Here is a 72089-nt window from a genome sequence, read left to right as displayed (position 1 = left end):
AAGTCGGAAGTCGCAAAAGACTTCCATCAGTCTTACCTCGAGTTGTTACCTTTAAGGGTGGATAATTTAGATATTTGCATAGTAATGTATAAATTATCACATATACAATAAACTTGCTGAAATAACAATCAAGTGGTGTATAGTGGGAAATTGTGGGTTAAAAATGTTAAGCATGGGCAGGTTGGGTTCTTAAAGTGTTGACCTTACTATGCTCATCGAAATTATCAGAGGTAGGAATATAATAGAGTCTTTCTTGGCAGCTGACCCATCTGGAACTACGGACAATTTTGAGGCTGCTAATACCTTGGCCATAAAACTGATGGGAAATAAGTGATGTGGTAATGTATGTAGAAGATGGTAATATATGGAGAAGCTTCTCGATGGAAGAGAAGAAGAGGTAATAAAGAAATGTCGGAAAAAAAAAAATCGAGGCATGCTGATGAATTTTCTGTGCACGGTATTGTGTTATGGAGAAAATACTAACAAATTAGATAATTTAAGCGTACGTCCATGCTTGATTCATTTTGTCAACTATTTGCGGAATGGTCGCATTATCATTCCTCCCATATGACTTGGCGCTGAAAGCATTGGGTGTTATCCCATGGTGCTGCTTTTATTTCCCCTGCGTGGCATTCCTTTTCGACTAAGCTAAGAGATTTTTGTTTTATTTCAATAGATTGGTAAGGTAAAAATGCCTTCCAAAGCTAGCAAGTGGAGAAGGTCACGTAGGTGACTGTTTATTCTAAGTGCTACCTTTTGGACTATTGATCGCTGACTGAATTGGCTACCAACGAAATAAAGGGATAAGGGTTATCCATTACCCCATGAACAAAACTAGAAGGCGAAAAATAGTGATGGAAGAAGGCGGGATATATCCAACCTTATCCACGGCTTGGAAACATATGGGGTTCGAATGTCTTGATCCCAAAAGCCGCCTATTTGACTTACGAATATAGAAACATTATCCCCGGACATGCTGGTAAAAGCAATCAGCAAAGAAATTAAACGTATTTATATGGATTATCTGAAATAGATAAGATTTATCTACAACCATTATCTAACTGCCATAAGCAATACCGACGTGAAGGCGGTGGCTTTTATTTTGAGATTTAGGAGAAAAGTATGGTAAGCCACAGGATTTCGGGTTGTGTCAACGAATGGAAAAAGATTGTTGTTTCTTTTTAAATACTGCTTTTTATGGGTTGTTTTACCACCGTTTCGGAGGAATAAAAGAAAATCCGTAGCACAATTGTTTCCATTTTGATCAAGTGCAAATGCCTATCCACCAATTGGAGGCATTGGATTATCCTCATGGGCGGGATAGAGTTATCATGGCGCTCGACTATATCCATGCGATTAACACATATAAAAACTGAAAGGAGGAATACGGTCTTCAAACGAGTGCTCTAGCCATCGATGTGGTGAAGCTACTCATAAGTAAGTGAGCAAGCTTGGTCTCTGTAGACCTCATTATGCTCTACAGACAACATGGGTAAGTATTTTTTTCCTTCAGTTGATTTGGTTATGTTTGAATGAGTTGACAATATGTTAAAAAAAAATGTTCTGAAATCGTTTTGAACATTGAGAGTATTGGTTGTGGCAGATTTGACGTTTGCAAACTCTCCGCACCAGGATAAATTTTTTGGGAACTGCATATACAAAGGTGAATGTGCACTACGTGCTTTGACAGAGTGAGTTTAGCTCATAACAAAGGGATTCTATGGAGATGGCAATTTTCCTGCTCTCAAGTATCTTTAATAATACATTGGGTTTTATGAAAAACAATTACGAGGCTATGAAAGGTCTTCCTAACCTGCTTCACTTATGTACTGATTTAATTATAATTATATTTATTTTCTTTGAAATTTCAAAAGAATATAAATTCAGAATAAAAAGGGAGTAGTTTATTATCATTTTTTTTTGCTAAAGTAAGAGTCGTACCTTCATTATCATTAAAACATAAAATAATTTACATAGATTACAAACATCCAAGTGGATCCATGAACCGGGTAAAACAACCCCCCAACAACCAAGGGCATTGAGTTAAGGGTGTAAACTCTGATCCCAACCAATCACAACAACTAAGTCCTCATCTGCCAGACCGTACCGGGGCCAGCCAGTTGCCTCACCACAATCCGGAAGGGGGAATAACCCTCAAACTAAAGCAATACCTAAATCCCAATGGAAAATAGCTTTGACGCCTTTAAAATCCACCATCAAAACACCATGCCCGAATCAACGGTAGAGGAAGATCTTGCAGTGCCAAGGAGCCCGACTGAAAACCGTGCAGACCCACTGACAAGCACGAAGGTTCTTGACCGTAGATCTCCCAAGCATGATCCAACGGCAGAGGAAAAAATCGCGATGCCAAAAAGCCCGCCACTTAACCACATGGCCCCACTGACATGCATGATGAATCCTAACCGTCAATCCTTCAAGCTTGATCTGATGACCTAGGATTATATAACACCGACCTAAAGCCCCACAGGTTAGCTTGCAATGAGGGCGATATACGAACCCATCCCTCAGCCACGTGTAACGACTTGAGTAGAATCGCTCCAAAATCTCAAAAACCACTTTTTGTTTGAAAGGCACCCGAAATCTAGAAAACCACTTCCAAGGAGCGCGCCTATTGTCCATGCAGGCCCACTGACAAACACGAAAGTTCCTAACTGTAGATCTCCCGAGCATGATCCAATGCGAGGAAGAAATCGTGATGCCAAAAAGCCCGCCGCTTAACCACATGGTCCCACTGACGAGCACGATGATTCCTAATCGTCGATCCTTCAGGCTTGATCCGATGGCTCAGGATTATATCGCACGGGCCTAAAGCCCCACGGGTTAGCGTGTGATGAGGGCAGTATTTGTACCCACCCCTCGGCCATGTGTAACAACTTGAGTGGAATTGTTCCAAAATTTCAAAAACCACTTCCTGCTTGAAAGGTGCTCGATGGCTAGAAAACCACTTCGCGGGTGGAATAACGTTCCCGTGTAAAGACATTAGGGTATTCCAATTGCCACGAAACCCTAGAATCCAGCTTCTCACTCCATCCCCTCTGCACCAGATGATAAGCCCATGCGAAATACAGTCCCATCCCTCTAGCCATTTGCGCAGGCTGGAAAACCTACCGATCCACCGAAGAAGGGTAAAAAAGAGGAAAAAGTAGCCACTCATGTCAAAACCGAATTATCTGGGCACAACCTCCATGGCTTTATTATTATATACCCTCATGTCTTCATCTGCTTGGTCGCCACACTATTCCTTGAGTCTGTTCTAAGACGGCCCTTGCCAACCCATTGCAACTTTGCAAGTATAACAATTCACACCTTGGTTGGCCAATAAATCTGCCAGTTTGTTGGCCTTCCTTCTACATGGTTGAAACTTACCATGTTTAGGCTCATGAGGTGGATCTGGATCCTTTGAAAGACCTGGATCAACCTCCAATCTTTTGAGACCTTTTCCGGCCCCGTGCCCCAACTGATCCTCTCGACTGAGTTAATGATTAGCTCAGAGTCAGCTTCGATAATCACGTTTTGCCGATTTTCCTTCACTAGGATTTCTAAGCATTGATCCATCGCAATTAGTTCTGTCATGTTATTAGTGGCTCTGCCCAAATGGCAATGGAAGATGGAGAGGATATTTCCCAGATCATCCCTTAACACTCCTCCAAAGCCAGCAATACTTGGGTTGCCTTTGGAGGCCCCATCAATGTTATATTTCAGAAAACCGTGAGGGGGGGATGCCAATAATCCTGCTCAGTTACCATTATCCTGACCATTCTGTCCAGGTCCTGAGGAATAAGCCCCTGCATGCCCAACTGTCTGAGAATTCTCATTTCAGCTTCTGAAGGAGGAGTCTTAGGGAGATTTCTCACTGTCGTACTAACCATCTCCCTAAGTTGTCTTAAGGTCTGCTCAAAAAGAAATTGGAAGGATCTCTTTACATTCTTAAAGATCCTGTTGTTCCTTTCTTTCCATACATTCCAAATGATGAAGCTAGGTGTGAGAGCCCAAGCTGAGCAAAGAATTTCAGAATCAGAAAAAGTTCGCCTCCAATTGTTTAGGGTATTGATAATACTCCCTCCATCCCTGTCGGTCTTTTGGAAGATGGTGGCAAAAGAGTCCCACAATCTAGAGGTGAAGATACAATTGTTGAGGAGGTGTTCCATGGTTTCCTCTTGGGCCTCACAGAGCTGGCACCTGGAAGGCCCCATAACCCCCATTTTCCGAATATTTTCCCAAGTCAGAATTTTCTTATGGTAAACCAGCCACATGAAGAGTTTAATCTTCATCCATCCTTGATGCCTCCAAAGATCCTGCCAAATTCTGTCCGGAGCAAGAGAATCCAGCTCGAGGAGTATACGCTTTGCCTCCTTCAGATTAAAGGTGCCCTCATTGTTGTTGCCCCATCTTACCTGATCATGCCCCCCTGTAACTAGAATCTTCCTTTGTTCCAAAATTTTCATAAGAGCTTCTCCTTTAGCCTTCAAGGGGCTATCTTCCCTGTGGACAATATGCTTCCAGTTTCTCCATTTTCCTGCATTATTGGTTTGATCCCAAAAATATTTTACCTTAGACAACCCGATGATGTCTGTCTCGATCTTGAGGTCCTTAAAGTCCTCTGTTAATAGTATCGGTTCTTGTTGCCATTTGTCTTCCCAAAATAGTGCCAGATCTCCCTCTTTGATTTCCCAGAAGCTGTTCTTTTGTACTAATTCTCTATTCCCCTAGGCCTTATTCCAGATTTGAGAGCCCTTTATTCTTCCAGACATCCTTATATGATCATTAATTTTCCAAGGGAAAGCAAATTTTTCTTTCCAGATACTAGCCCACTGAGTCTTTGGTTCTTTAATCCAACGCCACCAAAGTTTAGTCCCTAGAGCCCTGCTTAGAACCTTTAGATCGTCCAAACCAAGACCACCATGATTTTTAGTTTGAAAATCTTTTCCCAGGCTACCAAGGCCCATTTCTTTCTGTTCTCCCCCTTGCCCCAGAGGAAGTCTCTTTGAATGGTTCTGAATTGTTGTAAGACTCCCTTTGGTGCAAGGATAGTTGAAAGCATGAAAATTGGGATAGATTGAAGAACAGCCTTTGTAAGCACCAATCTGCCCATCAGGTTTAAAGATTTGGTGGTCCAACTCCTAATTTTATCTTGCATCTTGTTAATCACCGGCTCCCATATGCTCTTATGCAGGGGTTTAGTAGTAAGAGGAACACCCAAATATTTTGAAGGAAGGAAATCCCTTTGAAAACCCAGAATTATGGAGATATTCATTTGAATAGAAATATTGGTATTAAAGAAAAAAATCTTGGATTTGGAAAGATTAACCTCCATACCTGAAGCCATGGCAAAGTCACTTAGAAGTTGTTTGTATGCTAGAGCCTCTTTGACTGTCGGGATTCCTTGCAGCATGGTATCATCCACAAATTGTTGATGAGTCCAGGCCTGTCCATTCTCAAAAAGTTGGAGACCCATGATTTTGCCATCTTCCTTAGCTTGCTTGATGGACCGACCCAATCCTTCCATCATGAGAATGAAGAGAAAGGGAGAGAGTGGGTCACCCTGCCTAAGGCCTCTTGAAGGAATAAAAGTCTCGGAGGGAGAACCATTTACCAAAATAGAAAAACTGGAAGAAGTTACCAGGGCCATAACCCATCTGACCCAGTTATGATCGAACCCAAAAGCAATAAGAACCCTCCTAATATAGGACCAATTCAGCTTGTCATATGCTTTGGCTAGGTCTAGTTGCATAATCATTCCAGCCTTCCTGTTGCTAGTCAGAGAGTGCACCACCTCTTGTGCTTGAATGATATTATTAAGAATTTGCCTGCCTTCCACATAACTAGATTGTTCCCTAGACACAAGAGTGGGCAAAAGAGGTTTGAGTCTGTTGGCGACAACCTTGGATATTATCTTATAAACCACATTGCACAATGCAATGGGTCTAAACTTATCTAGTGTTAGGGCATTGTCCTGTTTGGGGGTCAGAGAGATGAAGGAGGTGTTGTGTGCTTTTAAAATAGTTCTATTCCTCCTAGAATCTTCTACCACATTCAGAATAGTGGCTGATTGATCCTCCCTGTGTGGAGATCAGGACAAGCAGTTAGATTTATTTGGTTTGAATAGGATATGAGGGATTTGAAAGCTTGACCTAGCATTTGTTTATAAAAGAGTGGAGTTGAAGAGATTCTCTAGGAAAGAGTGAGAGATTTGTGGATTTGAACCAGAATTGGTTCATGAATCCACTTTTGTATAAATTGTGATCTTTTTGTATAATTTAGAGGTTGGATAGGTAAGAGAGGTTCGCTAAGTTAGAGTCGAATAAGAGAAAGCAAGGATTCAAGATAGAATAAGGTCCTTTTATTGCTGTAGTCAAGCCGGAGGGCGAGACTCTGTAATTATTATATTGAATAAATGGTTCAGTGTGTGTTAATGGGCCATTTGTATTGAAATCCTTTACTTTTCTCTGTACATTTACCTGTGGAACAAATTAAGCATTCTTCTCTATTTTTACGCCCTGAAGTTATAAATCGTAGTGTTCAAAGTATAATTGGGGTCCTTAGTGTAAAGAATAGTGTTTGAGCCGCTTTTAAAACCAGTCGTTGATCCAAGAGTAAACATAGGAACCATTGAAGAAACAACGGAAAAAAACCCAAAGTAAAGAGGCGGATGAAAGGATAAAGTGAAGGCACAATGGCTGTTGGATCTCTAAGATCAATGGATCAGATCAAATCAGGGAAAATAGAGCCACTTTATCGCATTGACGTAATTCATTTGTATGCGACATGACTTCAGGCCTTAAGAATATGTGATGAGCGATCACCGATCGATAACTTCGCAATGTATCATATGGATGGACCAGGCCTAATCCTTTGCCAATGTCGATTGTGATAATGTGATGAAGCGTGGACCATTGGATCATATACCTGATCAACAACGGAGATCAAATCGTTGATCGCATATCGGGTAAGTTAAGTGACAACGGTAATGGAATGTCGACATGTGAAGTTGCGATGACCAATTAAGCGATAGCCTATTGTGATAGATCGGAGATCAGGAGTGTAAAGGAGCAGCACAGCAGACCCAAAAGTTTATTGATGCGGGTGTAATTCCATTTGAGATCCGGCCTTAAGCTTCTGGTCAGATTTCTCATGTGTTTTAGTGTATTTTCGTGTATCGCAAAAACATAGTTGTCCCGGGGTTTTAAAAGGAATAAGGCATATGAAAAAGGCCGACCCAACGATTTATGAATGCGGTTGAATTCTTTTTGATTTCTGACCTTATACTTTCAGCTGTAGGTTTCTTGGGTTTTCTTGTGTATTCCTTTGTATTCCAAATAAGTTGCATGGCCGAGGTTTTTAATGTAAAAGAACACATAAAACGCTTCTGATAGATGATTGTGGGCATAACCATAGGTCCACATGGGAGATATGAAGGGATGTCAGTAAGCTGGCATCATTTTGGTATCAGAGCTAGCTCAATGCTTTGTAAGGATTGGTTTGGAGACTGAATTTTAATTCCAGCATATGTATAATTGCACTGAAGTGAATTTGATACATATGGGGATCAGACTACAAAGGACATTGATATCAGAATGGGGAAGCAGTGAATCTCTGATGAAGGTTTGGTAAGAATGTTTATCTTGATGGTTTTGCGGAGATTTGTTTTGAATGTCTAAAGAGCAACAAGGGATTGAAATTTCAAAGGAGAAGATGTTTTCCTTTCAGGAAAATGAAATTCCCATGTAAGTTGATTGAATGATTGGTTTGATTAAAAGGAAAATTGAAGTAGAAGGTTTGGAATTTAAAGCTAAATAGAAGAGTGGTTTGCTATGGCATTGAAGTCATTTAAATGATTTGAAGAATTTTGTGAAAACTGAGAATGATTGAGGATTGCTTAAAGAATTGCTGAAGACAATGATATTGATATATGAAGGAACAATTTGACTGAAGGTTGGATTCAATAGATTTGAAAAGAGAGTCATTACAAGGAATGGATTTTGGAATTTATAGAAGCAAAACAGCATTTGCTTATAAACAGGTTATTAGAAGGAATTGATAGGGTTTATCATGAATTGGTAAAAATAATTGAAATTCAGATCTAATCTTAATTGATCTTGAAAGATGAAGAGTCCATTATGAAAAGTAAAATGGGAAATAATTGTTGGTTGTATGGAGCCTTTTGAATGGAAAGTCTAAATGAAATAGTGAACAGATGAATCTTTTGGCAAAGATTTAACTAATGGAATGGGAATTAGTTTTAAGATATCTTTGAAGGAAATATTGCAGGTTTAAAAGGTACTTTGATGTATCTTTAGATAAGATTGTGCAGGTCAGTGGAAGCAGTGGAATTGCTGAAAGGTAGAATGAGTTGTACCAACATCATAACATATGAGCTATGTTAAAGAAGATAGAGCAAGAAGAACTCTTAGATGAGTAAAGGTGACAGTACCCAACAGTAAATGAAACTACTGAATGAAGAAGGAAGTGAGCAATTGAAGATGCAGAGCCTAGAATAAGGAGTGTTCAAGAGGAGATGAGAACAACTTTCAATTGTGGTTGGTAGACGTTGTTGAGGCAACTCCATAATTGTGATTGTGGATAGGAGATAAAAATTCTAGCAAGAGGAGCGCTGGGTAGAATTGTTAGTCAGTGAAAGGTTCAAGGAAAGAACCAATAGGTTCCAAAAGGCTGAACTCAGGAAAGTTTAGTGAGGCATGAAGGAGACTTGTTACAGGTGAAATGAAAAAGGCTAGTTGCAGCTCACAAGTGAGCAAGGAAAGTTCACCAGAGGAAGAAATGGAATTGACTATTGATAGTCATGACTAGGGTACAGAGGAAAGTCAGAAGTAGAGGAAAAAGAGTGTTGAAGCAGTTGGACTCAAATGAATGAGTAAAGAAGAAAGGAACATAGATTTAGCTGAGATGAACACATAACTCAGTCATTTGAAGAAGTTGGTATTGAAAGGAATTAGAGAAAAATGGAAACAAGGATTTTATGTGGGAAAAAGAGTTAAATGGCTTGTCAGAGAATTTTTTGCTGAGGAATTAGTACTCCGAACAGTTGAGAATGAAGAAGTAGAATACATCTGTGAACCAGAGAAAGGATCTCTCCTTGGGGAAGGAGATAGTGAAGATAGTGATGACAGTGATTACAAACTGATCTATGCAGATTAGAATGGGAGGAATGTGCTGGTAGCATCCTCACAGACAAAAGGATCTCAATTTTTGGGATTAACTATTTCTGTGAATATAAAATTGCAAGTATGCAGCCTAATGAATTTGAATATGTGTATGAAAAGGTGAAAGACACGGAGGCAAGAAAACCACAAAAGGAGATGCATAAAGACTTTCAAGACTTCAATTGATGGAAGAAATTAGAAGGTATGGCTGAATGGTTGTGTCTTTTCTTAGTAAAAGCATATTGGATCATATTTGAAGGAATTTTAGCATTGATAGAAGACCAATGGGAAATGAAAACAGGAAAGAAAATAGATGCATTGCATATTTGTGAAGTGAAGAGAAGAAAAGCTAGCATAGAGAACTTAGCTGGAGAAGTTAAGTCAAGGAAATCTTTGAAATATCAAAGTATTATCATAGAAGAGGAGGAGACATTGTTATCTTATTTGGATAAACTGAGTGTTGGAAGAAATTGTGTAGAACAGAAAGGCATTCTACAAACCTATGATGAAGTTGCCAAGCATAGTCAAGAAGTTGCAGTCCCAGAAGTTTTCTTTGATGAGGAAGAAACCAGAGATGTTGAGGAAGAATTTCTCAATAACTTAGAGAACTATCAGAATAGTTCAGAGAAGCATGAGGAGCTGATCACCGAGGCTTCAAATGAAGAGACTTGTATTTTTGAAACTGATATGTTATGTATGTTTTTAGGTTCGATAGGTAATGAAAAGAAATTGGACAATGTGCTTATGCATGTTGATGAAGAAGTGAGATTACTGGAAGAAATGGCTGAAACAGAAATATATTTTATGCATGTATTTAATAATCTTGAGAATGATGGTATTGACAGGGAAATTGTCATTATTAAAGAAGCTAAAGATAAGCAAATGAAAGTTTGTGATGATAACCAGAATGAAATATCTTCAGTAGAGAATCAAAATGAAAGTATTATGGAAATTGTGAAGGAATATATGATGATGTTGACAAATGTAGAAGTTCAGGAATTCTGTGATTTTAAAGTGGATTATTTTTATGAATTTGTAAACAATGAAGACGCTTTAGAAAACCAAAATTTTGTTTCTGATGTAGGAAAAGATGAAACAACATCATTTTGTTGCAATGGTATAAATATAGAAGAGGGAAGGATACTTCACAATGATATGCTCCAAGAAATCCTAGCTATTGAACTGTTGAATGATAGTCTTGTGTTAGAACAAGAAACACTGTATAGTGCAGAGGAAAGTATGGAAATGAAAATTGATGACAATTTCATAACTTATGCAGAAGGATAGTATAAAGATTTGATGGCAGAATTACCTATGGAAATTGAAAACCATAGTTATTTTGAATCTGACAATTGTGATGGAAATTCTGTTTTATACAGGAAGGAGGAGTCATATGTAATTGACATGCTTATTGAATATGAAGGAATTTGTATTTTTCTGGAAAGATTATTAGATGAACCTGATAACATAGAGGAAAAGATTATCTTTAATGATAATGAAAGGGAAGCTATAGAGTACAAACAACAGTTTGTAAATGGTAGAGGTGAAGAAGATTTGGACAATTTTTTTATAATTTATATGGTAAAGGAGAATGTACAGTAGGCAGATGTCAGTGGAGTTTAGTTGAGAACAAATTGTAAAGAGGAAGTTGAGAAATTGTGGAAGATGAAGACAGTTAAAAAGAGGGACAGCAAGGAAGAGAAATTAACAAAAGGAATTTGTATCAGTAAGGAAAGAGGACAACAACAACATAAGATTTGGAAATCTGGAAGAACAGAAGTGACAGTGGCAGAAGAATTAAATCAACATCATGATGAAAGTGATGACTAGTTACAAAGTAAAGTTTGGGATACTGGATGATCAACAGAAGAAACACATGACTAGGAGGTCATGAAAACTTTCAACTTTGGGAGTCTGATGCAGGAGCATTTAGACCTAGTCAAAAATGTGATGGAATGATCACATGTTGTGACTAACAAGGGGTTGGAAGACAAGATATTAGTTAATTTTATTTATTTAAATGTGTGAGAGTGTTTATTTATTGTCAAATATGAGAAAACGGCATAGTGGCTGATTGATCCTCTTTGTGTGGAGATCAGGCCAAGTAGTTATATTTATTTGGTTTGAATAGGATATGAGGGATTTGAAAGCTTGATCTAGAATTTGTTTAGAAAAGAGTGGAGTTGAAGAGATTCTCTAGGAGAGAGTAAGAGATTTCTGGATCTGAAACATAATTGGTTCATAAATCCACTTTTGTATAAATTGTGATCTTTTTGTATAATTCAGAGGTTGGATAGGTTAGAGAGGTTCGCTAAGTTAGAGTCGAATAAGAGAAAGCAAGGATTCAAGATAGAACATGGTCCTTTTATTGCTGTAGTTAAGCCGGAGGGCGAGACTCTGCAAATATTACTATATTGAATAAATGTTTCAGTGCGTGTGTTAATGGGCCGTTTGTAATGAAATCCTTTGCTTTTCTCTGTACATTTACCTGCGGAACAAACTAAGCATTCTTCTATATTTTTATGCCTTGAAGTTATAAATCGTAGTGTTCAAAGTATAATTGGGGTCCTTAGTGTAAGGAACAGTGTTTGAGCTGCTTTTAAAACCAGTCGTCGATCCAAGAGTAAACAGAGGAACCATTGAAGAAACAACGGAAAAAACCAAAGTAAAGAGGTGGATGAAAGGATAAAGTGAAGGCACAGTGGCCGTTAGATCTCTAAGATCAACAAACTAGATCAAATCAGGGAAAACAAAGCCACTTTATCGCATCGGCATAATTCATTTGTATGCGACAGGACTTCAGGCCTTAAGAATATGTGATGAGCGATCGTTGATCGATCGCATCGCAATGTATCATATGGATGGACTGGGCCTAATCCCTTGCCAATGCCGATTGCAATAATGTGATGAAGTGTGGACCGTTGGATCATATACCTGATCAACAACGGGGATCAAATTGCTGATCGCATATCGGGTAAGTTAAGTGACAATGGTAATGGAATGTCGACTACGAAGTTGTTGTTGGGTCTTGAAATTGTCATTCATTTCCATTACACTTTCACTATCATGTCCATTATATCACCTCCATTTCACCTTCATTTCACTACCATGTCATTACATTCATCTCACTTTCATTATTATTGGGTCACATCTATGTTTTTCCAAACTTTATTAATTCTTAGCATTTTTAAGTGAATTTGTGGTTAAAAATTAGAAAATAATGTGCATATGCTTATACCTAACAAGTGGGATGAGATTGTTGACATGTGTAGATCAAAAGGAAGCTTCTAGAAGACCTTTATGTGGAATCCTAAGGCCAAATTCGAATTTGAGTGGAGAGGATCATGGGATCATGAGGATATGTGTCACATTTCCTATTTGTATTGAAACTCTAAGAAGACATGTGTCTTATCATTTCCTATTATGATTAGAACTCTAGAGGAATAGGGAGAGATTCATAGACTCTCATTAATGAGATGACTTCTCATCTTTTTGTATAAATAGGAGATCTCTCTCCTTCATTTGGTAGCTTTGGAAGATTTGGAAAGCTTTTGTAAACTTTTGTTAGCTCTACTTATTGTACTTTGTCATTTTGAAGAATTGGAATAAAGCTTTGATGTTCCCAACATGGAAGGAGATGTGAATTAGATGTCATGGAGCATATTAGAATGTAAGATAGAGTAAATTTTATTTTGTAGTTTTGCTTTGGTTTCATTCAAGTATGTCATTTTGTTTCTATGATTGTTTTCAAGTTTAATAGTTTAGATTTCCCATTCATGCAAGTGTGTTCAACCAATTGATTGTAGATTTATCTAACTGTGTAATCTATGCTTAGCAAAATAGTCCAAGAAAGTATTTTCCAATTGGTGCTTGGAGCATTAGAGCACACAATAGATTAGTTTTCCTTTACATGTTTTGTATTTAATTTTGTTGCAATTTCATTTTCAGTTTTAGAACAATGAAGTATTGAATCCCTCCAAATGCTATCATAAGGAGGTAGTTCTCCCAAAATTGTATAGCAAAGTGATAAAACACTTCATTTAGCTGTTATAGTAGATTAGTTGGAATTTCACTTTTAGTCTTAGTCTTTCATTTAAATTTCATTTTCAGTTTTAGAACAATGAAGTATGGAGTCCCTCAAAATGCTATCATAAAGAGGTATTTCTCCCAAAATTGTATAGCAAAGTGATAAAACACTTCATTTAACTGTTATCATTTTTGCTTTCATTTCATAAACATTTTTCCGGCTTAGATTAATCTAACTATTCAAAATTTTGATTTGTTTTTATCTAATGTTCATTTCCTTTTCTCCCTTCTTTAGAAATTAGATTTTAACATTAAAAGTCATTAGATTTAGTTGTCCATTAACATTTAGAGATTTTCATCTAGAAGCATAACTTTTCTTCCTTAGATTAATTTCCTTAAGCGTAAGAAAAAAAACCCCCCAAAACAACATAAACTATAAAACAATGAAGTAAGAAAAAGGTTAACTAAGCACATATAGTGCACCACACTTCATCAGTTTACGATACCCGGATTGATAATTTATGTGGATCAATTTAGGACACTAAATTGACTAGACATTTTGACATCGTTGCCGGGGAAGTGTAATTAGGAGACCTTGTTTCTTACATCTAAAAAAAAATTTAATAATTTCTCGAGTATGCTCTCCTCCTGCACTTTGTGTGATCTGGAGGATCAAAAAAAGAATTTTTATGTTTATATATATATATATATTCATCATTTCATTTGATTCAATGAAAAAAAAACAATAAAAAAAAAATCCAACTGCTTTGATAGGTTCAGCTGTCTAGATTGTTTGGTTATGGTTTGAAGTGATCCTCAAAACACTGTGTCCTGTTTAATAAGATTTTGCAAATTAGCTAAGAAATGCAGCCCTGTTCCACAACTAACTGTGTGTTGCATAGCTATTTCCAAGGTTTAGCAGGTTACAGGCGTCAAATGAAGAAACTGACCACATGGGCATCTCTGGAATCGTCCTGACATGGATTCTATCCTAGCCACCCAGCCCAGATCGATAAAAAAACTAGCTTAAGACCTCAGTCAAAGTCCTGTCTTCAGTACATTTACCTTGAAGCCTTAGCTGCCTGAAATTGAGAACTATTAATCATTTTTATAAAAATTTCACAATTTCAGAAGAAAAAAAGGGGAAACAACCAATGGCTATCTCCAATCCCAGTTTCCACTGTGGCCTCAATAGAAAACCTACATTCCTGTTTGAGCCTTGGCCTTGAAACAAACCTGCAAGGACATATAAAAAAATAAAATAAAAATCAAATGTGTAAATTCAATAGATCGAATGGAATGGACTGTTGTGTTGAAATAAAAACTCTGCATTTTTGGAATTTGTGAGGGCTCCTTTTCTAGTTCAAGAATTGGAGGTGGATGATGTATTGGAAACCTACAGAAAGCCTCTCACGACAAGAGCAAAATGGGTTGACAAAAGCATCAATCCCAACAAATCCTTAGTTTTCTTTTGTGGATACTCAGCTACTCATTTCAGTGGAGGGAAATGAGTCTAAGCCGATATACAAAGTGATGCATACATGCTAAGGTTGAGAACTGGTAATCGGGATCCACCATGTGCTTGCCAGATTCGCTCATTCACCATTGACAGACAACGTAAGTATTCAAATCACCGAGAGCCTTACTGATGGAGCCTATATCACCGAAACTGGCTGGTTCATTTGCCGTTGTCTATGCTGTGATTGTATTTGAATTTTTTTTTTTTTTTGAAATTGATTTTATAGAAGATGTAATTGACAAAAACACAGAACTGTAAAAAATGTCAAACTTTAATTGCACATTCTGGCCAAATGAAGACGAATTAGAAAAAAAACATGGGTTTTTTGGGGATCAGGGTCAATTGGATAGCCCATAAACGGTTTTAAGAAATTCACAATGGTTTGGGATAATTTTATAGTTCTCTGAAGCCCCTTTTGGCATGCTGTGTGAGGAAAAATGGATTTTATTTAATGAACAGAGTGTTGTTTTAAACACGGCATGCTTCAGGAATGCTGTTTGAATATGACACGTTTGAGGAAAGAAAATTCGATTTGAAAACTAAACATCCATATGGAAAATCTAAAGAGTCCAATATGAATCATGCCATGCCTCCTGCCTTTAATGCTAATAATCTCATATTCATTTTTAACTCGTACTTCACCATTACACCTGTTTAACAGCTAACTACATGACTTAACCCAGTTGGATACGACTCTTCACAACCCTATTGTTCCTTTATTACACCAAGTTCCTCGTTTTTACTTCCGCAACCTTCCTATGTATACGAGCACTCGGATTATTCATTCTGTTTTCGATTCTCTGTGTATAACAATCACTTGTTTTCACAGTGAGAAATAGTTTCCTTGTATCAGCGGTTCTGTGCACTTGATCGTAATGGGAAGGGGTTTATTTTAGCAGATGAATTCTTATCTGTTCCAGAGTTTGCAGTGAATCCACTTTCTTAAAGATTGCTGAGAATGTTGGATGGTTTGAACTTCAAAGATTTCTTAGTTTTTTTATCATCCTTTAGTTCCAGAGCAAGTATTCGACAGAAGATTGAGATGGCAGTCGGAAAGTGACACTCAAAGTGTTGTGGGATCTTTTATTTCTGAAGAGCAATGGCAGCAAGTTGTGGGTCAAGTTTTGGAGGAAGCAGGGTATTCAAAATATTGCGGTTTGACAGTTGAAGATTTTGTCAGATTCTTGTGAACTGTAATCCACATATTATGCTACACAATTAGGGCATTGGATATAAATAATAATATGCATGAAGGGGAGGCTGTAAATTGCAATTATGGCATAAGATGTTCATGCTTTCAGATGAAGAGAATAGTTACATTACCTATGCTTAAAAAAATAAAAAAAATTGAATCAATGAAATAAGTAGATTATTTGCTCACTTTTCTGAAAGGTATTGATTAAATTTTGGACTGATGATGAAAAATGAATAGCTAACTTTCTGTTCAAGATTTTTAGCTATAGAAACTGTGCATGTTCCGCAGCTAAAGTCGTTCCGTAGCTAAAGCCATTCCGCAACTAAACATCAATTTTGTAGCTGAAAAACCTCACTGTTCAAATCAACCTAACTTTCTCATACGAAATCAGATTTCAATGATTCAAGTGTTGTTGGAAAGATATCGACGAGAGCTACACAATGATAAATCCATCATTAGAGTTTGAAATAGTAAATAATGAAATAAATTGCTCAAAAGACATAACATTAACTTGAGGCACTAATTCCGAAGCAGGTATAAATTCTTTTGGTTTTCCTTTGTGAACTTATTTCATTAATACAAATTATTAGTTTTGTGTGTAAATATCATAACTAGAGAGATTGATCACCTCTCTCCTTTGATAGTCTTACATTCCATTGCAGAAGAAGTATTAGTTTTTTTGCAGGTTCCAAGAGGAAGGACAAATGACTACAAGTGAATAGTGTCTCTCTTAAGAGACCAATTTGTTTCATAAGAGGATGATCAGCAACAAAGAAGAAACATGCTAATGCAAAATCAAATCCAAACACTTGTAACAATTTCAGATACTATTGTCTCCATTACATCCATACTTCATAATAAACCATTCGCCTCATTTCCCTTCATATTTTCCATTCACATTCACATACACTTTCCATTACTTTTTGTCCACTCCTAACCCACAAATAAAAGCAAGAGGCCCATTTACATACTTATTGCCCATTGCCATTTCTACTTTCCATTGCCATCTTCCATTTTCATCTTCCCTTTCCTATCATTTTCATTTCACAAATAAACCCTGGTTCAATGCAAATTATTGAGTTCATAGTCCTTTGAGTCTAAGTTCCTTGCAAAAACACCTTGAGGCTTGAATGCCTTAATGGCAAGTCTTCATGCCGACAATGGGAATACATTAATGTCCCTTGTTCATCGGATCTTCTAGGTGACTCGACATTGGCAAATTTATTCGTACCTAGAAAGATGTGTTTGGGCATCTTGACTGTCATTGTCATCAATGGTGAGAGTTCTCGTGTTGACTAGTGGCATCCATTAATGGCCACTAAGTCAACAATTTCCTGCTATGTTCGACATCAGAACATCTCTTCACATAGTAGGAATTGTGCCAATGAGTTTTGAAGACACGAAGACTATTATTTTCAGCATTTTGGAGCAGATTTAGCAAGTTTTAGTAGAAGCAATAAAAGTCATCTTGTTATCCATGACTCTTCTTGTCCAGCCACTTGAAGAAGATTATGATCAGAATATTGTAGCCACCACACATACAACTCATCCATTTCCAAAGGGTAAGTTAAGGTACGTAATTTTTTAACTCTTGACCATAGAATTCCATAAAAAATGCTAGAATGATAATTGTTGGAAAAACATTTCTCTTCCTCATTTCATAAAATTGCCAATAGCATCAGTTGGGAGTGGGGAATACATTCATATTCATATCTTTCCATGTTCATATCATATTCAGTAGCCCACATACTTCCAAAATATATTAACTTTACATTATTATTATGAGCATACAATGGCTTTTCAAAAGTGCTTAAAGGATAATTGGATACAAACACAATCATAGTTGTTACACAAGAACCAACCATCATGCAATCCAATAAAGATATACTTTGCAACAATAATCAAATTATCATTAAGAAAAATTCAAAGATCAAAATAGAATGCAACACAAAATATGGTTGTAACACAAAAACCAACCATGTTGCAATTCAAGTAAAACACTTTGTAGAAGTATGAAGTTATCAAATGATATCATGCAAAGTTAAGCCAAAGCTCAAGGATCAAAAGAATTAATGTAATATATATTGCATGAGGACATGCAATAGCTTCAGTTGGGGGGTATGTTGGGTCTTGAAATTGTCATTCATTTCCATTACACTTTCACTATCATGTCCATTATATCACCTCCATTTCACCTTCATTTCACTACCATGTCACTACATTCATCTCACTTTCATCATTATTGGGTCACATCTATGTTTTTCCAAACTTTATTAATTCTTAGCATTTTAAAGTGAATTTGTGGTTAAAAATTAGAAAATAATGTGCTTATGCTTATACCTAACAAATGGGATGAGATTGTTGACATGTGTAGGTCAAAAGGAAGCTTCTAGAATACCTTTATGTGGCATCCTAAGGCCAAAATCGAATTTGAGTGGAGAGGATCATGGGATCATGAGGATATGTGTCACATTTCCTATTTGTATTGAAACTCTAAGAAGACATGTGTCGTATTCTTTCCTATTTTGATTAGAACTCTAGAGGTATAGGGAGAGATTCATGGACTCTCATTAATGAGATGACTTCTCATCTTTTTGTATAAATAGGAGATCTCTCTCCTTCATTTGGTAGCTTTGGAAGATTTGGAAAGCTTTTGTAAAATTTTGTTAGCTCTACTTGTTGTACTTTGTCATTTTGAAGAATTTGAATAAAGCTTTGATGTTCCCAACGTGGAAGGAGATGTGAAGTAGATGTCATGGAGCATATTAGAATGTAAGATAGAGTAGATTTTATTTTGTAGTTTTGCTTTGATTTCATTCAAGTATGTCATTTTATTTCTATGATTGTTATCAAGTTTTCAAGTTTATATTTCCCATTCATGCAAGTTTAATTCATGCAAGTGTGTTCAATCAGTTAATTGTAGATTTATCTAACTATGTAATCTATGCTTAGCAAAATAGTCCAAGAAAGTATTTTCCAATTGGTACTTGGAGCATTAGAGCACATAGAAGATTAGTTTTCCTTTACATGTTTTGTATTTAATTTTGTTGCAATTTCATTTTCATTTTAGAAAAATGAAGTATTGAATCCCTCCAAATGCTATCACAAGGAGGTAGTTCTCCCAAAATTGTATAGCAAAGTGATAAAACACTTCATTTCGCTGTTATAGTAGATTAGTTGCAATTTCAATTTTAGTCTAGTCTTTCATTTAAATTTCATTTTCAATTTTAGAACAATGAAGTATGGAGTCCCTCAAAATGCTATCACAAGGAGGTAGTTCTCCCAAAATTGTATAGCAAAGTGATAAAACACTTCATTTAGCTGTTATCATTTTTGCTTTCATTTCATAAACATTTTGTCGGCTTAGATTAATCTAACTATTCAAAGTTTTGATTTGTTTTTATCTAATGTTCATTTCCTTTTCTCCCTTCTTTAGAAATTAGATTTTAACATTAAAAGTCATTAGATTTAGTTGTCCATTAACATTTATATATTTTCATCTAGAAGCATAACTTTTCTTTTCTAGATTAATTTCCTTAAGCATAAGAAACAAAACCCCCCAAAACAACATAAACTATAAAACAACGAAGTAAGAAAAATGTTAACTAAGCACATATAGTACACCACATTTCATCAGTTGACGATACTCGGATTGATAATTTATGTGGAGCAATTTAGGACACTAAATTGACTAGACAGTTGTGATGGCCAATTAAGCGATAGCCAATAGTGATAGATTGGAGATCGAGGCAATCGGAGATTGGGAGTGTAAAAGAGCAGTGCAGTGGACCCAAAAGTTTATTGATGCAGGTGTAATTCCATTTGAGATTCAGCTTTAAGCTTCTATTCGGATTTCTCATGTGTTTCAGTGTATTTTCGTGTATCACGAAAACATAGTTGTCATGGGGTTTTAAAAGGAATAAGGCATATGAAAAAGGCGGACTTGATGATTTATGAATGCGGTTGAATTATTTTTGAGTTCCGACCTTATACTTTCGACTGTGGGTTTCTCGGGTTTTCCCGTGTATTCCTTTGTATTTCGAATAAGTTGTATGGCCGAGGTTTTTAATGTAAAAGCACACATAAAATTCTTCCGATAGATGATTGTGGGCATAACCATAGGTCCACATGGGAGATATGAAGGGATGTCAGTAAGCTGGCATCAATAATAGTAAATCACATGGGATGAATTATTTAATAATGAAGTATCTATCTGATGATTATTAAACTTCAAAAATATATGAGTTTGTTATCACTCAGGTTGTTCCCTAAGCTCCTCAAAGGGAATACGCCCGAGGTAACCACTAACGAATCTTTTAGCTGCAGGTCCTAGCCTAACTGCAACCAGAGAGGGATCTCTCTTTATGATTTAACTTTGTTTTGGTGTAATTTTAGGCTATTTGTGATGCACAGGGTTTTGTTTCAGATTTGGTTGGATGATGATTTCAGGCAGAACTGGTATGCAGTTTCAGAACAATCTAAACTATTGGGAAATGGAGTCAATGGTGGTGTACTGCTGAAAGTGTTTCATGGAAAAATGTAATGCTACAGAGCCAGACAGGAATCTATGGAACAATCCTTGAAATTTGAGATATGATGGCATGAAATCAGGGAATGAAAGGCAGTCAAGGATCTTTCACTATGCTGATAGAGGGAAAGTGTGAGAATATTATCTAGGAGCAATTAAGAATTCCTAAACAGCATTCATAATGAGAGAATTAGTGCAAACATGAGCAATTAAGAATTCATATTTATGACCAATTCCGAAGAAAACATAATTAGAAACAGGGATTGAGCAGAGGGTGTATTTAAACGAGTCCTGAGCTATTCTTCTTCTCTGTTTCTAAGATTATGAAACATATATGTGAATTTTATAAACAAAGAAAAGACAAAACATGGTTTAGGAAAACTTATTGTTCCGTTAAACGACACAGGAATTCTGTAGCATAACACAGTTGATTACTTTCACATCCAGACAGTGCAGAGACCATGAACTTCACCGACCATTTTATTATAAAGTCTGAGAATTTACAGTTTAGTGCCTTGTAGAGAAAATCACCAACGAACAACCCCAAATATGTTCTGTGGGGCGGTATATATACAAAAACTGAGTTAGAAAATATCTAGTTGATGAGTTAATAACTCATAACTTCTTTACCAACTCTTGAGGAATAGTAGATGAAAGAGTAAATGATGCAGTAGATATTTAGGGTATTAGCTATCCGTTCTGTCAGAGAATTTAGACTTTTGGGATCAACTGAGTCGGCTGAGGCTGTGCTTTTAATTTGTGTTTTTTGGGCCTGCTGCCCTGGTGCTTTGCTGAGTCACGACTTTGTTATCCTGCTTTCGGTATGCATACTTGGCCTTTTTATAAAATTGCCGTAGTCATATCTTGATTCCCTCTGCCTACTGTCTTTTCTTTAGTTCTCTGTTTCCAGTGTTACCTCTTGCAAATTTTTGGGTTTCGCAGGTAGCCGAGCAATAGGAAGCTCTCCTTTTTGAGTAATAGCTAAGCGCTAATCGCGCATCGAAAACTGCCTCTATTTCTCGTTTCAGGCATTCTTTGACGCGATTCTCGCCCTTTGCGCCTTTTCTGTGATGACGTCATCGGCGGGTCCCGGGTACGGAAGGGTGACGTGGTAGTGACGACAGAGGAGGATAGGTGGCGGATGACATGGCAGTATGGCAGGTTGATGCGGAGGTGACGTGAGCGGCGACATGGCGCTGACGTCAGGGGTGGAGAGACAGAAGGTGGTTTGCAGTTTTATCGGACCACCTTCTGTACGGGGGCGGTATTTGTCAGAGCCCGCCTGATACAATCAAAACAGGACACCTGTCTTCTGTACGGCGGAGAAACCGCTAGGCTATCGGAAGCTAACTGTCGGACGTCGGGGCGGCTCCGAAATCGGTGAGAGCCGTCGGATGGGGAGGGCCCGATCCGACGGTGGACGGAACTGCGAGCTGGTGGGCTGTTAACATACGGAACCCACCCGAATATTTGAATATTTATACAATGCTGTGAGGGTTTAGACTTTGGGTAAAATGGGTTTTATGGGTTTGTAAGTGGGCGCCGGTGGTTATTAATTTAACCAAATGCTAATTCAATCCCAGGTTTGAACGCGGAAAGGCTAATGCCAAGCCCCAAATGAACTTAGCATTTCCCCAAACTGATGTTAAAGGGCTATAGTGCCAGGGGATGGGAATATGTATTATTTATGGGTTTTTATATAATTTTTTGTATAATAGGGGATAAGGAAATGATCTAGGGAGCTAGATAATAGAGTTAGAAGTTAATATGACCTTGTGAAGTGAAAGTGTAGGGGTATGAAGCTAAGTTTACGAAATGAAACTTAGGCATAGTACTGAATGGAATATAGAGAAATGATTTTTACACAAGAAATGTGGCTTCTTTTCATTGAAGAAAGTCAAAGCTTGACTTAGTATTTTACAAAAATGAAGTGATAACAGGACTAGTTGGGCAGATCCCAAGGTCCTCAAGGGGATTTTAGTGAGTGATTTATGGGGGAATAGAAGGGGAATTAGACATTCTTCCAAAGTTCTGCCATCAAAATAACTACTTTGACACTTCTGTCATTGATGAGAGGAGCTCTGGTTGACAAGACAAAACTGATCAAAACCTTGCTTCTGCAACATTAACTACCTACCCAGCCTAATACACCTAACATTTTTTCATCCTTCTGAATGGGTGCACTTAGACTTGCAGACCCTGATTATCTTTTTTTTCTTTTGACTGCCCTGGACCTATCTAAGTGTACCCTTATCTCTTCCAAGGGCCTAGATTAAGCAGTTGGGCTCCTTCATTTCTCTACCTAGCTACTCATCTAACAAGCTTAAGCTGTTTGGACAAGCATTTTTTCTCTATTCTACAATAGCAATTTAAACATGGCATGGTCCAGATTGCACTGTTGGGCCACCCATCAAGTGTGAAAACAACAATACTTGCACATTGTGGACTTGCAAAATAAGGTAGCAGCGGCATTTTGACTGGCCACTTTCCTGGTCTTTCTTTGGGGTTCATTTCTATTATTTTTAATTCATTTTCTTGCCTTCTGATCATTCTTTTAAGGCATACCCTCTTTACATTTTTTAATTTTCTCTGTCTCTTTTGAAATATGGAACCTTTTCAGCATGGAAAGGATGAACATATTTGGCATTTCCCATTCAATCATGAAAAATGACACCTATTGGTATAGGAACCTAACAGAGTTAATAGTCTGCTTTAAGAACATTAAGTAGAAGGTATGATTAAGATGAAAATATGCATGAATACAATACTATACTACTGATATTGTGTTACAACCACATGAAATCAAAAAATGATTGCTAAATAATGGAACATGAAGAATATGATATAAAAAAATTCATTGATTGCAGAAATGAATGATGCTCATGAAAATTCCTTATAAACTAAGCACAATTGTTCTATTTACCAGAAATAGATAAAGGAATGTTTGGCATGATACTAACATAGTGGAAAACATGTGGATAAATATTATGTCATACAGGTGATGCCATGAATATGGTATGATGGGCTGTAACACAGATGGTAATATGTACAAGCAATACATACGATACCCGTATGAATACATGTGTTACATGATTGAAATATGATATGTATATCGGTGTGTATAATACACCTTGTGTGCAGGTATGCATGAAGACATTGGGTAGATGTCTGGCAGGGCAACTGACCTGGAGGTTGCACAAAAGAAGGAAATTAAGAAGTGGTTCAAGGATAAGTAACCATGGTTAATTGCAGTATGGCATTATGATGAGTATATGTGGTTATGATTATATATAAACTAACTTGATTATGATATGTTATGCAAATATGCCAGTTGATTTGTTGTATGCAGAGGAGCTGCAGAAAGCAAGTGTTCGACAAGAGCACAAAGGCTTGGAAGAATGTAGGGAGAGAACATGCATTCTTTAGATAAAATGAATAATGAGAAATAACTTCTTTAGTAGTATTGAGTAACAAATCATGATATTGATCATAGTTAAATTTCTGCATCTATAATTTCTCTCAAATTGTTTGAAAACAATGTTACAGGTAGCCATGGCTGGAGATATGCTAGGAGCACTCCTTGTAACCGATATACATCGGAATATTTGCATCAGATGGCAAGGCCATGAGAGCTGTGGATTCAGAAACTAGCTACCTGTGAATGAGGACATGATGCAGTAATACATCGAGGACAATGTAAAATTTAAGGGGGGGAGTATGTAACACCCCTCCCTTATGTGTTAGTCTATTGTAACCTAAGCTGGGAAAAGCTAGGTGTGATATGTAATAAACAAATATGTTATTAAATAAATTAATAAATAAATCACTTGGAAAAGTGAGACACCAAGAGATGAGATTCTTGCCAAATCCCATTGAGGAATGGGATAGGGATAAATATTTCATGATAAACTTCTAGATGTGATTCTAGATAAGCTTGGATGGATTGGAGATAAACATCCATCAAGGAAAAAACATAAAAGCTTTGTGGGAGATAAAGGCAAGCTTTTATGAGGAAAAGTCTTGTGGGAGATAAAGACGAGCTTTTCCGGAAAAAGACCTAGGCAAATGGAAAAATCCATAAAAGCGGGATGCCGCTAATGGAAACTAAATCATGAAAGAGGGTATTAAATACCCATTGCATAGATCAATTGGAGGCAATTGATCCATGGCAAGAACCTTGGCTCGGGGGGAATTAGAGGTGATTCATGGTTGGGTGGTGGTGCTCCGCTCTCCAAGTGATGTTTTAGTTGGTTTCATATGCGTGGAATGTTTTGTATGTTGGTTTCTTCCCCTCTCTATTATAATTTTAGTTTGTCTATGAGAATATTTTCTTAAGTTTCCTTGCCATGAAAATGACTAATTGAATTATATACTTACACATTAGTATATTTACTGATGTTGTCCACCATTCTGGTCAATTATTACTTGCATGAAAAATGGTGAATGGTTACTCTTGACATTTTTATGTGGTTAAAGTGTTAGCTCATATGTGTATATGTGGCATTATCTACAAGCATGAGAATAATTAAATGAGTTACTTGTGGTAACTATACATAAGTGGACTTGTTTGTGGTTATGTTTTTAGGAGTTGAGTTTTAGATAATAGCATGTGATTTTTATTGCTTTCCAAAGTGGGGAATTGGTAAGTAGTTGTATTACTTGGGCCATGGAGCCATTTTTACTTTGCTAGAATTTACATGTGACCATTGTACGTAAGAATTATGACATCATTTGTTGAGTATGATAATGGTAGGGTGTTATGTTAATGATTTCATTAATGTTGTTAAGAAATTAACTCTATGGGATGGTCATATATAAATTAAAGTGTGAAATAACTAATGGCATGAGATGTGGATACATGCAAAACCAGTTAGGGGACAATGCTCCTAAATGTTATAATCAAAGATTCAGTGTTTTCTAAGCCATGCATGTCAAAAGAATGGTATCCTATGAGGCTAGTCTAGCTTCTTTTGCATGTTACATAAAAGGGTTATCACTAAACTATTCGACTATGCATGTAGGAGTATGATCAAGATTCCTAGCCATGCGGCCATGCTAGTTACCTTAAGTTCAAATCAATGTTCATTAATGCTTGTGTGAGGTTGTCAAAAAAGTGTTGCTGACTGTATGTTGATATTGAATCCTCACTTCCAATCGTAAAGTATGACAAAAGATGACTGACATAATGTCTTATAGATGGACAAATTCCATGTCATGGATCCACCTTATATAAGAAATAAAACATTATACAATTACGGACTCCATGTACTCTTGGCAAGAGCCGAATCTTAAGTGTAAAAGAAGAAAATTTTCCAGAATAGGGAGTATAGGGGCTAAATTTCTGGGTAGGCTCAGGAGGTACGTTACACATACATGCACGCACGCGCGCGCGCGCGCACACACACACACACACACACACACACACACACACACGCACACACACGCACACACACACACACACACACACACACATATAAACAAGTCAAATAACTACATCAAGTCAAATAAGTGCATTCAAATATCCGACAAAAATAGATGTAGTGCTAGGTTGGTCTGCAGTAGAAGGTAATGGGTGGTCAACTAATGCATGATCAACGTCTGTCAAACTCAACTAAGATGGAGAAGGAGGTGGCTGGTCTCAATGAGTAGAAGATAATGGATGGTCAATTACGTCTACGCCCTGAATACATTCTGGCGAACTCTGAGGTGGATGAGGAGGTGGTTGGTATGCTTTGTTAGGAGAAACATGAGGCACATCCCCTAGCTCTAGCATCTCATCATTAGGCACCTGACAAGGAGGTGTAATACTAGAAAGATCATCGACACCTTGATGACCATGATCTGATGGGGTGGTACTACCAAAAGAATTATGATCGCAACCCTCATCACCATGATCACTACCCTCATCTGATGTATCTATCGTTGCATGATATTTGCCTACATCCCTCATCACTGTCAGTACCCTACTAGCTCCAATGATATGCCGCATAAGAGACATCATCTCGCATGGATAGCCCCTTTACAGATCCACGAAACCAATATCTATAGTGATATCTCGAGGCCTCGTAGGGCAGAATCCCGAATCAAACAAAACTCTGTCCAATTTTTCTTAGTAGTCCATCTAAACTTGTAGACCAAGCCTATGGCCCCGGGAACCCATGCCCCCCTGAGGATGTGCCTCACCCTCTTGGGCCTCACCCATCTCCTCATCTCCTCTGACATTTGGTGGGGGAGGAGGAACGTCCCCATCGAATGTGCCGATATCTACAAAATATATAGTACAGATAAATAATTAGATAATTTAATAAAACAAGTTAAATAACGTGCTAGAATAAATTTTATTCTAATTCATTAAAACAAGAAAATGAAACTTGCTGATTAATTTAAAGAAAACAGTAATATCACCTCTATCATCTAGATGCTCAACCGTTATGAAGAAGATGTTGGGACACCCTATCCAAACAATCCCTGCAAAGGGAAATGCTAACGTGACAAACACGTGGTCATCCTCACTGGCTAAAGCACCAGAGCCTCTCAAGAAATCATGTTTGGAAACTTCGGTAGGCCCCTCTTGGGCATCATCTACACCCATATGCCCGTCTGGACCTTAGTGATTAGCCTAGGAGGGTGATAGAAAAATGTAGGTCTCGTCTCTGGAAACCTCTCAAAAGATAAACAAAAAAGCTCAGAAGCGAAAGGGATGGTCTCCCTCCTATGTCTCAATGCATGGCATCTATCTAAAGCCATGCAAAACTACCTCAAAAAATGGCTTGCCATCTGATGCAACGTGGCATCTAAATCAAAGAATCAACATAATATAAAAGAGGGAAAATAATGTGTTTCCCATTAGAACTAGAGTGTGAAATGGCGGTGACTAATAATGAGAAACACCTAACCTCCTCTATAGCAAAAGAAGAAATCTATAACTGCCCACCATAGACCTAAAAATCTTATGGATGGACCACAAGAGGCTTGACATATCTCAGAGTGTACTCAAGCTGACTCTCAGCTGCAACCCTAAGGGGGGCATCAAGGAACCGAGTAAAATCCTCCCCTCTCCTAGATAGGCCAGTGATAAAGTAAATGTCCTCCTCAGTGGAACTATACCACGCCCTAGAATGAACACGAAAATCTTGCTACTAGACATTCCATTGGCGGATAAGGTGCGTTAAAAAGATAAAGTGCGTCGTTAGGGATGTAGCCTCCTCATAGTGCTTGAGGAGGCCTACATTCCTCAAGAGTGCTCAGGTCACTGCAGTAATAGGGTGAGGGTATAAATCCCCCTCCCTTTCTCTGGCCTGCCATATTCAAGTCATATTGTATGGGCCAGCCTAATGTTGTTGCTTCTCTCTCTTATTTCGTCTTTGCTACATGATTGACATATAAAATACATCAACCTCATACCTAAAGTACAAGGTTTTTTTATTAAATGAAACATGTATGTATAAATATGGAAACATAACTTTCAATTAAAAAAAGAAAAATACTGGTGCGTACAAAACATAGTCATGCGCCAGCACCGGTGCACGTTCAACTTAAACCACACCGCTAATGATACTCAAATAAGTATGACACACCATTGTTGGTTCACAATTTTAACTTCTGATAGCAGTGTAGAAAACTTGCGCACCATTGTGAAAAAATAACCATTTTGTACCAGTACGGAACGTTCAGGTTATCGAGCGCACTGAGCTATGGATATATTTTTAAATATCAAATTTGTGGTGTGTTTGGTAAATATAAACATACTAGGAGTGATGCATCGCCATACAATATGTCACATCAATCTTGGTGCTTTTTTGTTTACAAAACACACCGCAACAATGGCAATGCATTATATTCATGCATTGATATACGGTGCACCCTGTAAATTTACAGGGCAGATCACTATCGGTGTGAGCCAAATGTATCGAATGCACTATGCAGTCAAATTTTTTTTTTTGAAAAATGATGTAAAATTTAGCCTAATTTACAATTATAATCCACAAAAAAATTAAATTACAAAGAAACGTAGACATTACCGAGACATTTTGTCATCAAGGAGGCATTGTGGACACGTAATTGAGAATTTTTTTTAGGATGGTTTGAAAAAATTTAAAACACAAATAGTGAGCACATTATGGAAGGATGGTGAGCAAGAGAAGCATCGATGTAAGGGTACTTGCATGTGGTAAGAGTGTCACCAGTGCTTCAGAGCTCTCCCACACTGTAGATTGTAAAAATGAAAATTACGGCTGGGAGGGTTTTTTTATTTAACCTTGCTCCGGTGTGTTTCTCCAAACACACCAGTGCGGGATATGTCCAAAAGTACCACATTTTTTATAATTAAAAATATCATGGTGCTTTTCTTAAGAGAACCAAAGGCATCCCTCTACAAGTACCGCACCAATGCTCTATTTTTACTATAGCACCACAATTTTTTTAGAATTTAAAAACCTCCTAGCAATGATTTTTATAAGATTCCCCAGGGCATTTTGTTAAGATTTCCACACCGGGGCGTCATTGGAAAATAACACAACATTTCTCTGAAAATTAAAACTATAGTGGTGCTCCTTACTAGTATCCATCGAGACGTTTTACTATGTGAAGGGCACTGGTGCTATCGACTGTTCAAGCACTGGTGCATGATGCTATTACTGCATCGTGTTTTTTTATTTTATAAAAATAGATTTTCGATGGTGCACCATGTTATTGCAACACTAGTGCTTGTATGGATAGTAAAGCACTAGTGCGTTTCTATATTTTAGACAAATCATTCAAAAAACATCTACTCAAATATCCGTCTGCCCACCTCCGCTACTGACCTTCGATACAAACGGATTTTTAGGCTATTTTTATGGGGGCTTCCGCAAAAACCTCCACTAGAAGGTATTTTCCTTGTAGTGTTGAGCCAGATTCACTAAAGTTGATTGAAGAATGCAAAACTTTTGGTACGATGTATGAGATTTTTAACTCTACGTTTATTTCACTCATTCCAAAATATGATAACCTGAAGACATTTAATGACTATCGACCTATTTTGCTTTGTTATTATATATACAAGATTATAGAAAAAATCATTACAAATAGAATCAAGCCAATTTTATCGCAACATATTTCAAAAGAACATTTTTCTTTTTTAGAGGACTGTAAGATCCATGAGGCCATTGGAGTAACACAAGAAGAATTACACAACTTGAAGACAAGGAAATTGAAAGTTATGATCCTAAAAATTGATTTGTCAAAAGCATATGATAGAGCCAGTTGGATTTATATTACAATGTTGCTTACACATTTGGGTTTTCACATTAGTTTCATAAATTGCATTATGTGCTGCATATCATCCACTTCCTTTGTTGTTTTAATTAATGGTTCAACATTTGAATTTTTTCATGCTGTGAGGGGTCTTTGTTAAGGATGCCTCTTGTCCCCTGTTCTTTTCTTGTTAATCATGGAAGGCCTTAGCATATTGGTTAGTGAGGCTAAGAGAAGGGGAGATTTGAAGGGTGCTTTGATGGCAGGCGATGTTTTTCTTACTCATCTACTATTTTCAGATGATGTCCTAATATTACAACATTACAACATGCGCTTAGTCTATTTTTCAAGGCTACAGGTATGGAGCCAAATCATTAGAGATCCACCCTATATGTTACGGGTTGTTCCAGGGATGAGGTGACTTATGTTCTCAGTCAGTTCCCATTCCAATCAATAATTTTTGACGATGGGCTGAAGTATTTGGGTTTTCATATGAAGCTAAAAGATTACAAAAAGGCATGTTGGATGTGGTTGCTAGCAAAAATTGAAAAGAAACTTAAACTCTGGAGTCACAGGTCGTTACCTCATGCAAGAAAGCTAGTTTTTATAGCATCAGTTCTTGAAGCTATTCATGTTTTTTGAATGGCTTTATCATGGATTCCTAAGGGTATTTTGAATCTTATCCACAAAATTTGTTGTGATTATTTATGGGGGGGTCGAAAGAAGGAATGATTTTTGCATGGGTTAGATGGGATTAGATCACTCTGCCTAAGAAATCGGGAGGATGGGGCATAAATTTTTTATCTGTTTCTCATCAGCCCTTGCAACCAAAGGCAGATGGCGTTTAATTATTACTGTCAGTCTTTGTACAAAGGTGGTAACATGGAAATATATTTTCCCACTCACGATGAAGAATGGATCCGCTTACATAACAAGAGCAGAGTAAACATATCGACCATTTGGAAAACCGTGTTAGAATCTTCCAATATTATTGGGTCTGGTCTCGCATGGAGAATCAGTTCGGGTGAGCGTGTGTAGATAGGGATCGACCCATGGTATGGTTGTGGTGACATGCACATCCTTCCTCTTGATTTAGTGACATTTCTGGCAAAGCTTGGTAAGGAAATTCTAAATCAAGTTGTGGATTTAGAAATTCTTCCATTTGGGGTCAGTGTTGGTTATCAAATCAAACATTAAACTTACTAGATCATTGGAACCAATCTTGCAATGACTACACAACCACCTTATCAACTTCGTATACCAGAATTTAGGACAGGGAGGATGAGCTTCTATGGATTCATTCAAAAAAGGGGATTTATAATCCAAAGGAAGGTTACTTATATGCATATGATTCTAAAGAATCTGAGGACCTATTATGGTGGTGGAAGCTCATATGGAAATTGAAGAGTCCAACAAAAGAAAATTATTGTTATGGTGCTTACTTTCAAATAAAATTCCTACAAGAGATAATGTTAAAAGGAGATCATTTTAGGGTCCTTCATGGTGTGCATTACATAAAAAGGATAAGGAATCAATTGACCACCTGTTTATGTTGTGTCCTTTTGCTTCACAAATATGGAATCTGATTTATCATGCTCTTGCCATACACATTAGGTGCAAGGTGAATCCTTTAATGAAGCATGGAAGAAATGGAAGAATGAGGCCAACCGTAAAAAACTATGGAACATTCCTTAACTCATTTTCCAGGGTGTACGGATTGGAAGAAATTAGATTTTTTTCTAGGATATCAATTTCCTTCCAGACATATCAGTGCTCAAATGTTAACGATTTATGATCTCCTACCTAAATAAGAACAATGAACCAGTTCCCATATTATCTCCATAGAATCCATTGATCAATCCAAGCTATGGGCTTATTTTGATGGATTAGATCAAAATGGTATGTGTTGATCCGGATTTAAACAGGAATGCAACAAATTATAGAGATAACCATAAACACAAAGATGCAGCGGAAATTATACTTCATTTCATTAATGTAAAATACTGAAATATGCTTACAAATATAAATGGAAATAAACCAGCTAGGGTGATGGTAGCTTATCTCTAAGAAGAGATGTGGCGGCTACATGCCTCTAAACTGCCTTACAATGAGGCTGAAGGGCTTTTTTATTACTGAACAATAAGAGCAAACCCTAAGCAACCAAAACCCTAACCCGAGGAGATGTAACACCAAGAGTTTATGGGCCCCGTTCGGGTGACTTAGACAACCAACTTCTCGGGGTTGTGACTTGGTCATATTATCTCCATTTGACACGCATGATAACTCATTGGAAATATCTCTCTGAGGACTACGATGGAAAAGATGATTTTACACAGAAAATTGTTGGCGATAGATTTCCAAAAAAATGTTGTTTAGGGCCTCAAAATGGTTCCGGAAGTTTAGGACCCGAAAAACTGCTAAAAATAGTAAACTGTGCTACAATTAAGGAAACTGAAAAACTGTAAGAAGCAAAGGTGGGGGTCCAAGTGGAATTGGCAGGTGGCCACCAATATCCACCTGGATCATGTGTGGTGGGGATGAAATACTTTATCATAGCAATACTTACTTCTTCAAGATGATGTATGGATTGGGGTTGGGCACAAATAATTTTGCAGAACTTTTCAGCCTTAAGTTACTCCTCCTCTTTGCATCAGAATTTTTTTTCGGAAGCTACAGGTCTTTGGTGATTCCAAAGTGGTTATTGATTGGTTCAACCATATTTCTATTTGTCATACTCACACACTCATGAATTAATTGGATGAAATTTTGATGTTAAAGGCACAATTTGATAACTTCTATTGTCATCACATTTATAGGGAAAGGAACTCACTTTCCGATCATATTTACAAAGAAGGCACACAATAGGATCGTGGGACTTGGCAGATAGCTAAAAAAAATGGTCTATAGCATTATCAATATTATCATTGTCCATTTGATGACCATATATATGTGACTGTATGGATTGATTTTTTTGTTTCCATTGATGGGATAATGGATTTAATCATACATATATAACTGGTGGATTTTTGATAACAGATTTTTTGACTGGACTCTCATTACTGTAGGATCTTATTGTATATAGTTAGATATAGATGGACTGATACATTATGTGATTATGGATATGGACAATATGTAACTTATCCTTCTTAGAAGATTGTTGAGTGATCAACAATCGACTTTTTTGACATGCTTTACAACATCTACAACATGTAATTTTCACTATTTATTAATGGAAATTATGATTTTTCCTCAGGGAAAAAAAGAGAGGCAAAGATCTCATTGTAATTTGCAAGGTCAATATTATACTAAGTGACCAAATTAAAATGCACACCCAAGATTCCTTGCAGTTACAAAAATTGTTTTATGTTGGAAGATGGACTTAAATATAGTAAATTTACCTATTTCATTTTATGTGCAATTGAAGAACATGATAAGTTGTCATCATGCATCTAGATTTGGGATTTTATATAAATTTGAAGGAAAAACTATTATACATAAAATGCAGCTCCTAGTCTCAAATTTGGCCCAAATTTAGTGTTTAAGCCTGAAAAAAAGTCTAATTTATCATTTTACACCTCTATATACCTTATATTTCCATTTGCAAACAAAAACATACCTATTGTTGATAAAGGCTAAAAATTGCCTTGTAAAACCAAAGGGCCAAATTGTTAAAGTTGGATAAAGTGCATGCCCAAAGTCAGCTAATCCCTCCATAATTTGATATTTAAGTTGTAAATTGATGATTAAAATGTTGATAACATGTTTGCACAATTAGGATTGGATTGACAAACCAAAATGGATAAATGAACTTTTGTTGAATTAGAGGATAAAACCAAGAGAAAAATGCACATCCAAATGTTCGAGTTCTCCTTTGATATATATCTTCTTATTGACATCAAATCATTATCTAGAAGAGGGATCTAGAAACCAATTAGTAACTCTGAACTTGTAGTCATTAGTGGTAGGATTCCTCATGATCAACAATGGGTTTACCTCATTGACTCTAGGTTGGTTGATTCTACAAATGTTTGAAATCATCTTCTCCATTCACACTCACTATGTTGTATTAATTACCTTGGAGTCCATTTTCATTATTGGTGGGTCCCCTGAGGTATGTTAATGATATTCATCAATGATTGGCAATCATATAGTTTCTGCCATGTTCAACACTAACAAATCCATTTACATGATGTAGAATTATACGAGTGGGGTTGGGATGAACATGTTGGGCTTGGAGGTTCATTACTCATTCATGCTACCCCTCCCAAGCTATGATGAAGTACATCGCTATATTCTAAATACTATGAAGACAAATTTGGCACTCTCATTGATGCTAAATGTCTTTTCGATTTACACCACGAAATAGATCCATATTGTTTTTACTCATGGCTATAATATTTTTGATGACATGGGCCCACCATATATTTTTTGTGAGCACGATCTTGCATTTCATTACATTAGTATGTAGTGCATTGTGTTGGAATCTATGCTTTATTTCTACTGCAAGTATGGGTATGTCTACCTCATGGATTATATGTGTGAACAATTGGTTGCAAGTACTTAGTGTTTCCTTGATCTTTAGCTCCTTCCTTATGTTTCCTTGTTGGTATAGCTATTATAACATGTTTTATCCATTAGTTCCTCTACTAACCTTCCATATTAAGAGGTATACTCTATAACCCTATTTTCTAGCCCTGAGGCTCATTAAGGACCTACTGAAGTCATCTTGCTGATCTGTTACATTTTCTACTTTTATTTCTCAAAATTTTAAGGTTGCTACTCACAATACTAGCAAGGGGCAATCAATCACTCCTTGAACCTCTAGCACAACATGATTGGTCACATGTTGCATCACTGGAAATATGTGACCACCCTTAGAGCCTTTATATTTGTTACTTTCCAAGGAGATCACCACTAGGTGAGTTGGAAACTTCACATCATGAGCTTGGGAACTTGTACTAGACTTAGAGTTCACCAAATATTAAGGGTCTAGAAACTTCCCTTAGCCTCATCCATAAATCTATATAAGGAAGGCATTCCAAGGAAGAGAGGAGGAAGAATCCATTGCAAACTTATGTTGTCAAAGTTCATAAACACTCTTCTACAATGCCCTTCATATATCAAGCATTTATGTTTGTGTAACAACCAAGGAGGAGTTGGATCAAGGATCTAGGAAAGGCCTTCAACTAGGACTCAAGGTAAAAGCACTTGGTTGATGTAATTTTTTGAGTGATATTAATATATTTATATATACAATTTTTTACTATCCACTATATGTTATATTCAATCTTATATACAAATGAATGGTAGATATGATTTCCCTTGAGTAGATTTGGTTAAATTTGAGTGTAATCAACATCTTTAATTGCATGAAAGGGCTGCAATTAGAATGCTTGTTCCATTGTGTGCAGGAACTAGGTGTTAGAAGATGTAGTTGAATCTAAAATTGTATTAGCTAGGATTACACGAGGAAAAGCATCAGATAAGAGGTATGAGCCATGATCTCCATTATCTTTACATAAATTAGGATTGCTTGCATTGGATCTAAGAATTTTATGTAGTGATTTATCCCATAATCTGTCTCGAATCAAAGGGAAGAACTAGGGGAGTGATTGCTTACCTATTCATAATGAATATTTATCCACCACATTAACGTAAAAATTTCATGATTATTGGAATTAAGAACAATTTCATCAATATTATGATGTCAAAAAAAAAGAGAATGGTGGGATAAAGACAAATTTTTTTCTTTTAATTATTAAGAGTGATGGTTTGTACATAATGACAAATCGAAAGAACCCCTATATATTCAATGGAGTGCTTATCTATTCATAATGAATATTTCTCCACAACATCAACCTAAAAATTTCATGATTTAGATATAAATCTTTCAGATTAATCACATTTTAGGATTTGGTCGACGATTATTGAAATTAAAAAATGATGTCATCAATATTATAATGTCAAAAAAATTAAAAAAATAGTGAGATAAAAACATAAAAGATAATAAAATAAAATCAATTTTTTTAAAATAGTGATGAGTTGTACCTAATGACAAATCCAAGTAACCCTAGGACTTGATGTATAGGTCATAAGGTGAAGCTAATTTTATCTTCTTCAAATATAATCAATGCTTTGATTACGTTGGAGGTGTAAAGGTATACAATTAAGAACAAATTTATAAACCACCAATATATAGATTGATAAATGATGGTTTGATAAGCATAAGGCTAGTTATACGAACGCTGAAGTGGGTGATTTGGTATTAAAATGGGGACAAAGTTAACAAACCAAAGCAAAATACACGGACATTCAAAATCTATTGCTGATTCCTTGCCAAATTGTTGAAAAGCTAGAGACTCGTACATATAGATAAAATGATTCTTTTCTTGTTAATGGTTAGATCCTAAAGCAATATTTCACCTGACTATTTTCATATAAAAAATTTCTATTTCATAGTTTGTTGTTTTTCTTTTGATATTTGGGTTTTGCGTTTGTAAAATTTTATTGTTCTCGTTTTTGAGTTTGTTTATTTTTCATTGGTTGCTCCTAAGGCTTTCATAGCCAAGGGTTTCTCTTATCCTAGAATAATTTCACATTTAAATGATTTTTTTTTTAATTTGTTAGGATTTAAAATTATTAAGTCTAGAAGTTTATTTTATAGTTTATGATGTGTAATTTTGTTTGTCCATCATCAAAATTGAAATTTTACTCATTTCAATTAAAATAAAAGTGATTTATTTTTATTTTTATTTTTAAATAACTATACAAAACATTTAAATAATATCGATTTATACAAAATTACATACGAAAAAATTAAATCCCTCAGTTCATATTAAATCTATATTAATATATAAAAAATCAATTAATAAATAACACCATATTCTTATATTAATATGCAATTATACAAAATTATAAATAACATTTATAACTCATTCACAAGCTTTAATTGCATTACTTGTACATCACTAAGCTATAAATATTTTATAATGATATTTAAAAATATTTTGTAATGATATTTAAAACAAATAAGTATACAACTGAATACCATGAACGCAATTTAACAATTTATCAACTAGGAGAATATTATTTTTTTCCATTCTTTGAATACTTATAGACGTAATTTCTGTGAGAGAAGGTTTTCCACAAGTTTAAAGTCAACTTTAAATCTCATGATACTAAAATATATTATATATATATATATATATAATTTTTATTTATGTATTTATTTTAATTTTGAAATTTTAATATTAAATAATCAATAATTTAAATTATAGTTAAAGAATCTAAAATTTTAGATTAAACTTAGATTTTTTTTTAATTTTTAATATTAAATAATCAATAATTTAAGTTATAATTGAATTGAGGCTTCTGTGATCTATATCATATTATGAAGAAAATATCTCGGCGTAATCTAAAATATTTTCCTCATAATTTAAGTTATAGTTAAAGAATCTAAAATTTTAGCTTAAATTTATTTATTTTTTAATTCTATTTTTTTTTTTAATTTTATTATTTTAATTTTTTAATATTAAATAATTAATAATTTAAATTATAGTTAAAGAATCTAAAATTTTAGCTTATTAATTTTATAAATTTGTTAATTGAAAAAACTCAAAAGTGATTTGCATTTTAAATTTTTTAAATAAAGAATAATTTAAAATATAATTAAAGATTCTAAAACATGGTTTAGAAACTTCACAACTTTTTTGAGGAAGAAAATTAATTATTTAAAAATGATTTATAATTAATGTGATTTAAAAATATAAAGTTATTTAAAAATATGTTAAATAGAAACGAAGAAAATTAATTATTTAAAAATGATTTATAATTAATGTGATTTAAAAATATAAAGTTATTTAAAAATATGTTAAATAGAAACAAACAAAATAGTTATAATAATTTAACAATAAAAAATTTAAAAATAATTTGAAAATGTATATTAATTTTTTTTTTCAAAAATATTAGAATTTTATAATATTTTTATTTTTAATATAATTCTTTTAATACAATTAAAAATATTAATATTTTATATTTTTCATGAAATATATCATTTTAATTTAAAATTTCTTCTAATTTAATTTATTATTATTATTAATTATTTATGGTGTATCGTATTTAAAATGTTTACACTTTTTTATTATTTAAATAGTCTATCACTTGTTACCATGTAAGTAATATTACAAGATTCATAATTTTTAAAGCTATAAATTGATAGTTTTCAAAAATATAAATACCAAATTAAAAATATCTAATTTTTAAAAATATAGATTCATAGTATTTAAAAATATAAATACCAAATTAAAAAATATCTATACTTTCATAGTAGTAAGATTTACATACAAATTATAACAAATTTAGTATCAACCAATCTAACAACATAATTAAGCACAATAACTCATAAAAAACAAAAAACTTCACATACACTATCCTCATCTTTCTCCCCCTCATCTTTCTCCCCCACATTCTTGATATACTAATTAATGCTACATATAAAAAAACTCAAACAAAAAGCTTCAAATACACTACCGAGTCTTTCTCCCCACATTGTGGATATACTCATTAGTGCTACATACCAAAAAAATTCCACATATGGCTTCGCTAAAACTAATGCGAGGCCACCATCCATTTTCATTCAATAAGGTTGATTATTTTTCACACTCCAACGTGGATACAACACTCCAGAGGTGCATTACTACAAATGGATGCAAAAGAAGATGCAAAAGAAGCTGATAAATATTGGAATTGAATGTAAAGAAATTTCTTAAATTAGTAGATTTATTAAATTTGACTGGGAGATCACAATATGTTGGCTGTGGTATAAGTTAAGATGATTGTGAAAAAGCATAGTGATTAAGGTAATTTGAGCAATTATTTATTATTATTAAATAATGTTTATATAATTGTGCAATTAGTTACAAAAATGTATTGAAAATTTGTAGTATTATTGGTATTTATTCCATTGTTTTTTGAATCAAATAAAATAATAAAAAATTATTCAAATTAGATTTGGTGTTTATAGATTTAATAAATCAATAAAATGAAAAATATTTTAAATTAAGTTTTGAATTTTTTTGGCAATGAAAATAATATTTAATATAAATTGAATCTTATCATCCAATTAACATTTGGCAATTCACAAATAAGAATGCCACATAAAAATATACTCTTAAATTTTAATATTTAATAATCATGAATATAACTTTTGAAAACCAATATATAACAACCGAATTCAATGTGTATTTTAATTAGAATAGTCCAACAATACTTATAATCTAATAAAAATGATAGACAATAGATAGATGTAAAGAGCATTGTAACCTCTAACTATTTTACATTTTAATATTTCAAAGCATAATACAAGAGAGTCGAATATCTAGAATATTGTGGTTAATTTAAATAAAGCATTACAAATAAAACCTCAATAATATGCAAAACATAGTATATATATGAAAGAAATACAAAGCTAATTAATATGCAAAATCTAGTATAGACATGAGAGAAGCAGAAAGCCAACAATTGTAATAGTTATTTAGAGTAAACCTTAAATCCCACTTAAATTTAACTTTCAAAGCCATAATAAAAATAACACTCGCAAATTATCTAAATATTTAATAATTTGATTATAAGATTATAATATAAAACTACATAAATTGAAATATGTGAAAAAATATTATAATATTATATAAAGCTAAATCTAACTTGATAATAGAAAAAGAAAGAGAAGATGCTAGCCAATGTCATTTTTTGGCATAAGTTTAAATAAACTATTTTACTTCGTTCTTGAGACATTCATATATTATAATGTCAAACTTAGTTACCAATCCTTTAATGGATTCTTGTGTGAACAAGAAAATGATCATCTTCCCACTTTTGTAAATTTAATGATGATTAAAGAAACCCCCAAAGGAGACATTCATATTTTATAATGTCAAACTTAGTTACCAACCCGTTAATGGATTCTTATGTGAACAAGAAAATGATCATCTTCACACTCTTGTAAATCTAAGGATGATTAAATAAACCCCCAAAATTACAAAAAACACAGTACGAATTTTCTAAACATAAACATCCTACTCGTCCAAGAAATAAGGATTGCCTTCAATCACTTCTCTCTTTAGCAAAATTACACATCTATCTATACATGAAACCATTGAGCTCTACAACCACCCATGACTAGAAGGGATTTTCCCACAAAGTGTAGTAGAAGTTATTGTTTGGACAATTACAACCAAAGTCTTATTGCTATCTCCATCAAATTGTTTCCCAAATACTATCACAAAAAGAACATAAGTGATGACAATGTAAGCAAAAATCCTTAAATGAACCCACCTATCTAGTCCTACTTGTAGCATGACAATCTTCCTTTGATATCACTAATTCAATCAATGTTCTCCATTGTTAGATTTGAATGAAAACCTTAACTCTAAAAGACAATGATTCTGGATACTCATTAACCTTGTAACCATTTACTTTAAGGTGTCTATAATTTATAGTATATTATGTACACTTATCAAAACTCAATAAACTCAATAAACACATGAGATGATTCAATATGTTATAGTAGCTCCACCAAAAATATTATATTGTCATCTTTTGATTTGGATGAGAGTATATGGATTGAAATCTCAAACCATTGAGTGAACCAATCAATAATGGAAGGTATCGGCCAAAAGATGAAATAAATTTTCAATTCCTAATATCAAAAATGTATCCTTAACCAACTTTTTTCTTAATGTATATTGCAGTCTCCAACGAAAATACCAAATACATTTTATTTTAATGTTGCATTATAAATACAACCAAAAGAGAAAAATAAATTATAAAATTAATATTTTGTAATTTTTTATTATTATTTTTAACCTGCAAAATACCCGGTATAAATAATTTTCCATTAAATATATTTTATTATTTTTAACATGCCAAATACCTACATTTTTCATTGTCTCCCGCCATAAAGGGAAGTGGACAACTTCCAGTAATCTGCTACGTTTACTAATCAATTAATCCTTGCAATCGAGTCCATATTTTTATACATAAGAAAATGTTTCTCATTTAAAAAAAACTACAATATAGAGTTGTCATTATCATTATGAAAATTTCATTTAAATTATATTTTAAAATAAATAAATATATATGAAAAAAACATAATAAAAAATTATATGCTATTATAACAAAAAAAAATCTTCTTTATCATGAGTGAAACAGACCATTGTTAGAGTGCTTATAGAAGGAAAAGCGGATACATTGAGCATCTTTGCAATTATTTTTAAATTATAAAGCAAGGATTTTATTCTTGAGAAGAGACATTCTTTAGCCTTTTATCTATGTTATAATCATTATTATTTTCACATCATTCGGGAAAGTTATACATTTTCCATAGTTAGTTCCATGTGATTTAGAAAATGATACTGGTTTCCAATAATATTATATTTCTTATTATAATAATTTTTATATAATAAAAATAATATTATATTATATTTATTATTTTAAATTTATAATTAATTTTTAATAATTATATTTAATATATATTTATAAAATTTTATATTTTTATATAATTTAATATAAAATAAAATTTAGTTTATATAATTTTAAATTATATATATATATATATATATATAATTAAAATTTAATGGATAGATATTTACCATTACATATTTTCCATATTAAAAATAATTGAAATTTCATAAATTTTGACCTGTTAAATATGTCATATTAACAAGTGTTATTTGATTTTTTTTGGGCATATGGTGTTCATAAGTTATGATATTTGTGCAAGATATATTGTAACAAAGTGTATTTATAAATTAAGAATTTTCATGGTAAAGTGAAAGTAAAACTCTATGATTAATAATTTTGTTCCATATTTTTTAATTTAATTTATATATTATTTTTTAATGTATACATTAATGTTTAACTTATACATTAAATTTTATAATTTAGTTAGTTTTTATGATATATATATATATATATAGATATATATATATATATATATATATAATTATAATTTGGTTCATGTAGCAAAGGTGTTTAACAGTGGAGAATTGACCAATTGAACTAACCCTCAAGGTTTTATTCACTAATTGGATATATAATTCTTAAAAAGGATATAAATCATTTCCAACAATTCCCTCTTTATTCCAAGGAAGAAAAAATTCGAGTTGTCTTTAGTAGACTTTTTGGAATCTCTTTTGGTGGGTTTTTTCAAGTCTAATTTGTCTAAAATCCGACAGGAATTTATTAAAATCACAAGCTTGATGGAAAAACCCTGCACAATTGAAGTTCCCTAGGGTTTTTTCAGGGTGTTGAATCCATAAATATAGTAAAAAAAACCAGTTTAAATAACACAAATCAAGATTTCACCTCAAAATTTTCAGTCGGATTTCGACACTGGAAAGTCCAAAAAATCGCACTAAAGACAACTCTGAAAAAAGATATCTTATCAACTTTATATTAATTTTTTTAAATTATTGGGTATATAAATGGCATTCAGCCATGATATCTTCAACGTATACAAAAAAGAAAGACACATTTCTAGATCTTACAAGCATCTCCACAAAAAAGTCTTTGCCGCCTTTTAGTCTCCCAAAAATCAAGATAAAACTACAATGCAGAGAAATATGTAGATGTGGATGGATGAGTGTACGTTGTAATCCTCTATTATATCTGCATTGGCAAAGACCATGATTGATCACCTTCTTGAATTTGTTTCCATCTCTCTTCCAACATCGAACATCCTAGGATGGACACCTTCAATAAATTTTTTGTCTTTACTACAATGTCCATCGATTTTCCTTCCAAGGTTTTACAAACTCTAAACTCATTTCTTGCAATGAAGGAAGGCGATGAAAATATAGAGGAAGCTCCTTTAATCTCTCACAGAACAACTTGAGAATAAGAAGCCAATGGCTAGTGGATTGTCTTTTTTAAATCCCCTGAGACGACAATCTCATCCACAGCAAGCCACAGGGTGCAACGAAGGACTCCGCATAAGGCCAACACCTTAGCCCGCATATTATTGCCCAATTTGCCAGACCAAAAGAAGTGATAATGCTGATAGGGGAAAAGGAGATGATTGCTTCACATCCACACACTCCACCCATAAAAGTGTCATCGAAGAACCCAATAAGGAAAATATGGCCAAGAGGTTTGAAGGACTAACAACGAGTTGAGAAATTAGATTTATGAGGTCCAATCTCCAGAAAATATCTAACGATTATGAAAAAAAAAACCCTCAAATAATTAATTTAACAATTGAATTATAATAATTTTTCTTACTATTTAAAAATAAATAAAATCATACGCAAGTCACTTGATCTCTAAATGCACTTTCAAGTGTTCCGAAGAAAAGATAAATAAATATAACTAATTTAAGTGGAAAATAAAATTTAAAGTTGTCATGGTTAAAATAATTTAAAAAATCTCATAAACATTTATTATATATTATAAAATAAATATATTTTAAAATGTAGTTAATTTAAGAAGAAATAAAATGTAAAATTGTCCGTTATCCTAGTTAGAATAATTATGGGAATCTTATATTCATTTTATTTAAATATATTATAATAACAAATATATTTTAGAGAAAAATAAAAAAACTTTATTCTTAGTTTTCATTTAAGGAAAAGAGATGCATCTTTGCCCCTTTTGAAGTGTAAGTTCAAAGCAAGGATTTTATTCTTGGGAGAGATATCCTTTGTTTTATTCCCTATGTTATAATCATTATTATTTTCCGTCATGAGAGAGTTATCCATTTTCCATAGCTAGTTCCATGTTGGGTTCAAAGCAAGGATTTTATTCTTGGGAGAGATATCCTTTGTTTTATTCCCTATGTTATAATCATTATTATTTTCCATCATGGGAAAGTTATCCACTTTCCATAGCTAGTTCCATGTTGGGTGAAAAATGACATTTGTTATATTATAATATAAATTTAAATCCTATTATATTTATTATTTATATATATATATATATATATATATATATATATATATATATATATATTTAATATAATAATATGTTTTAAGATAAAAAATAAATTAATAAAGTTAAAATTAATTGAAAAATTATTTATTATTAGGTATTTGGTATATTAAAAATAATAAAGATTTAAATTACAAAATATTGATTTAGTTAATTATATTTTTCTTTTAGTTATATTTATAATGCAGCATTAAAATAAAATGTTTTTGGTATCTTTGATTGGAATGCAACATATAAAAAGAAAAAATTTGGTTGGGACACATCTTTGATATTAGGAATTGAAAATTTATCTCATCTTTTTGACAATATCTATCACTATTGGTTGGTTCACTCAATGGTTTTAGATCTCAATCCATATACTCATCCAAATCAAAAGATGACAATATAATATGTTTGGTGTAGCTCTTATGATACTGAATCGTGTCATGTGCTTATTGATTTTTGATCAAGTGTACATAATACACTATAAATTATAGATGCATTAAAGTAAATGGCTACAAGGTTAATGGGTATTTAGAATCATTGTCCTTTAGAGTTAAGGTTGTCATTCAAATCTAACAATGGAGAACATTGATTGAATTAGTGATATCAAAGGAAGATTATCATGCTTCAAATAGGACTAGATACTTGGATACATTGCAGTATTTTTTTGTTATAGCATTTCAGAAACAACTTGATGGAGATAACAATAAGACTTTGGCTGTAATTGTCCAAACAATAACTTCTACTACACTTTGTAGGATAATCCCTTCTAGTCATGGGTGGTTGTAGAGGTCAATGTTCTCATGTATACATAGATGTACAATTTTGCTAAAGAGAGAAGTGATTGGGGGCAATCCCTATTTCTTGGATGGGTAGGATGTTTTTGTTTGGAAAATTCTTATATTGTAAATTTTGTAATTTTGGGGGTTTATTTAATCATTATTAGATTTACAAGAGTGGGAAGATGATCATTTTCTTGTTCACATAAGAATCTATTAAGGGTTTGGTAACTAAATTTGACATTATAAAATATGAATGTCTCAAAAATGGAGTATATCAATTTTCATGGCTTTTTGAAAATAGTTTTGTAAAGCTTTTGCCCAAAAATGACATTCACTAGCATCTTCTCTTTCCTTTTCTATTATCAACTTAGATTTAGCTTTATATGATATTATAATAATTTTTCACATATTTCAATTTATGTAGTTTTATATTATAATCTTATAATCAAATTATTAAATATTTGGATAATTAGCAAGTTTTATTTTTATTCTCGCTTTAAAAGTTAAATTTAAGACGAAAAAAATTGTTTAAGCTTTACTCTAAATAATTGTTACAAGCCTTGGATTTGTAATTCTCTCATTTCTATACTAGATTTTGCATATTAGTTGGCTTTGTGCTTCTTTCATATCTATATTATGTTTGGCATATTATTGAAGTTTTAGTTGTAATTCTTTATTTAAATTAAATACAATATTTTAGATATTTAACTTATGCTTTTAAACATTAAAAATTAAAATAGTTAGAGGTTACAATGCTCTTTACATCTATTTATTGTCCATCATTCTTATTAAACTATAAGTATTATTTGACTTTTCTAATTAAATACACATTGAATTGGGTATTTTTATATTGATTTTCAAAAGTTATATCCATGATTATTAAATTTAATATTTAAGAGTATATTTTTTTATGGCGTTTTTATTTGTAGATTGCAAAATATTAGTTTGATGGTGATGATCCAATTTATATTAAATATTATTTTTCATTGTAAAAAAAATTAAATTCAAAATCTAATTTAGAACGGTTTTCATTTTATCATTTTTCTGTTATGATTTAACAAATTATGATTTAACACCAAATCTAATTTGAATAATTTTTCCATTTATCAATTTTCCTTTTATTATTTTATTTGATTAAAAAACAATTAAAAAGGATACCAACTACTACAAATTTTCAATACATTATTGTAACTAATTAAACAATTATATAAACATGATTGATTAATAATAAATTGTTGCTCAAATTACCTTGTGGCTATATTTTTTTCACAATCATCTTAACCTATATACCACAACCAACATATTGTCATCATTTTTCTTTCTCAAATTTAATAAATCTACTAATTTAAGAAAGTTTCTTTGCATTTAATTCCAATATTTATCATCTTCTTTTTCATCCATTTGTATACTAGCATGGTAATGCAACCCTCAAGTGTTGTATCCATGGTAATCAATTACAATATTTATCATCTTCTTCTGCATCCATTTATATACGAGCATGGCAATGCGGCTCTCGAGTGTTGTATCCATGGTAATCAACCTTATTGAATGAAAAGGGATGGTGGCCTCGGCATTAGTTTTAGCCACGCCATTGGTGGAATTTTTTGGTATGTAGCCACTAAGGAGCATATCCAAAATGTGGGGAGAGAGACCATGGCCTGTATTTGATGCTCCTTAGTTGAGTTATTGTGCTTAATGCTCTTTAGTTGAGTTATTGTGTTTAGTTATGTTGTTGGATTGTTGCTATTAAATGTATTATAGTTTGTATGTAAATTTTACCATCATTGTAGGTAAATCTTACTATTAAGAAAGTATAGATACTTCTTAATTAGGCATCTATATCTTTGAAGATCATGAATCTATATCCATAAACTTTGTAATGTTGCTCACATTGTAAATAGTGATAGATCATCTAAATAATAGAAAAGTGTAAACATATTAAACACTATATACCATAAGCAAATAATAATATTAAATCAAATAATATATATATATATATATATATATATATATATATATATATATATATATATATATATATATATATAAATATAAATATAAATTAAATTAAATTAAAACAATATATTTCATGAACAATATATTCTCACATTATTATATATTAACTATTTTTATTATAATTGTGTTAAAAAAATTATATTAAAAATAAAAATGCTATTAAAATTTTAAAATATACATTTTAAAAATATTTTTAAATTTTCTATTGTTAAATTATTATAATTTTTTTTTTTTTTTCATTTCATTTAATACATTTTAAATGACTTCTTTATTCTATTGTTTGTTCCAGAACGAATTCCATGGAATATGTGTATTCTATAAAATAGTGGGGTAGATTAAAGCAAAACGTTGGTACAGATGTAGATCTAATATGCATAGCCGGTAGATTGCATTTTTGTGATATGTTACTAGAACGGAACTAGAGGCAAGGAAGAGTGTTTGTCCCAATATGAAAATCTTGGGTCTCAAAAACTATGTGATGATCTTAGGTGAAGAAAGAGAACGACGTTTTGAATCGCATTATTTAAAAAATACTTTAAATTATTTTACTAAAAAAGTTGTGAAGTTTCTAAACCACTTTTTAGATTTTTTAATTATACTTTAAATTATTATTTATTTAAAAATTTTAAAATACAGATCACTTTTAAGCTTTTACAATTTAAAAAATTGTAAAATTAATAAGTTAAGGTTTTAGATTCTTTAACTATAATTTAAATTGATGATGATGATGATGATGATGATGATTATGATGATGATGATGATGATGATGATGATGATGGGACCTCAAGAAAATAAAAATAATCTAACTGTGATTCTTCAAAATCTTGTTTCTGATAAAAAAGAAGAGAAATAAGCACTCCAAAGATCGCTATAGTTGGGATGGCTTAATAAGTAAAGAAAATTGAAAGTGTGACATATGTTAATGAATTGAGAGCGGATGTGAGTAAGAGTCGGGCAATCTAAAAAGAAGTGTTTTTCGTCTTCCACCTTCTTAGTATCGCAAATTTGACAAATTCTATCATCCTAGGGAGCCTTGGGAGTAGGCCATTGCCCGATTTCGCTTCGAAGCTCATGAGAATTAGTTCTTATCGTAGTGATGTTCATTTTTTTCTTAGCGCTAGTCAACGCAGAGTGATAATTCTAGTTATCAAGGGTGTGGTTGATCACCTCCTTTAGTGTCTAAGCTTCCTTTTACCCTCCAACTCCTTATCATCCAACAAATTGTTCTTAAAATTATAGGTAATAGTATCCTTAACACTTTCCTTGCTTCCAATGATTATCTCCTCCTTAATCCCCCAATGGTTGAGCCAAGATTGGGCATCCTTATGCCACCCGCGCTTGAGGTGAAGGTGAGGGTTTTGACTAAAGTTAGAAGTGACTAAATTTAGAAGCAATTTTGGAGCCTCTTAGATTCCATGTTGTAAAGCTTCCTTTTAGACATCAGATATCTAAACATAGTCGTACTTTCAATGGGGGACATGCCAACTTCGATCAAGATGATAACACAAGATCATAGGATAGTGAGTATTTCCCTTGATCTTTAGGTTGTAGGTTATGAATTGCTTTTGGATCATATCAATCTTTCTCCATAGCTCTTTGGATATATTGCAACCTCAAATTTCACATCTGTATAAGACAACAGGGGTGACGAGAATCTCAAAGAGGAACTTTTTTTTTTAAGTATGTGTCCCCAACCAAATTTTTTCTTTCTATATGTTGCATTCTCCAACCAAAAATACCAAATACATTTTATTTTAATCTTGCACTATAAATACAACTAAATGAGAAAAATAAATAATTAAATTAATATTTTGTAATTTATTTTTTTATTTTTTTTAAAATACAAAATATCTAATAATAAATAATTTTCCATTAAATTTTAGCTTTATTTATAAATTATACAAAATAAATACGAGTAAAACTTCTATAATAATTCATATTGTTATAGATTTAAAAAAAAATACTATATAAAATATATGATCCTCCAATATTTGATGATTATAAATTTATTTTATATCAAATTATAAATACATATTATTATATTAAATCTATATATATTAATTATAAATTTGAACAAATTATAAATACGTATTATTTTATATATATATATATATATTTATTAATTATAAATTTGAAATAATAAATATAATATTATTTAAACTTTTATTATATAAAAAATATTATAATAATAACTAAAATATTATTATATAAAATCAAATATCATTTTTCACCCAACATTCTCCAATATGGAAAATAATAATGATTATAACATAGAAAAAGATAAAGGATGTCCTCTCCCAAGAATAAAATCCTTGCTTTGAACTTAAGCTTCCAAAAAAAAGGGCGGCATATCTTTTCCTTAAATGAAAACTCGAAGAATAAGTTTTTTTATTTTTCCAAAAAATATATTTATCATTATAATATATATAATTATAATATATATAAATAAAATATCTATCAGATTCTCATAATTGTTTTAACTGAGATAACTTGACAATTCTACATTTTATTTTCTTCTCAAATTAACTACATTTTAAAATATATTTATTATTATGATATATAAATAAAATTTACAAAAGATTTTTTGGCGAAGATCACATGAGACATTATTTGTCGATGCGTTTCGAACCAACCAGTGTGGTTCATCGTCAGAACAATAATTTTTTCCCTTAGATATAGTTTTTAATTATTTATCTTTAACTAAATATTATTAGGAATTATTTTTAGGTACTAATTGAACATAACTGTTTAATTATTTTTAATATTTTAATTATTTATTAATATTTTTTATCATAATATTATTTTTATTTAAAGGACTAGTCCCCCTAGGGTAACATTTTTATTAAATAGGGTTTTTGATCCCAGGACCTAGTCAAAAGTAGTTGTTAGTCTTTTTAGCCGTTGGAGGCTTTGCTCTATCTATTTAACCTGCTAAGCTGGATCTGTTTCTTCAACTTGTCCTGACGTTGGAGGCTTTGCTCTATCTATTTAACCTGCTAAGCTGGATCTGTTTCTTCAACTTGTCCTGACGATGAACCACACTGGTTGGTTCGAAACGCGTCGACAAATGATGTCTCATGTGATCTTCGCCGAAAAATCCTTTGTAAACTTGATATGGATCACAGAAGCCTAAACTCTACTATATAAATAAAATGTTTATAAGATTTTTCTAATTATTTTCACTACGAAATTTTTTTATATTTTATTTTTTACTTAAATTAGTTATTTTTTCTTTTTCTTTAGAATATGAAGTGACTTGTATGATTTTATTTATTTATTTTTTAAACAGTAACAAAATTTATTATAACTCAGTGGTCAAATTAATTATCTGAGAGCTATTTCTCTCAAAATTATTAGATATTTTTTGGAGATTAAACTTGATAAATCTAATTGCTCGAGACGTGGCTGGTCCTTCAAACCCCTTGGCCATATTTTCCCTATTAGTTTATTTGATGACACCTCTGTGGGTGGAGTGTGCAAATGTGTAGCAATCATCTCCTTCCCCCCCTCTCATCATTATCACTTCTTTTGGTTGGGTGGATTGGGCACTAATATGCGGGCTGAGGTGTTGGCCTTAAGAGGAGTCCTTTGTTGCGCCTTGTGGCTTGCTATAGATGAGATTGCCATCTCAAAGGATTCAAAAGTGACAATCCCCTGGGCATTGGGTTCCTATTCTCTCGTTGTTCGATCTTTGTGTCATTGGTTGGAGCAAATCACTTCCATGAAGGCTTGCTTCCTTTCCATTTTCTTTCGCCACATTTTTAGGGAGTAGAACTCAATGGAAGACCAACTCTCCAAGCGTGGGACCTCTATGCAGTCTGCGTTGTTTCATTATGAGTGCCTGGAACAAGGTTCTGTCATTAACTCTGGTTCCTTCCTTTTTGCATGATGGAGAATTGATTTTTGACAGATATCCTTTCTCTTCGTCATCTGGGAGAAAGTCCGGGTTTTGATTATAATCCCTTGTTTTCTTGTTTTGCGTGTTGCCTTATGCAAGGGTGCTTTTGCATGTCTTCTTGTCATCTAGGAGGCGCAGATGGGTTTGGTTTTTGACCTCTGCATGCTATGTTTTGTATGATTGGCTTGAGCAAAGGAGTTCCTAGGGTCTCCCTGGTAGTTGGGAGTTATATTTGTACACACTTGTCTAGTCTTGACATTGTGACTTCCATGCTGTGATCTTTGTGGGTTTGTGATTGGTTGCTGATGATCATTGATAGATGCAACAACTTTTGTTTGCTAAGAAAAGTTTGTTGTTTTTTTTCTTTGAAAAAATCAACTATCAAGATAGCCATCACACTCCACAAATGCAAATTGATTCATCATTGTTATTCAAGAAAAATCATGCCATCTATATTATTAGGAACTGTGCCATCTGTGTTTATGTGTTGGTGGTCTGTAAGGAAGCAAGATTTCATTCCTACCAGATATCTCTTAGTATTGGACTATTGACCTATTTCCTTATTTCCTTACATCCTAAAAAAACAAGCTTTTAACCAATTACAAAACTAGTATCAGAAGCATCATCCTCACTCCTTTGGATTAAATAAAATAAAAACAATTTCAAAACCTACTCTAAACCTGTTCTTACAATTTATCATGCTCTTACCATTTATTAATTAAATATTATTATTAAAATTATATTTATATAATAATGTTTTTATTTATTTAATTAAAAGTTGTTATTCTTAAATGTAAGGGAAAAATTAAAAATATGTTAATGGTTAAAGATTCAGAGGTGAAAGTTTATCTTTTCAAATCTATGGGCAATAGAATAAAAATGATGATAAATCAACTAATAACTATCCCGCTGATAAACTTAACTAGAATAAATTTTCCTTCAATATCAAAAAAACATCACTGAAATGCTGTCTCTTTCCAGCTGTGTAATAAAAATTCTTCCAGCTATTTCTTTTGAATAGCAAGATGCAGAAACTTTGTTAATATAAGTTCAAAACTTTGAAGTAACAGACTCATGAAACTGGTTTCACTACATAATACTCCTGTATAGGAAATCGGCAAGGAAATGATTACTGTGATGGGTTGTAGTGACTGAATCAAATCTCAGTTCCTTTCATTACCGCCAGTTCCGTTTTGTTTTTACTTGCGATTTTGGCAACCATGGGTTGCTGCTTTTCTGCAAAGGACAGTCCCTCTCAACCTCCTGGTCCTCATGTTGCTCCAGTAACTACGACGCAACCAGTATCATCACAGAACAGTTTCCCCACTCCTCCTAGTCCTCCTCCGCTTGTTGCTCCAGAAACTTCGACCCAACCATCACCATCACAGGACAGTTCCCCAACTCCTCCTCCGCCGCGGCAGAGTTCCCCTACTCCTCCTCCTCCTCCTCCGCCACGGCAGAGTTCCCCCCCTCCTCCTCCTCCTCCTCCGCCACGGCAGAGTTCCCCTCCTCCTCCTCCTCCTCCTCCGCCACGGCAGAGTGATCTGACTCAAAATGTAAGAAGCGAGGTCGCAAAATTGCGTACAGAGGATGTAGATCTGAATGGCCTTATCCAACACATCTCTCTTCTTTTGGAATTCATCAAGGTAAGGTGTAATGCCATCTTCCACATCTATTTATCAAATATTTATTTTGAGGTATGTGAATGTGAATTATGGTAGGGATGCATAGATTTATTTCAACACTTCTTCTGTTAAATAGAACCATTATCAATCTCTGTCATATTCAACTATAGAATGCATCATTCAACTGCAAAATGCGTTTGACTTCTCTCAATGCATTCAATAATTGCAGACCTTCATGTTTTTGCACACAGAAGCTAACTGAATATATTTCATTTCCTTCCCTTAGAAAAAATCGTCCCACCAGAAAAGGCCAACTCACCAATTTTGGCCTAGCAGTTCACCAGGCCTCTTGAAATTAAAAGAATTGCTAACAGAGGGAATTTCTGCCGTGGTAGGTACTAAACCTGTTTCAGAGTTTCATAATCAACTTATAAATAATATTTAATCTAAGTTTCTCTTCCTTTGTGGTTTTCAGAAAGACATTATTCCACCTGAACCCTCTACTGACGCAAAGGCAGTCGTTGTGAGTCTCCTCAAGGGAATAGGACAAGCAAACTGGGCTACTGCAAGTCTGCTTGTGGTTGCAAATATTCTGGAAAGATTTGAAACTGTTTCAGCCAACCAAGAGGACTGTCTCTGTCTTTTGGAAGAAATGAATAAATTGGCTCAACATGTGAAACAGCTTAAAGAACGGGATGATTTGAAAAAGGGGATGGAGTCTCTAATCAAAGAAGCAACAGAGTTGATACTGGAAGCCTCCATCATGTGCTGCACCCAAATTGAAGATTCCAAATTCCGCAGGCGAGTACTGCACCGCAATCTAATTAGCCAAATTTCTATTTGTTAGAGCCCTATTATCAAGCAGCCGAGTGTAGATAAGTTTCTTATAGAATTCTACGTATGGCAGGTTTTTCACAACGACTGTGAACAAGAAAGAACTGAATAAATTTCAGAAAAAGTTAGACAGAATGTACACGCATATGAAGAACCAAATGGATATATGTGTTTACGATGCCATTGATTGTCTGAAGGTACGTTCCCCAAGACCAAGAGAGCGAGAATATCCGGAAGATGCAGGTAAAGTTTGATACATGACTAAAATAATTAGCTTCTTTCATTGATCATTAATTTTTAGGGTTTGTAACAGGCTTCATGTTTTGATATTGTTGAAACAGTTGGAATTGAAAATCCATTAGAAGAAGTTACTAAACTTCTGGACTGGGGCAGTGAGAAAAAAGCAGTAGCAATTATCTTACATGGGTTTGGTGGAATGGGAAAAACTACCCTTGCCAATGCTGTGTTTGCACGATCACAATGGGAAGTTTGTAAATATTCTATGATTAGGATGTTTCATGATAGAACATCAATTCCAAATATCATAGAGTTACAAAAATGTATATTAAAGGATTTGATGGTTGGAAACGAAGAAGAGGTGATGACAGACCTGAGAACATTTGAGGATGGCCAGCGACAAATTGGCCGCCTGTTAGAGAAAGAGGCAGCCTTCATTTATATAGACCATGTTTTAGATTCAAAAGGACTTGAACAACTTTTGCCCAAGGATATGAGCAAGGCTAAAAAGTTGAGGTTGCTCATCACTGCAAGGGATGCAAATTTGGTTAGAGTGTGCAAAGGTTGCAGAGTGGAGACTAAAGTTTATGCTATGAAAGGCCTTCAGAATACAGAAGCTATGAGTCTTTTAAAGAACAAGATGGACCTTGATACGCAGAAGCAACTAAAACCAAACCAGCTGAATCATATAGTAGATATATGTGGTGGAATTCCGACACTTTTGAACCTTGTAGCAGGATTCATAAGTTGTCGGGAAGACAAACAAAAAGCCTATTCTATAGTCATGGAAGAGAAGGAAAAAAATTGGAAAGGTGAAATTGGAAAGGACATAGAGTGCTATGTCTTTGCCTATGATAATCTTGATGAGATGTTGAAAGACCCGTTTCTTGACATTTGTTCATTCTTTAATGGACAGGATTAGGACACAGTTGCCAACATTGTGGGAGAGTCTGCCCTAGATATGCTAGAAAAGAGAGCACTGGTCACCAAAGATACAAACATGATTGCAAAGGTACACGATGTGATTCTGGAAATTGGTCGCCAAAAGACACAGGGATTGCGGCGATCGGATATAACTACTGCAAGTGAACTTCAAGAGTTTTTAGATCAGGAGGTATCTGATTTCTATTAACCTGGGCAGAAAAATAAATTAGAAATTTGTTTCAAACAATATTGTGTTTTTTCACTAACTCATTCATTGTTGCCTAATTCATTCAATAACACTTATTAATGACATGCAGGATATTCACAAGACCAAAGGCATCTGGTTCAATGAAACTAAAGATCCATTGCACATACCTGCTTCAAAACTTGATTCAATGTATAGTTCTTTGAGAGTTCTTGCACTTGGAAACTCTACAAAAGTAGAGGGAAAATGCAATAAAACATTTGAAAAAATGGTTTTCTTCCAAGCTAAAGTTTCCCATCTTCCATTTGATGTTTGGAAGTTAAAGGAGCTGAGACATTTCATTTATGAATCTGAAGATTTGAATCTATGTCAGGTATGTTTCGTTCAAATAGTCAACCCCTTGTTATTGGCATCAGTTTCATTACATATCTAAAATTATTTTAGGCAGAGTTTCTTAACATATCTAAATTTATCTAAGAGCGCAATTGTACTAGTTTAAATGATTTGATTATGGTTTTCATAATTTGCAGATGCCATTGAATCTCCGACACATGGAATTTGATGGGAAGTTACAATCAGATGCTACCGAAATTTCTTCAACATGCCTTCACAAACTTCATAATTTACTAATACTGAGATTAACCCGCTTTGCAAAATTGAAGACACTACCTGAAGATCTTGGTGATCGAGTAACTGTTTTGAAAGAACTAACCCTTTCATATTGCCAGTCTATAGAAGAACTGCCAAGGTCCATCTCAAAGCTTCAATTTTTAAGAGTGTTGATGTTGAATTCCTGTTCGAGTTTCAGGCAGTTGCCAAAAGATTTTGGATCACTAAAGTCTTTGCAAGAACTCAATTTAGCCGAGTGCATTTCTCTGGAAGAGCTTGCTGACAGAATTGAGGAACTAGAAAGCTTAAGAATGTTGAACCTCCATGGATGTACGAAATTAAAGAAACTTCCCATAGGTTTTGGTCAACTCAAATGTTTGGCACACCTGGATTTATCATTTTGCACCAGCCTTGAAGAATTATGTACAAACTTCCATTTCCTTTCATCGTTGCAAACTCTATCTCTGAATTTCTGTGAGAGTTTAAAGGAGCTTCCTCCAGATTTTCATTGCCTTGCTTCATTGCAAGAACTGAGTTTAGAGTTTTGTAAAACCTGGGAAGGGAAATCGATGGACAATGTAGTAAAGACAAAAACACTTAAAACAGAAAACTCACACAACTTCATTAATCTCTTTGCTCAATTACATCACACTTATATAGGAAATAACACAAACTAATTCCTAACCACTCATAACTAATTCTGTTCAACCACCTACAACTAATTCAGTTCAACCACTCATAACTAACTATTTCTGCATTATTCTCACATCCTCCCTTAATGGAGAAATGGATTTTCTACAATACCTAACTGACTTCTAAAAACTTCAAATTTGATTTTACCAAGGGGCTTAGTAAATATATCAGCCACATTATCCTTGGTGTTACAAAATATCAATCCAATTTCATTTGACTCTTTTCTCACGTACAAAGTGGTACTGTAACTCAACGTGTTTTGTTCTAGCATGGTAAACTGGATTATGTGCTAATTTGATAGCACTCTGATTATCACAATTGATACATGTTGCACCACTTTGCGCTTCTTCAAGATCTGCAAGAATTCTCCGCAACCAAATAGCTTCACAGGTGGCATTGGTCAAAGCTTTGTACTCTGATTCTGTGGATGATAAAGAAACAGTTGGCTGTTTCTTACTACTCCAAGATACGACCCCTGATCCAATATGAAATGCATAGCCAGAGGTAGATCGTCTGTCATCTGGATTTCCTGCCCAATCTGAATAAGAAAAACCTGTCAGTGCAACATCAGATACATCAGTATACATAATACCAAGATTCACTGTTCCCTTTAAGTATCGGAGAACTTTCTTTGCAGCAATCCAGTGATTTCCTGAAGGCTTAGCCATGAATTGACTAAGGATACTGACTGAGTATGCAATGTCTGGTCTGGTAGTGGTGAGATAGTTCAAACTTCCCACTAACTGACGATATAATGTTCCATCTGCCTCTTTCGATCCATCTTCTTTGTACAACTTTGCATTCTGTTCTAAGGGAGTTGACATAGCTTTGCAATCTGTCATATTGAACTTTTTAAGAATCTCCTTTGTATATTTGCTTTGAGTGATCAAAGTTTTACCAGGTTCTCTCCATACCTCAATTCCTAAGCAGTAATGCATTTCACCCAAATCTTTCATTTCAAATTCCTGTGACAACTGAACTTTAATTTCTTCAATTAACTTGTGAGCACTGCCTGTTATAATGAGATCATCCACATACAAAGATATTAAAGCAACATTTCCTTTTTCATCTTTTTTAAAATACAAGTTAGGATCATTTTTGCTTTTCACAAATCCATTCTGAAGAAAGAAGGTATCAATCTTTACATACCATGATCTTGGTGCCTGTTTCAAACCATACAATGCCTTTCTTAACCTGCAAACCAGATGCTCCTGTCCCTGTTTGACAAACCCTTCAGGTTGAACCAAATAAACTTCTTCCTTTAAATCACCATTTAGAAAAGCAGATTTGACATCCAATTGATGTATATTCCAATTATGTTTTGTGGCTAAGGCAATCAGTAATCTAATTGTATTCAACTTAGCTACTGGTGCAAAAGTGTCTTCATAATCAATTCCCTCCTGTTGAGCATATCCTTTTGCTACTAATCTTGCCTTAAATTTATCAATTGTACCATCTGCTTTAAATTTTGTTTTGTACAACCATTTGCTTCCAATTGGAACTTTATTTTCAGGAAGTTCCACTAATTCCCATGTTTGATTGTTCATAATAGAAGCATACTCATCATTCATAGCATTAATCCATGGTTCATGTTGTTTAGCCTGCTCATAATCAATTGGTTTTTCAACATTCATTATATTAGACATTAAGGCATAGTCTCTATACCTTTCAGGAAGCCGAGTCTGTCGGGACGACCTTCTTGGTGTGGGTGTTCCATCCATGATTCGTTGGCTTTGAGGTGTATCACCTCCTTGTGATGACTCACTGCTGCTAGATGTGCTCATACTGCTGCTAGCATCCTGATCCTGTACCTGTACCTGGACCTGTTCCTGTTCCTGCTTAATCAAAGTATCAAGCTTGAGATGTGCATCATTAGAAATATGCCATGTATCATTCTTTGTGTTACTTTTATCAGTCTGCTCATGAAACAATACATCACGACTTGCAAATAGTTTATGGGAACTTGGATCAAACAATTTATAGGCTTTCTGATCCGTACAATATCCAATGAAAACACACTTGATGGACTTGGCATCAAGTTTGCTTCTGTTAGCCTTAGGAATATGAGCAAAAGCAGTACATCCAAAGACTTTGAAATGACTCACATCAGGTTTATAACCATAAAGAACCTCAAAAGGAGTTTGAAAAACTAATTTCTTAGTGGGACATCGATTCTTCAGATAAACAGCAGTGTTAATGGCTTCTGCCCAGAAACCATTAGAGATGTTCTTACCTTGCAGCATACTACGAGCAGATTCCACCAAGGTTCTATTCCATCGCTCAGCAACACCATTTTGCTGAGGGGTATGTGGCACTGTGAACTGTTGTTGAATTCCATTAGATTTACAATAAGTGTTAAATGCTTTTGATTTATATTCACCCCCTTGATCAGATCTGAGTATTTTGATGCACTTTCCTGTTTGTTTTTCAATCATATTTCGAAACTCTTTAAAATACTCAAATATGTCACTTTTCCTTCTAATGAAATAGACCCAGGTATATCTAGATCTATCATCAATAAAAATAACAAAGTATGAAGCACCACCAAGAGACCTAGTTTGCATAGGTCCACATACATTAGTGTGAATTAATTCAAGTATATCATACTTTCGTTTCTCAGTATGAACAGGAAACTCTTCTCTATGCTACTTACCAAGTGCACAAGCTTCACATGGTTAATGTTCACACTTCATAACAGGAAGACCTTCAACCATTGATTTCCTTTGTAACAACGATAAATCATTGTAATTTAGGTGCCCATACCTGTGATGCCATAATTCTGCTGTCGATGTCTCTTGAGATGTCAATGCAACATGGCGCTTGACTGTCACATCCAATCTGTACAATCCTCCAACCCTGGTACCTGTAGAAACAACCTTGTAGTGGTCCTGAACATCTTTCACTATACACCCCAATTTACCAAATTCTACTTTTAAATGATTATCAGTGATAGTGGAAACAGATAGCAAATTCTTTTTGAGAGCAGGTACATACATCACATTATGAATCTGTCGCATTTGTCCATTAGGTAAGTACACATTTATTATGCCATAGCCTTGAACTTTAAGTGACCTATCATCTCCTAGGTAAATGTGTGTACCATCAGATTTCTCATAATATTTATCATACCATTCTTTATTACAAGTCATGTGTGCCGAGGCACCAGAATCTATAAACCAAGCATTCTCATCATCAGTTTCAGCAGACAATGCAGCATCAGAAAGAAATAACTTAAGATTTTTAAATCCATCATTCACTGAGGTGTCTCTGTTTATGTAATTTCCATTATGCCTGCTATGTCTTTGATTTGATTCATTATTCTTTCTCCTATAGCAATCTTTAGCCAGATGTCCAGGTTTTCCACAATAATGACATTCAATGTTCCTTTTAACATAAGAATCAGGAGGTGCCATACCTTTCTGCTTTGCTTGAAAACGGCCTCTGTTTCTGTCCCATGGTCTCCCTCGGAATGGTCTTTGGCCTCTTGCAGTCAAAGCCAAATCAGAACCATTTGACTCCAGTTCAAAAGTTTTCATGCGCTCTTCTTCTTGAAGAAGAATTCCAGCCAATTGTTCAAATGTAGGAGGTGTCGGTCTAGCTGAGAGAGCTGAAATAAAGACTTTATAGTCTAGGACTAACCCCTTTAAAGTAACAGTTACCAAGTCTGTACTAGAAACCTTTTCACCAATATCACCAAGCTTATCACTGAAATCTTTAATTCGGGAAAGAAAGTTACTAATGCTTTCATTGGCATCCATTTTGATAGATAACAGCTTTGTTTTTAAAAATAAAATACGGTTTGCATTAGTAGTCTCATACAAACCTTTGAGAGTGTCCCATCTCGCCTTTGAAGTTTCACAGTCCCGAATGTGAGGAATAATATTGTCCTTCACTGACATGCGTAGCAGCACCCTTGCTTTCATTTCACGCTTCTCCCAATCTTGAGTATTAGTAGGAGGTTGAGGCTTGGTCTCGTCACCTTTGACAATCGGCCAGAGATTGTATGCCTCCAGTACTGTTATGATCTTAAATTTCCAATTGACATAATTTTCTCCATCAAGTCTTGAAGACTCATTTAAATATGAATCTGCAAGGGGATTAGCCATCTCTCCACCAATGACCAAATTCAAACAAAAAATCGCAAGCTTCTTAAAGTTGGAAAACTGGTTAATTAATAAATAAAACTCTGCGTAGACACTGCACACTCAGAAAAGGGCCAGAACACTCAGAAAGGGGCCAGAACACTCAGAAAGGGGCCTGCGTATACACTCACTTCACACTCAGAAAAGAGCCAGAACACTCAGAAAAGGGCCTGCGTATACACTTCACACTCAGATCACTGCCTGAGAAATTTAATAAATAAAACTCTGCTACAGACCTGGACTTGTTCAAAAAACCAAACTTGCAAACTTGCTCCCTTTTTGTTTTAAAATACCCAGAACAACTTGCTCCCTTTTACAGCGTTGCTGTGCAAGAAGTCGCATAAAACACAGAACCGAAACAATACTGTTAACAGAACCGAAACACTACACCTGGACCTCGGTTGTTCGGAAACACGCGCAGTGAGTCGAACTTGAATTGCTCCGTCTTCTTCTGGACGCACCACGTATCAGCACTCCACGCTCACCGCATCAACAGTTTAAAAACCGGCTCCACGCAGCCTTTCTTGAGGTCTCTTCACGCACCCGCTTCAGCTCCAGCGCACACTCTAATGGCAGAGTCACTCACTGCCCACGAAGAGGAGAGAGGCGCAAACAAAAGAGCTCCGATACCAACTTAAAACAGAAAACTCACACAACTTCATTAATCTCTTTGCTCAATTACATCACACTTATATAGGAAATAACACAAACTAATTCCTAACCACTCATAACTAATTCTGTTCAACCACCTACAACTAATTCAGTTCAACCACTCATAACTAACTATTTCTGCATTATTCTCACAAAAACTTTATTGAAGGTGTCCATCATAGGATGTTCGATGTTGGAAGAGAGATGGAAACAAATTCAAGAAGTTGATCAATCATATCCTTTGCCAATGCAGATAGAATAGAGGATTACATCATACACTCGACCATCCACATCTGCATATTCTCTGCATTGTAGTTTTCGCTTGATTTTTGGAAGGCTAAAAGGTGGTAAACACCTTTTTGGGATCATCTAGAAATTTGTCTTTCTTTTTGGTATAGGTTGAAGATATCATGTATATGTTGAACATATCATGGTTGGATGCTATTTACATATCAAATAATAAAAAAAAATTAATATAAAGTTGACAAAGATATTTTTTTCAAAGTTGTTTTTAGTGAGATTTTTGGGACTTTTGGGTGTGGAATCCAACTCGAATTTTTTCTTCTCTGGAATAAAGAGGGAATTGTTGGAAATGGTTTATATCTTTTTTAAGAATTATATATTAAATTAGCGCATAGAACCTTGAGGGTTAGTTCAATTGGTCAAGTCTCCATTGTTAAACACCTTTGCTACACTTACTTTACATGTAGTAAGTTGGTGATCTCCTGTGAACCACATAAAAAAGAAAAAATAAAGAAAATAAAAATAAAAATGTCATAAAAACTAATAAATTATAAAATTTAATGTATAAGTTAAACATTAGTGTATATGTTAAAAAATAATGTATAAGTTAAATTAAAAAGTATGGAACAAAATTATTAATCATAGAAATTTACTCTCACTTTACCATGAAAATTCTTAATTTGTAAATAAACTTTGTTACAATATATGTTACACAAATATCATAACTTATGAACACCATATACCCAAAAAATAAAATTCAAATAACAGTTGTTAATAAGACATATTTAACACCTCAAAATTTATGAAATTTCAATTGTTTTTTATATAGAAAATATCTAATGGAAAATATTTATCCATTAAATTTTAAGTTTAATTATATATATAAATTATAATAATTTAAAATTATATAAACTAAATTTTAATTTATATTAATTTATATAAAAATTTAAATATAATTATTTAAAAATAATTATAAATTTAAAATAATACAATATAATACAATATAATTTTTATTATATAAAAATTATTATAATAAAAAATATAATATTATTGGAAACCAGTATCATTTTCTAAATCACATGGAACTAGCTATGGAAAATGTATAACTTTCCCGAGTGATGTGAAAATAATAATGATTATAACATAGAAAAAGGGCTAAAGAATGTCTCTTCTCAAGAATAAAATCCTTGCTTTTAATTTACGCCTTTAAAAATAATTGCAAAGATGCTCAATGCATCCACTTTTCCTTCTGTAAGTACTATAACAATTGTCTGTTTCATTCCTGATAAAGAAATATTTTTTATTTTTTATTTTATATAATTTTTTATTATATTTTTTTCATATATATATATATATATATATATATATATATATATATATATATATATATATATATATTAAAATATAATTTAAATGAAATTTTCATAATGATAATGAAAATTCTATATTGTAGTATTTTTTAAAAATGGGAAATATTTTTTTATGTATAAAAACATGAACTCAATTGCAAGGATTAATAAACGTAGCATATTATTGGAAGTTGTCCACTTCCCTTTATGGTTGGAGACAATGAAAAATGTAGGTAGACTGGTCTTAATCTAATGTTTCATTACCATGAGAGGATTTTGAACAACATCTCCAAGGTATCAAGATTAGGGACTCCAACAACTTAGATATGTTGCGATGGGGTAAGTGTCAAACATGCTCTTTTTTTCTAAGGGAAGCGTACTCATTGGTATTGGTAGCTCAATCCCAATCAGATGATAGCATCTGAGAAACTATTTGGAGAACTTCTGGTTGACCTTAGGTTTCCACCTTCCTTTGGACGATAGCATGGGGATGTGCACTCACATGGGATCGATTACAAAGGAAAGGTTTTAAAGGCCCTTCACATTGTTCTTTATGTTTGAAAGAAGAAGAGTGTGCTAATCACTTTTTTGTCTCTTGCAATTTTTCTTAGCAAATATGACAACAAGTTCAAAATTTATTTTGCTGCAAAGTGCCAAACACTCAAGACCTTAAAGAATGGTTGATAGCATGGCATAAAGAGAAGTTTAGACATCCATGGATTCTGAAGGCATGGCAAATAATCCTTGGTTTCTCAATTTGGAACCTATGGAAAGAACGTAACATGAGAGTGGTCAAAGCTAAGCGTAAACCTGTACAACGCTTATGGGAGATAATATGTATGAATATTCATGAAACTATGAGATCCTTCCTTCTAGACTCTAGAGCTTCACATTGTTCTTTATGTTTGAAAGAAGAAGAGTGTGCTAATCACTATTTTGTCTCTTGCAATTTTTCTTAGCAAATATGATAGCAAGTTCAAAATTTATTTTGTTGCAAAGTGCTAAACACTCAAGACCTTAAAGAATGGTTGATAGCATGGAATAAAGAGAAGTTTAGACATCCGTGGATTCTGAAGGCATGGCAAATAATCCTTGGTTTCTCAATTTGGAACCTGTGGAAAGAACGTAACATGAGAGTGGTCAAAGCTAAGCGTGAACCTGTACAACTCTTATGGGAGATAATATGTATGAATATTCATGAAACTATGAGAGCCTTCCTTCTAGACTCTAGAGATGGTAAAGAGGAGTTGACTAAGGGGGTGGAACATAATAAACAATAGGCAGTGGAATTGATCCCTGATGGGGGTGTCCCATTGGAAGATGGTCACCTGTTTCTTGGTTCTACAATGAATGAGTCACTCCTCAATTAATCATTCACATCCATTCCACCTGTTTGGCTAAGCTTGAGGTGGGCCTTGGAGGCAGTTCCCTTGCCTCAACCTAGTGATATTTATTCAACACTTGGTAACTTCTCATTTTCTGTAAGGTCTTCATATGGTGGAAGAGGTGGAATATTACATTCATAAGGGCAACGAGGAAGCATGCTTGTTTGCAAGATTACCGTGCGATGATATGGTTTTTTGGAGCAAGTAAGGTCGACAGTATAATTATGGGGGTGGATACGGTAAGGTTTTGGTATGACCGGAGATCAGGTCTCATTTATGACCTCACCTCGCACCATTTCCTTGGGATGTTTCCTTTCTGGGAGAGTTTCAACACTTGTCGTCTACTAGGCTCTTGTCTTCAACTTCAACTCAACACTGTTAACTAGTCTACTGAGTGTGTTCAATTATATATTTTCTTTATGCATGTACAAAGTTGGTGAATGCTTCAAGTGGATGTAGGGTGGTGAACATTTCGGGTGGTTGCAAAGCAGAGACTTTACATCTTCTTGCACTATTGGTATGCCTTGCTGCGCAACCCTTTGGGTCTTATTTTCCAAGTTATAGTGAAATCTTAGATAGGCATTTTAATCTTAGTTGCTGCTCCATCACTCCAATCTTGGGGTCATTCTTCTTTCTCTCCCTAGTTATTGTTAGTGGTATATAAAGTTATGTGTAAGGTTAAATGGTGTTGTTTTACTCTAAATTTAGTTTCGTCTTGGTTCCAATCGTGTTCTCTTATCAAATTGACATCAGTTCTTAGGACAATGCTCCAAGCTATTTTCCTAAAGTGTTTAATGGTTAAGGGTTACGTGTCTCAGATTCTAGGCAAATGTTTTTTGTGTTATTTTTTCATAACAGTTCCTCAGGCCATCGTTTGAGATTGTCGTCATCTTACCCTCAATGGATTTCAAATCCCTCGAGCCATCAAGCATTTTGTTTAACTGCTTGGTGTTGGTAGCGAGATTTGGTATAGCGAGTCTTTATCAGTTTGGTTATGACCTCGTCCTCTGTTGGTTTTCTCAGTTGACTTAGGTGGGTAATCCTGGGTATTCAAGCCTTGAATGGTTTCAACTTATACTGGGTCAACGTCTCTCTCTTTATACCTACAACTACAACTACGACTTCTACTTTCATTTTCTTGCTTATCAGTGTGGCTCTAGTGATAAGTCTTGTTTCACCCTTTTCAATCTTATCTGGATATTTCATCTCCTACTCATCCCAAGTTGCTCTGTTTGGCCCAAAATCGATAGGGTTAAGAATTTTGGTAAGTCATTGATAGTTATGCCCCCTCGCCAATGTTTAATAAGCTGAAGAGGAAGTTCACATGCAGAGTCCTCCGCTCGGCATCACAGACTCTTCGGCTGGGAGTCCGTGGAAAATCTTTTTGACGTAGTTCCCTTTGAAGTCAGGAAGGAAATAAGAACTCTAGAAGCCAAAGAATCCAGATACCGCATGTATTTTTCTGATTCCAAGGTCAGTACTGGAAGCACCAAATGGGTGCCTGATCTTGGTAACATCGGGAAGAGGAGGTTATACTTCATGAATTCTGTTGACCATTCCATGTCAACGACCCCATAGCAGTACACCCCCCTTTTCACAAAAAAGATATTGCCTGACCAATGTGTCCGTGTCGTCCAACTATCATCATTAGCCTAGTTAGCATGATATAACGCAAACCCATTATGCATGTATATTGTGTGAATAATCTCAGCAGAACCATGCGGTGTATGTAACAACCCAGGTAAACCTAACTTTCTAGTGACGATCTCCATTCTGGGAGGTTTTTTTATCTCACCGATCCATTTTCGGATGGTCGAGAAAGTTTTTCCCTCCAGTCTTACCCTAAAGATGGAATGGATTTTGTTCTTAGGATCTTGGGTGAGTCCTAGTGTTCTAGATCGAGTCCATGTAAAAATAATTTGGGAATAATACTAACTATTTGGTTAGATTATTTTATTACAAATTGCTTGGTTTGCTGGATTATACTGATGTCGCAGAAATGGGTACTCTGTGAGGGTTTCTAACAAATGGGTTTTCCCCCTTTATGGTGTAAAATGTGTAAATCTAGATGCAAAATGTCTAGCACATGGTCCCTCATAATTATAAAACCATGGCTAAACATTTGAGGGTTGGAAAAATAATTTATCTCCTCATAGGTTAAGTAATTAAATTTTCTGGCCCAAAATTAATTAAAATTAATTCTAAGTATCAGGTAAATTTAAATTCTCCAAAGGCAAAATTTGTCGATCCTGAACAACTAAATTTTAAGAGGTCCCGGGAGTAAGGTAAATTAATTATTTTGATAAATTTTAAACCTTTGATCCTTGGGGGTTAAGTCAAAGTCAAATTTTGGGGAAATTAACTCAAAATTTCTATTTCTCATTTAATTAAAGTGCATTTAAATGAAAAATTCGAATTTCCTCAAAAATAAAATAATTTCAATGGATAAGATTAAAATATATTTTAATATTTATCAATGGCCAAGATTACTTTGACGAGGATCACTCGAACTAGCCATTGGAGGATTTATTTTTAAATAGGAGGCCATTTGTCAGTGGATCTATCCGATCTCTGAGTCGTGTGCTAAGCAAGAAGCTTTTGTGTAATCTTTTTCTGGATAATAAAGAAAGACTTTGGGGTTAAGATCTGGTGGTGTTACTCTTCATGGGCATGCTGTAAGATGTTTTTTATTCCATGCTTAAATTTTTCTGAAGCCATTGATGATAGCTTTTTAAGAGTGATTTGAGCACAGGTATCTTGTTCAGTTTGCTAGATTTTAAATAATAATTTTAATTTTGAACATAATAACACATATCTCTATTCTGCCTTAATTTAATTATTGTTTATTCTCTCTATTTTTAATGGTTGGAATAAGTTTTGCAGGGAAATCTTGAGAAAATATCGAGCGTTAGGGGATAGTCTTCAGTTGGACCAACCAACTCTCGATCTGCATTTTCTGAAGAGCTCATCTATCTAATCCCAGATCTTATCATAAGATTAGTGCTTTGTTTATGCATGAGGGTTTTAAGCTAGCACCTCCATTTAAAATTAATAAATATTCAATTTCTTTGCAGCATAATGGTAGATTTGGCTACTTAGAACCTTCAGTTTGTAAATATTGTATTTATCTAATTGTGTTTTTTTTGGGTTTTCAAATTTATCATTGTATATATCATCAAGGTGTTTTGTTTTTTCTTTTGCAGGTGAAGATCTGAAGGAAATTTTTTATTTGAAGCCAGCTTTAGGCCCTGGAGGGTAAGATCTGGCCTCGAAATCGTTTTGTAGGGGCATTATTCCAAATTTTTCCAGTTTGAGGGTTTCAAATTTCCTGAGGATTTTATAATATGAATAAGAAAAATATATCACTTTAATCAAAGAAATTATGGGATTTTTTTTAAAGGTTTTTAGGCTACCATATTCCATTGCCCTTTTATTTTTTCTTCCTCCCTAAAAAGTTTTCGAAATTTTTTCTCTGTTGCTTGGGGTTTTCCATTTCTTTTCTCCCTCGTTGCCGCCATCGCTCCTCCATATTGCTGCTCAAATCCACCTCTTTCTCCCTGCTGTGAAACCCTTCTCCTCATCATTGCTATCTCACCCTTCCATTTGCTGTGACCCCTCTCCAAATCCAGCCCACCTTCTCCCTTGTCGCAACTTGTATTCTCCTCCAAGGGCCTCCAATTACCCTGTCCACAACTTGCTGGCCATATCTTTCCCTCAGTCGTAGCCCATCATCCCCTCGCTCAACTTCACGTTACCCTTCACCCTCAGCTCCACGCTTCCTCACTTCACTGCTCCTCGAACCTGATCAACCTGCAAACTTGCTGCCAGGATTTTTCCGCAGATCCCTTCCTCGTCCATTGACATTCACTGCAACTTCTCCCTTATCGCTACCTGCACTAAATGCATGTTTGCAAACTTGAAAGTCCCTCAACCCATCTCCTCTCCTCGGCCCCACGCTCCTTCGATGTTGCTTATGCGTTCCTCTCGCGACCCACTGCCCTTCATCCTCGAACTCTCATTCCTATTGCCGTCCATACCTGCAAACAAACAAACATTCAATTTCCCTTTCTTTATTTATTTTATCATTTGTCTTTGGTTAGGTTTTAATTTTATTAACATAATTTGATTTTTATCAGTTTTCTTTTACAATCTTTTAAACTTTTGATTTTTTGATTTTAATTTTCTCATATGACTTTGATTTTTTATTTTTAATTTCACTTTTATTTTTTCTTATGTTTTGATTTCTTTCACTTTTTTATTTTTTATTTTTTGGCTAGAAACAAATAAACAAAAACTTAAAAAAAAAATATTTTCACTTTATGTGTCTTTGATCTAAATCAAAATACTTTTGTGCTTTCACATTAAAAAATTTAAATTTTTATGTGGCCTTTGGCCCATTAAAAAATTAACTTATTAACCCCTTTTGATTTTTATTTTTGTCACATTAAAAAGTTAATTAATCATTTGTTGCATTTAATTTTCTCATAAAACTTAGCACATTAAAAATTACCTAAGGGATAATTAAAATTTTTAATTTAAAGTTCCTTCTTGGGTTTTTATTTGTGTTAAGGGTTTTTGGACATTAAAATTTTGAAGGGAAAATTGTGTGGTATTGATATTTTTAGTTTTCTATAGTTAAACATGCTTAATAATATTTTAAATTGTCATTAAATATTGACTATAGGAGAACACAAATTGTTTCCTAGATTTGGGTCATTAATGAAAAACTATTTTAATTCTAGGATTACAAATTGCTTAGCATTTAAATTTCATAGTTCTTCATGGTATTTAAAATTTTCCAAATTTAATTGCTAGAATATTTTGCATGCTAAGGCTTTGATCTAGTTGTTCATGATCGTCATTTCTATCACATCTCTAATCTTCTTCCAAATAACTTGATTTTGTTTCTTCAAGTAGGTTCATGGTTAATTGAGCATCTAAGGCACTAGTCTAAAAATAATTTCTATCTTGTGGTTGTGTCTTATTCATCTCAGTTGATATATATAAATAACTCAGTTAATTGGAACTTGTCTCATTTTCATTAAGTTATTCAACCTTAATTCTCCTAGAGCCTGTGTTCCACAGGTCTTCCTCATTCATTTACCCTTATGGATTAACCTCCTTTACTTATCTAGGAGAAAGTCTAAATGGAGTGAGCAAGGATTAGAGTGACAACCCTTACTCTGAGCATTGTCGTGGTGCTTGGACACTTTGTGTGATAACATTGTTTGGCGCCGTTGTCGGGACAAGTTTATCTTCTTGCCGAGGTTCATGACATTTTTCAATATTTTCTCTTCATCCCTTCATCTCCTCATTTCATATTTCTTACTAGCCCGTCAAACGATACAACATTTTTTGGCATCATTGTAAGGGATAACATTTTTCTGTCCTTGGTCCTCTCAATCTCTTCTCATCATTTGATCCTTTTCATCTTCACCCATTCGTCTTCATCTCATTTTCCTCATATCATTTTCTATTCATCTTTGGTGTCTAAGTTAGATTTTTGTCCAAGTGGCGACTCCACTTCCTTCATCTTCTACAGGGGCGTGTACTAGGAGGAATCCAAGTAGCTTGGCTAATCCTACTCCGGATCCTGAAAAGGCTCTCAGAGTTAGATTACACAAGCTCTCTTCTCATACACTCCTTGATAATCTCGGCTAGGAAGCTCTCTGTGACATCCATTCACTTTTCTTTAATCCTCCTATTTTGGACATCATGAATATCTACGCTCCTTTCAACTTTGCTAACATCCAAGGTCATCCATATGATCTTCCTAATAATGGTCTAGACAAGTTTCCTTCTTTTCAAGGAAATAATGGAATATCTGTTAGAAATCATTTCTATGCTTTTCAAACCCGGTGGGCTAAATTTTCTTATGATCATAATTATGAGGATGTACAAATGAAATACTTTGTCATGACTTTAGAAAATGATGCTATGGAATGGTTTAGGGATAGGGCTGATGATAGTTTTGATTCATTTGATTCCCTCATTAATGCTTTTAAAGAGAAATTTGGTGATAAGAAAGAAGATCAATTTTTGGCAAAAGCCATTAGTGTCATTAAAAATAAAGAAAATGAGATGTGTGAGGAATTTAGTGAAAGGTTTAATGATATGCTTAAAGAGATATCTACTAATTACAAACCAACTTATAAAATGCTTCTAGAATATTATATCGATGCTTATAATCCTGACACTTCTTATGAATTAAAGAGGTCCAAGCCATTAGCGTCATTAAAAATAAAGAAAATGAGACGTGTGAGGAATTTAATAAAAGGTTTAATGATATGATTAAAGAGATATCTACTAATTACAAACCAACTGATAAAATGCTTCTAGAATATTATCTCGATGCTTATAATCCTGACACTTCTTATGAATTAACCATAGTTGAAGAGCTGGAAAAGGATAAGAAGGATTTTGGTAAATCTAAGATTCCTGGGTTTGATAGATCTGCTATTAAATTAAAAGAAACTAAAGGAAAAGAAAAGGAATTCGAAGAAGAACCTGTGCAAAAATTTCTTAATAAATTATAAAATATGGAGTTGAATCAAGCTAGGATGATTGTTTATCATGCTAAGGAGATAACTACATTACATTCTAGGTTGATTCAAATGGAAAGAGATCAAATGAAAAATCCTCAACCTAGGGGTCAGAATAATAATAATTGAAATAATTAGCAGAAAAAAGGTCAAACTAGTGAGCATAGGCCTCCCAATCCTATTGAAACTAATAATATTGTGGAGGATACCCCCCCTTACTCTAGGGCCTGTGATGAACTTAATGGGGAAGTTACTTGTCATGTTATCAAGAGAATCATGCATCATGAGATGCTTGGTACAAGTAACTAGATAAACATGGTTGGTAAAGAATATCATCTATCATAGGAAAATTGGGAAGAGGTCAAGGGGAATAGTCAATGTGTCAAACCTTTTACATCTTCATATAGCATTAATAACTTTGGTCAACAAACTGATGTATTGGTTAAATGTTTTAGTGAGGAGCCTCCTCCTGAGCGAGTTCTTGAAATCATTAAGGACGAGGAGTTAACTTATTAGAGAAGAAGTCAAAATGATAATCAAGCTAATTCTCAAAGTCTTAACCTTGGGTCAGCTTCTAGTATGAATATTGATTTATGAGGTTGGTTTAATAACTCTAAAGTTTTGGTTCTTGTCATCAAAATAGTGAAGATCCCCTCCCAGAAGGCCAAGTTACTAAGTGCTATTAGAAATACCCAGGTAAATGCAACTCAAGATGAAACTCCCAAGGCTTTCTACCAGGATGCTCTCGTATATTTGCAAAGTATGGAATTTGATAACAAAATGCATTCTCCTTTTTTCATTACTTTTCTTGTGAATAATTATCGATTATATAACTGCATGATTGAATCTTGGGCTTCCACTTGTTTGATGACTAAGAGAGTCATGGAACAACTTAACTTGAGGAAATCTAAGCCTTACTATAACATATGTGCCATGGATTCGAAGAAAATTGAAGTTCATGGGTTAATTAAAGACTTACAAGTCCATATGTCTATTTACCTTGATATCATGATTGTCATGGACATAGTTGTGGTTGATGTGCTTGATGCTTAGGGTATGTTGTTGTCTAGAAAATGGGCTTCTAATTTAGGAGGAAGCATACAAATGAACTGGTCATATGCTACGATTTCTTTCCCTAATGGTCATGAATTTCTTAAATTAAACAGAGAGCTCGAAAGGAGATTCCATGTCGAAGATCCTAAAAGTCCTAATAATGAAATAATGTGTGAGAAACCAAACCTCAGGAATCATGTATTTTGTCTAATTCAATCATTCCCCTAGAGGTCAAGGTTTATAAAAATATGGGTGACTTATAAGATAAAGATTGGCATTTATACTTTGATGATGCAACATCTAGGCATGGTAAAAGTATGAGAATTGTCTTAAAATCTCCCCTTGTTCATATTTTCAAATTTTCCTATCGGTTAGAATTTGAAGCGACCAACAATGTGGCTGAATATGAAGCCTTGTTGTTGGGTATTGAATTGGAAAAAGCTTTGAGAGTCAAATTGCTAAGTATCAAGGGAGATTCAAATTTAGTTATCATGTGGATTAAGAATAAATTTACATGTAAATATCAAAGATTAAAAAATTATAGGAATGTTGTATGGGATACCATGGAGTATTTTGATGCCATTAACATTGAAGATATTCCAAGAGAAAAAAATACTTTAGATGATGAGTTAGTTATTGCTTCTTCTTCCATGTAGTTGTCTGCTAATTTAATTGAAGATAAAATTAAGATGGATATCATTTTTAAGCCTTCAATTCTAGATAAATATGAACATTGGCATGCCTTTGATAATGAGAAACATGTTATTCAGTTTATAAACAATTTGGATACGATTAAGGATTTTTAGATAAATTTTGTAGAGTATGGATCCAAACAACTTGATTTTCGGAGAGGGAAGAGTCCTACCATATGCACGATTAAACATGACACATATGAAAAATAACCTACATATTTGCCTAAAAGCAGAGAAATGATCAATATGCACTACATGGAACGCATCTAATGCCATAAGGAATCCTTTGTAATGTATTCCTAACCCTACACCCTTTTCATTTCAATGTTTTATTTTGTAGGTAGATTTATGTTTTTCATATTATTAGACTAGTTAATAAATGAAGAGCTTATATCTTTCGTGTGTTTAATGTTATATAATGATTTTTTGGATGGACATTACTTATGTTATCTCACATGTTTCATGGTTGCAGATTTTGGATTCTCACATTCCTCTGGTGCAGCGACGTGTCCCCAAGTAGAGCCAGATATCGACCACTCCGTGTCAATGACCCCATAGCA

The 72089-nt window shown here is 34.1% G+C and overlaps 1 protein-coding gene across 1 annotated transcript; it reads left to right on the top strand.

Moving 5' to 3' along the window:
* The first annotated feature begins 52784 nt into the window (after nucleotides 1-52784).
* On the top strand, nucleotides 52785-54850 carry LOC149182194 (disease resistance protein RUN1-like). Its single transcript, XM_089418484.1, has 4 exons — nucleotides 52785-53047; nucleotides 53146-54155; nucleotides 54283-54543; nucleotides 54701-54850. Exons 1-2 carry the CDS (start codon nucleotides 52939-52941, stop codon nucleotides 53961-53963), a joined length of 927 nt encoding a protein of 308 aa, XP_089274610.1. The 5' UTR covers nucleotides 52785-52938; the 3' UTR covers nucleotides 53964-54155; nucleotides 54283-54543; nucleotides 54701-54850.
* The last annotated feature ends 17239 nt before the right edge of the window (nucleotides 54851-72089 follow it).

The sequence above is a fragment of the Pinus tabuliformis genome, chromosome 3_2, assembly GCF_031772625.1.
Source record: "Pinus tabuliformis cultivar Carrire ecotype Pingquan chromosome 3_2, CPIR1, whole genome shotgun sequence".
Classification (NCBI taxonomy): Eukaryota; Viridiplantae; Streptophyta; class Pinopsida; order Pinales; family Pinaceae; genus Pinus; species Pinus tabuliformis.
Note: the sequence above shows the minus strand (reverse complement) of the source record. Positions and strands in the feature narration are given on the sequence as shown.

Coding starts and splice junctions, on each gene's coding strand:
- LOC149182194 (XM_089418484.1), top strand. CDS start 52,939: ATGTACACGCATATGAAGAACCAAATGGATATATGTGTTTACGATGCC. Junction 53,048..53,145: donor AGAATATCCGGAAGATGCAG/GTAAAGTTTGAT, acceptor TTGTTGAAACAG/TTGGAATTGAAAATCCATTA.